Below are 72,089 nucleotides of genomic sequence, written 5' to 3'. Positions count from 1 at the left end.
GTGTGTGTGTGTGTGTGTGTGTGTGTGTGTGTGTGTGTGTGTGTGTGTGTGTGTGTGTGTGTGTGTGTGTGTCTTTCTGCAGCTACGCTCACATATTACTGGACCTGTTAGCGTAATGTTTTTTGTAATAATTTATGACTGTATGCTCAAAGACCTCTCATGGTTTAGGTGATTCACACATTTTGAAAAACCTATTTTATTGAGTGTTTTATACTGTCATTTCCTGCTGACTCCTCGCTGTTATGGGCTGCAAGATATCAACAACTGCTTCAGGAGCAAATCGACTGGGCTAAAAAACAAGCCGTACCCACTCTGTTTCCACATTTTGGCCTTATTGAGAAGTTTTGTCTCATTTTTAAGCATTTGCAGATTAATTCCACACCCTAGATGTATGCTCCATTAAAGTTTGTCACACTACAAGATGAATGAATCCCACTTGAAATAGTTGCTAGTTGTAAAAGATGAAAGGAAATGAAATTTCAGTTAAAGTTGTCGTGTAAACAGTGACAGAAGTTCAACTATTTTTAGAAGCATTTGTAGCTCCTGTTACACAAAAGCGTTCCTCCTCCTCTCCACTATCTGCTGTGGTTTCTCCACACATATACTGCGGCCAAGTGAAAATGCCATGGGACTCACAGAGTAAAGTAGTATGGGAAGGAAAAACAAGTCTGTAAATGTGGAAAGAAAGACGCCATTCCTGACGTTTTTCCCTTTTTTCCAAATGTCTAATCCAAACTCGCGTGTGGAATCACGTCAGAGAAATATGGAACAATATCCCTCAGCTGTTTACGTAAATGTCTCTAAATGTTACACGCTACCTTGGAGAGTTATTTGTGGTAAATAGGAGGGAAAAGTGTGTTTAGGAAAAAGAACAGTTCTGCAGATTTTTATCCTTTTTGAAAAATTCTATTTTCCCTTACGGTTACACAAATGCTGAGTTGAAGCGTATGTTTCGTCCACCAGCATCTTCTCATCACATCTACTGTATGTGAGTAACCGGGGACTGCATGTAGCATCTGAAGGGGCTATTACATGACACTGTCTTTCTGTTTGTAAATGTATGAAACTATCTGTAGGCAGTGATGTTTCATCATCCCTCTCTGTTTTGCTCCTTCACTGAGCTAATCTTTCTGCAGTACACGCAAGCTTTGTTTCATCGTACCCGGGGGCCGAATGTAAACACTGCCTCTGCCCACAGCATGTAGTGTGTGTGAGTATGTGTGTGTTTACTCTTGTTGAGCGTAGGCTGTTTGTTTGGATTGGCTCCCTGTTAGGACATTTACAAGTTGTTGTTTTGTTTTTTTGATTCTCCACCATTCCATGTCTGTGCATGTGTATCTGTATGTCTGTCGTTTGGGCCATTGTAATGCGGACGTGTATTATTGGCTCATGTTTGCACTGGCACCCACGCCAGGCCCCCCAGTCCAGCGGAAGCTCCCACGCCAGAGGAAGTGCCGGGCTCCTTTGTGAACAAGCCCCCCCCCCCCCCCCCCCCCGGATTAAGCGTATCGCACCCTAAATGCAGGCCCTTTCTCCTGGGGATTATCTAAGGGACAGGGGGCGCCCACTCCCACTGGGACCCTGTCACCCAAATTCAACACGCCGTCACCAGACCACTCCCTAGTCCCCTCGCTATGATACAAGACACGAGGGGAGGCGTTGTGCCCCCAGAGACAATGCTAAAGTGATTAGCCGGCGTTATTAAGGGACCATAGAAAATGCATTTTGACATGGGGCTTCAAATTGATCCAACGCTGGACACGGTGAAGATATTCACAAGCATCAGGTCGTTGTGTACATGTGTTGAGTCAGTGATGCAGACATGTAGTCAACAGTGAACTATGCTCAGTTCATGTATTTGCAAAATAGTTTGAATATATGCGTGTGGTGATGCTTCCAAAGTGATGTACAGTTCATAAGGAAATAATACGGAAACAATTTATATTGATGTTGGTTTGTTTTGCGATTACCAATGGCTGAAGTTTAAACATTTATTTTCTACTACTTGACTGAAAATCCACTGTTTTCTGTGCAATCGTAAAATATCATTTGCATTGTTTTAACTTTGGGAACACTTGCTTCTTCACCTGCGGGGGATGCTAACTAAGTACATTTACTCAAGTACTTTACATTCATACAATTTTGAGGCACTTGTTTGTTACTTGAGTATTTCCATGTATTCTACGCTACTGTATTTATACTTCAGAGGGAAATGTTAGATTTACTAATTTGATCATTTAGGTGTAATAACGAGTTACTTTTTTGTTAAAGATGAAACCTTTCGGACTTGACTTGATCCACCTTACACATAAAGCGGTGTGTGATTGGGGCTCATTGTCACAGTCCAGATGTCTGTGAGATGTTAGCAGCTCTACAAAAGAGACATTTCTCTTCTAACCTTCTCAGATGGTTTCATTAAAATTATTGTTTCAAGCTCAAAGAGGAAAAACTCCTCAATATAAAACAAACAAACATTAAGGTTGCAGAGGTTTGTTGTTTTTCTTCTTTCCGACCTCATTAATCACCTCATGACCCTTCACATTTACGTTGTGACCCTTTGTAGGGGGTCCGACACCTCGGCCGGGAGCCACTGGACTAAACTAACTGTATATAATGTAGTTAAAAGTAGCTCCACTTCCACCATCTACTGCAGCAACAAGCTCCTTACACATCGATGCATCAGCACTCACAGTTTAGTTAATAATAATTACAACATGTCACAGTGGCCACTTTTACTTTAATTACATTTGGGTGATAATAGTTCTGTAGCACAATTTTAAATGCATGTCCTTTGCTTGTAAAGGAATATTTCACTTTGTGGTAAGGATGCGAGCACATGGGGTTAAACTATAACTGAAAACAAGCTTTGTAGAACAAATCTTGTGCGGTAATTAATCATTATCAATTCATTGTGTGACTATAAAGGTGAACCAGGGTGCACAGGCATGAGAAGAGAGCCCTTATGGTCTTAAAGCGCTGCTGTGTCGGCATGGAGACCCAGACAATAGCTGCAGGGAGATAGATGTTGTCATCATGTGAAACCCTCTCTGTGCTGTTAATGCTTCTCTCCCTACAGGTCTTTACCACATTAATGTCTCTCTTCTGTTTAGTCCTCCATTGTCTTCTCTCCTGCTCCTCTGGCACAGGCTTGTGCATCTCTTTCTCTCCGAGGCAGTCATACATATTCCCACTGGCATTAGAATACTAATGTGTCAGGGTGAATAGAGTAGTGCTTTCTGGCGGCGGTGGGAGTCGACCCACCTCTCAATATGTGCGCTGTCTCTTCTGGGGAATGTAAATCTTCTTTTGATTGCTCTTTCCCTGCTGCTTTTTCTGCCTCAATCTCATTTTACTCCACTACGGAAACTCTCCCCGTCGCCTGTTCCCTCTCGTTTCCATTGGATATGTGAGATATATTTTCCAGAAGTGTAGAACAGGTAGAGGTGAGAGTCATGACCAACCGCCTCCTAAACTTCTATTCCCCCCCCCCATTCTTGGCACATGAAACCAGCGCAGCCAATATTTGCAGAGCTCTAAATCCTCGCCTGCTGAATGCTGCTGTTGTTGCTTGTCGAGGGGAGTGCTTGGCATCGTCACGGCAACCTGCTGGGTCTGAGGGGGTGCAGGCCCGTGAAGGAGAACAGAAAAATGTCAGTATAATTAAGATTGTTACAACGCTGATATTTATGGCCTACTCAGACTACAAAACTCAAGCCCAGCGAGTGAAGTCGTAGCAGAAAAATGCAGAAAAAGATTCCTGTTTTTCTTCACTGTGTTATTATCGGTGTTTCTCTTCATGGAGGTGTCATAGTAAACAGTGTACCAGGCATTTCTTTTTGGAAATTTTGCATGCAAAATCATTTGAAAACCTCGTTTTATGCTCTAAATCAGAGGTGTCAAACTCATTTTTGTTCAGGGGCCACATGCAGCACAATTTGATCTCAAGTGGGCCGGACCAGTAAGATCAGAGCATAACAACCTGTAAATAACCACAACTCCAAATGTTCCCCTTTGTTTTAGTGCAAAAAAAGTGCATTCTGAAATTGTTCACACTATCTTTTTATAAAACATTTATGTATGAACAACCTAAAAGTTCTAAAGAAAAATAAGTGCAATTTCAACAATATTATGCCTCAGTCATTTACACATGTGCGTTACAACTTACAGATCACAGTGTGTCTACAAAGGCACAAAACATTTTGTGGAAGCATTTGAAAAAGCAGTTGCTTTTATTGAAAAATTGCAGTTAATGTCTAATTTTTACACTTTGCAAAGTCATCCCACGGCCGGTTTTGGCCCGTATGTTTGACATCCCTGCTCTAAATGCAGTTGGCTCTCAAATCTAACTAATAAAGAGTACACTCTTTTCCCCTAAAAGCCTATTATATCTTAATAAGTCATTTTTTCCACTAGTAACAATTGTTTTTATGAAATAGTACTCAGAGTTCATGGATTTATGTACTCACAGCATGGTTGACCCAAACATTTATAATTTCCATTAAGTTATATTGACACGAACAGCCTACAAACCTATAAAAATATATGAATCACTGGCAGATTATTTGCAGAATGTACTACCCCCAAGTTATACAGCTGTACAGCATCACCCCCCATTTGAGAATCCTCCACACATGAGCAGCCATTCCTGATTAGCCACGCATTCGAGAAATGTCAGAAATGTTTCATGCGCCTTGTCTCAGCTCAACTGGTGCAGTCAGATGTCCGTACAGGACTGATAAAGGCTATGGGCCGGGGAGCTGAGGGTTCAGAGGGGCGGTGCTGCGTGCTGCGGTGGTGAGAGGATGAACCATCAGCCAGCTTCTGCTACACTCCATGTTTCCAGGAATCATGCAGAAGGAGAAACCGATGTCTTGAGAACTGAAATCTGTCCATCAACTCGACCACCTGAACTGCAGTTCTCCGACATCCCATGATACCAATTTAAGCCGTTTGCAGAAACATTTAACTGAACAAATATTTTTATTTCTTGTAAAAAAGAGGGGACAGGCCGTCAAGCTGTATGGTTCCAGTTGGAGAGGGTGCGGCTGCTGGTGGAACTGCCATGCATCGGATGAGGTAGTTTCACAAGTGGAGTCTGGAAAAGACTTCAATTGGGAAAAAGGTGTAACAGCATTTTTCACCACTGCTTTTCATCTCTTACTCTTTCATACGCTCACAACTCAGCTGCCAACAGGAGTTACAGTTGAAACTAAAGTTGAAAATGCTTCCACTAATCACACTTCAACTGATTTCCACCTGCTTTTGTCTCTTAAAAACAAACAGACACTTCCATTGCTTTCACTGCTTAACTGACATTTCAACATCTTGAAGTGCTTCAACTTCCATTTGGATTAGTAGAAGTTGTGGTGAGTTCATATCTGCCACGGTTAGCATGTAAATACGCTGCACTCCAATATGAGTAGATTTTATTATTAGTTTCTACAAAATAAAAGCATTAAAGGATTTTGTAAGTGTGCTCTCAAAAGCACTCCAGAGAATGACGTGAAACTATGCAAATCTATTTAAAAGGTCACGTGCTGTTAGTTCAGGTAACAGCCAATACATCAATACAAACCACAATTGCATTACATACTCTGGTTGATGTGGTTTGCTTGGACAGTGTATACGCACAGAGAGAACTCATGTCTGGGTTTTGACTTTGCGGTTGCTACATGGCGCCCGTAAATCGAACCAAATAAGGACCGTGGCCAGATATCATGCTTGCTGCAAGAGCCGGGGCCTCTGAGCCATACGGAGATAGAAGGAGAGATTCACTGATCCCAGAAATCCCCCGTGGCATGCAGCCTGGCCTGCTCTCATTGAGCCACTGTGGCCGCTGGATCGTGGCCCGTCAGCGACTCGCAGAGCTGATCATTCTTACAGAACTACAAACTGTTCCACACCACTGGCTGGGATAGTTGAATGTGCGTGAGTGTGCTGTCTTAAAGTGCTCTCTGCAGGTTTATCGCTGACTTTGCTGATGCATGAACGAGGATTCACTGAGTATTCTTTCATACCAGCACTAATCTAAGAAATATAAGTAGAAATATTTCACTACTCTTTTCTTTGACATTGTTCTAGCAACTCAGACGTCCATGTGGGTCACTCCTTAACAAACACAGCAGGGACCAAAGTCTCTTTCAGAAGTGATTCAAAGGATGCTTGCTCGGGTCAGCATATGAGGCCGCAACGAAGAAAGTTGTTGGCAGAGGGGATTTCTCAGAAAATATCCTCCGCTGGTTAGCAAGCCACAAATCCCTGCTTTGGCCAGAAGATTTTGCTGAATGTACAAGAAAAAATAGGGGTTAGCAGATGAGAAAAAGGGAAGAAAACAGTGGGCTGCCATACAAATGAAATGCAGATTCTGTATATGTGATTTTTATGTCAAAAATGAGAAGAGGAAAAAAAAAAGGAAAAGATGAGAAATGGAGAGAAATAAACATCATGGGGCTGGCTGGGCCTCTTGTTTCATTTGGCGGATTGAGGCTCAGTACCATAACAGACCAGTCATTACCCAGGAATCCAGAGTTAGGGACAAGAAAACCAGGCCTTTCCTTCCTCTTTTTCTCCCTTTCTTCAACTCTTTCACTCAATTTCTCTCACCCACTACATCCTATACTTTCTGTTTCTCATCGTCTCCTTTCCTTGTCGTCTCTCTCTGGTTTGGTACCTCTATATCGTCTGTTCCCCCGAGGGCAGTTCTAATTCACTTATAAGACCCCACCGTGCTGCTTAGAGAGACTATTTCGGCCCGTTTGCGATTTAGAATAAGTCTTCTGTTGGTGTGAGCTCGGGCAGATAAATATTCTCAAGTTCACCACTTTGAAAAAGCACTAGATAATTTGGGGTTAGTGTTTATGAGGTACTCCGGCGGCCAACACTGTAATATGAAGAATAATATAACAAAAACCTGAGCTGTGGGAAAGGAAGTGTAGTCACATTATTAGTATTTTTCTTCATGAAACGGGTTCCTTTCTGGTGGGAATGAGAAGCCTCAGTGAGCCCACGTCGGTCTGTGGCCTCCTGGTTTTACTGCTCAGTAAACAGAGCGGGGAAGAAGATGGTCTACGCCACACATGTAGCGAACCCAAGAAACTTCAGCGCTTGAATCAAAAACGTGTGTGCAGGAAAGCTCTCGAAAGCCCGATGCCAGGTTCACCACACAGGATACAGCAGCTAAAAGAGAGGGGGGAGGAGGAGGCGAGCATCGGGCTGGGTTAAAGAGTTGACAAGTTGGTGAAAGAAAATGAAGTGAAGACTTACAAAAGTCTTGGCGGCACGAAATGCAAATGAGAGTAAAGATTTTGTGTTTTAAATCAGATTTTATACACTCCTTTTTTTTCCAATACAAAAAAAGATAATGACAATAGTAATTGGTGTCATTGGATATACAGACAGATGGAGTGAGATACACAGAGACAAAGACAAAGACAGTCATGCATGACCTGCATTATCCCTGGTCACCACACTGGAACCAGGTTGTCGTCTCTGTGGAAATTAACATTACAAACTAGACTCTGAAACTCGCTCTCATTCTCAGGGAAAGACATATTCATTAAGATAACACCCCATGTGGCTCTTCCAAAATACATTTTTCTTGCCGTGGTTTTTCCACTGCATTAACCTGTGTGTGTGTGTGTGTGTGAGTGTGTGTGTGTGTGTGTGTGTGTGTGTGTGTGTGTGTGTGTGTGTGTGTGTGTGTGTGTGTGTGTGCGAGAGGCTGCCTCTTCAGATTATCTCATCTTCTGACAGAAAGCCTCCTCTCTCCCTCCCATAAGTTTCATCTTAATTCTCCTTCGGTTCTTTGGCTTCAGACAGGGTGAGCTGAGTTCCTGGCCCGCTAAGGCGACTTTCCATCACACTGATGTGTGTCTGGAGACAGGACCGGGCCTCTGCTGGCTGGGATACCCAACCTTGGCCTTCAATGCAGGGGTGAGATATGGGGCTGGGCTGCTGTCGATGGCAAACTTGGACAGATGGAGAGATAGAGAACATTTGTAGTAACTGTATCCTTTTGGGAACAAGATAAGATTGAAATATCAACAGTCACACAGTTGGAAATAAAACAGTGGACACACTCTTCTGGAAATTATACGAAGGTAACCTAACCATAACATAAACAAAAAAACTGTTAATTTCCAGAGAGATGTAATGCCACAGGGCTTTTTTGCCTTTGTTAATACAGGAAACATTTCCAATTCAATCAAAACTACACACAACATCAACAACAATACTTGTTATTGCATGGTTCAATGCAAATCTTAACAACATTTGAGTTTATCCAACTTTAACACTTAGTTGCATAAATAGGTCCCTCTGCTGATTTGTAGTTCACTTATTTCCTGAATAACAGCACTTTAAGTAACAGATACACAGAGGGAAACCTGGAACATATAGAAAGTTTAACATGGATGGAGGAAAATGGTAAGTTAAAGGGTTGTGGCAAACAGAGAAGTCCCTGTTTCAAAATCTAGATAGGAAGGGGGAAAAACAAATCTGGGTATTTAAAGTAAGTAAATAGCTCAATTACTGAGCTGACCTCTCTGCAAATCACCAAATCTCCTCCAGAAGAGTTTGTACAGAACACTCTATGCTGGGAATGGGGATCTTTCCCTTGAGTCATTACTGAAAAAGAGAACACATTTTCATCCAACATGTGTTGGTTTATAAGAACTGAAAAGTATAAAAACACATCGGAGCCTGACACTCAGAAGCCAAATTGGTACCAAACACTAAATATACTGCGATGTCGTAGGACACGGGGCTGTGCTCCGCGCCTCCTGCCAGCAGCATCTGTGTCATTGTGCCAGGGGGAGGGTGGCATCAGTGTCAGTCTTTTCACACCGCCCACCATCCCTTGTGGGCAGATTTAACATGGTGCATTCTTCCTTTTCAAAGAGTCTGAAGGGCCAGAGGAAAACACAGAAAGAGACCCTGTTCATGACTGGACGAGGTGGAGTCACTGGGCACCGTGCCCACACTCTCCCCTCCTCTCCTCCCCACTGGTGGACTGACAAGGGACAAGAGTGTGAGGCCGAAGAAGCTTTTGTCCGTCATATTAATGAGTGGCAGATTTGATTTTTTGGTGGGGGGGTGAAGTTGGAGTGGGTGTGAGCGTCAGGGTGTGGGGTGACAAGGCTTGTCAGTCAGAGGAGCTGACAGACAGACGGGCTGTGGGAACAGGGGGACAAAGGCCATCCGAGGCCTTCATGGGCTAACTTGTGGGCCTTTTATGGGTTTATCAAACCGCTGACCCCCCATCACCCCGTGCACAGGAAACACTCTGGCAGATGAATGGAGAGATCATGTCAATGAGGAGGATGGGGCCTGGGACAAGAGGAAGGGCGGGGGGGAGTCATGTGGAGGGGGGAAGATGAGCAAGGGGGAGTTGTGGATGAACTTGGTGGGTTGGGATGGAGATCCAGACAGGAAGATAAAGTTCATCCCTCTCTAAAATGTAAATACTCATATGCTGAACGTCTTAACTGCTTTTAAACAAATACTTTGACGTATGGTTATTATATCGCTGTTTTCCTAAACCTAACCAAGTAACGTAGCACACTTTACTTAAGTCATGTACGTAACGTAACGTTAACCGCGCGTTCAAGTCTATCAAAAACATCCTGCATGTTGAACAAGTACCCTGATCCGAGTCCTGATCAAGCATCTGTATGTGAAGTGTTGTGGGTGAGAACATGTTGGAAGCTACAGTCTGCAGCTTGTTAGCTTAGCTTAGCACACAAAGACTGGAAACAAGTGGTAACAGCTAGCCTGGCTCTGTCCAAAGGTAACACAATCTTATGATCTAGCTCTCAGCAAGAAAGTATATACTTCCCAACATTTCAAGCTATTCTTTCCAATTACTCTTGTAGATTAAATGACGCAGAATGTGCTCAAATGTTCCTTTTGAGACAATCGGGTTGCCTCGTGCTGCAGTCAGATACTGAGCATGGGGTCAACTGTTCCGAGTCGATTCTGATTCCCGTGAAACAGTTTTTTGTCGTTTCTCTCCCTCTGCCTGGCAGCTAAGTACAGTATTGGTAAACAGATCATGTAGCATTGCAGCAGTGGAGCGAGCAGTCGCAGACAGATCAACTGGATGATAGAGAAGGATGGCAAAAGTTAGCAGGAGGGAGGGGGAGTTATGACAAGAGAAGGGGAGAGAATAAGAGCATTATGAAGCATTTCATAAACGAATGTGATACTTGCTGTATGATTTAAGAGAACTGACGATGTTGTGGGGCCTGTGCTTGTCAAATTAAAACATTTGCAATTTCAGGCAAAGATCTTAATCTGAATCTGCCTTTGTAGCTCATCCCTCCAAAGATCTATATACTGTAAATTACTATTTACATAAAACTCTGCTTTTTATCAGCCTTCCATATGGGGGGGGGGGTTATACGAAACAAATCTCACCCCGAGACAGATATGTGAAAGAATAACACAAGAGCTGGCCATCAATCTCCTGTTCAAAGCGTGTGGAGCTGAACACATTTATATGAATCTGACCTGTGACCTCTATAACTGAGTTTAAGGGCAGTGAAAGTGAGCCGCCCTGTGTGTGTGTGTGTGTGTGTGTGTGTGTGTGTGTGTGTGTGTGTGTGTGTGTGTGTGTGTGTGTGTGTGTGTGTGTGTGTGTGTGCGTGTGTGTCTGGGTTGGTACAAACTGGGCTGTCTGGATTTAAGGCCAGGGCCCCTGAACGCTGCGTCTGTGTGTCTGGGTTCGGGTGTCCTCCTCTCTATCCAGGCCGGCTTATTTACGACCTGAGCCAGGCCCGGTCCAACATCCAGAGACAGAGAGGAGAGGAGGGATCGAGCGCCGCATAACCCCAGTGCATTCCTACACACAAAAGACCTGACTGACACACATTCTCAAAAACACACTATAGATAAGGGGATGGAAATATCTCCCATGATCTCATATCAGGAACTTTGAGTGCTAGGCCACTTTCCCTCCCTACTATTTGTTCTCACCCCTCTCTCTCTCTATTATTAATATCTTAATATCTTAATATTATTTAAAGAAATATTTCACCTGCAAAATGACAACACATTACTCGAACAGACAAGTAACACGACTGCGTAAGCGCAATAAGTGTTTTAAATCGTAAGGTTTTAGTGTGTTTGGGAAGTAGTGAGCATACGACTCTTTTATACGGATAAAAGAGACTTGGATTATACGGCACGACCTGTTCACAAACACATATCTGTATGACAGAAACGTATGCTGGCGTATACGACAATTTGTCAGAGTCCAAATACGTCCAACTTTTCATCCGATCGAATCGGAAAAGTGAACATATACAGATACGCATGTCTAACCTATTGATAGAGTATCACTTACTTATACAAAATGTATCAGATGAATACCCAACAAATGCATAAGATATACACAAATATGGCGTATACAAAATATCGGCAACACGCTGGTTTACGTAGATATAAGGTAAGGCATAAGTAGTATTCGTTAAGAGCTCACTGTGTTACGCTGGGGTGCGTTGTTGAACGCTGATGTTTTGAGCATGTTCAAAATTACCGGACGTACCCGACGTGTGCTTCATAAGATATGCAGACGTGACGTGACGTTAGACATACGTGAATACGGAATACGTAGGTGAGTAGCTATGTAAATATAGTACGTAAATACTTACCTACATGACTACGTTAGAGGAACGTTAGAGATGCCTGACGACGGAGTAACTTAACTTAACTTAACTTAAACGTGTTTCTACAGTACAGCTAGCGTTCAGCCTTCTAGCCGTTCTCCAGCATCAGCATGACGTGAAGTAAGTGATAAGCTATCAATGTTTGACATACGTATAATAATTTGTTATGTATTCGTTATAATTAATTTATATCAACGTATTGCCGATATTTCGTCTGCGCCGGCATACGTTTCTGTCATACGGATATGTGTGACAGGGCCTTTAGTTGCAGGCATGTGATAAAAAATATGTTTTCTCCGAGAATTCAAGGTGACACAGGATGAATAATTTATATACAAAATGTCATTTCGGGGTGAAGTATTCCTATAGGAGTTTAATCTCATCTCAAAAAAACATATAAAGAAGTTTGCCTTCATACAAAGGTGTTATGCATACCTGGGCCTTGAGTTTTTTAACACCAACAGACTGCAGTGCAAACACATTTTTATCCACAGCCACAGCTAATGAAAGAAAGGGAGTATTGCACAATATCTAAATCCCAGTCTGCTACAGTTTGCTTTAATTCTTGCTAAATTGTACATACTTTATATTTTCTATGGGAGAAAGCGATCATTTCACCCTCTGGTTGGAATGCAAGTCCAACATGGTGCTGCAGGTTCAGGGCTTATCAAGGATTTATCAGCAGGGAGAATCAATTCTGTGACGTCTGCTTGGAACAGCATGACGGCCCACGTTGCTTCTATTTTCTGCCCCATTTCACTTGACCTTTGAGACATTCAGGTGGAGCTTTTTGAGCCTTAGTGCTTTATGTTATGATAGACTATGCTGATGGTACACAGCTTTTCTCAGTTGGACTGGGGTTTTAAACTTTCTTTTACCTTCAAGGTACTGCAGCATCTATAATCAGTTTGGATTAGAGAGGATACAGTTCAAAAACTGTGGATCCACATGAATGTCCTCTCTGCTCTTATACATTTGTTATGTCTTCCCTCCCTGCTGTCTTTTCACCTTTTTCCCCCCCATATATAAAAGCTCAGCCCTATCTCACATCACTGCTCAGTAATCTCAGTAAACTCTTAAATACCAAAGGGTCTGTGTGTGGTTGGACATAGAGCCGGGGGCACCAAAACATCTCTGCAGCAAAACTGAGGCTGACTTTCTGTGGCGGACATGTAAAAGAGAAGGGACGTGTAGTGCTTCACTGCACCACTCTATTTAGTATTTTTTCAATTTCCCCCTTCCTTTTTTGTGGTTAAATGCTGCGGAAAATTGGACGGCCTGGCAAAGCAGAGGTGGATGTTTTCCCCGAAACAGAGTGCGGATGGAGCACATTCCAGGGGAAAGCTGTGTAAATCCCTTCATTGATTTGGTGCGAAACCCTCCTGACCTCTGGAATACATTAGCAGATTAGCCATGGAGGCCATGTGCACACAACTCTCTTAGCTCAGCCGCCGGCCTATTCAGACTCCACGCCAGCAGCAGTCTGCCCACCCATGGCCCCCCAAACACAGAGCCCGGACACCAGGGGCAGATGGGCCCACACCCGCTCTTACACTCTCTGTGTGCATGTACTTATTCACTTGGAGTTACGTGCATGTTGTTTGCTGCATATACTGTATGTCTTGAAGTGGGGCAGCATGCTGTTGACATATTCATTTGAATGTGAAGTGGAAAGGTTTTAAGCTTCCTTTGGTAACTTCAGATACTCCTTAACCTTCACTTTCTTCAGTGAAGTTCACTTTTATATGGATTTACAAAGTGATTGCTGCATTACCTCATTCATTCTGACAAAACAAAAAGCAAAAAGACACAGGGTAACTGTCTGTCTGATTGATTCCATGAAAATGTACAGAAGAACACAGAGAACACATTGATTGTGATTATCAGGGGGACAAGTGGATCACTGCATAATTTCTACATGTCTTCATGGCTGCCTTGTTGTTGTGTTATGTCATGGGGTGTGTGTGGTGTGTGTTGGGGCTCTCTTTGGGTAGAGCCCCTAAGCTTGCAATGGAGAATAGAGTCAATTCTTCATCGCATTCTGCTTGAAACACCAGTGAATCTGTGTTTGGAACTTCAGGTAAGGAGGATTATGTTTTAACACTGGACTCTAAAAGCTGAACACCTCCAACTAAGGCTGTAAATTAATGAGCAGATGGAGATTTGCTAATGTTGCCCTGTGGTCCTGAACAGTACATTGGTACTACTAACTTTTACCAGACTAATGCACCCCAAGTGTGAATCTGGGCTCCAGCTTTTTTCCATTGTATTGCAACCTTTGGACATGTGCTTTTCATAACATTGTAAGCTCATATAAAAGCCAACAGAGTGTTAATGGATTGAGCAAGTGGCCATTGACCTGGTATTGTGACTATGTGTGTTTGGATGCGTGAGTCTTGTTTGGGGTGAGGGGTGGTGCTCTGGGTCAGGGGAGCAGGCATCATGGTCACAGGCTACACAGCCCACCAGGACCCCTCTGCCCCCCTCAGAGGGGACACATGGTCCGACACCCGCCCGACAGACCCCGACACCATAGGCAGATAGTTCACCCACCAGCCAAGCAGTCTGACGCCCAGATGGTGGCTCCATCTTCTAGCGTGAGGCAGAAGAAGTCAAATCAACTCATCTGTCATCAGTGTGTTCTTTGTTTGTTTTCTCTGAAGACTGAGTGAGCCTCTGGAAATAATAAAGATATTAATATAGATATGGCCCATTTTACTCCACTGTACTCAACCCTTCTTTACTTTTTTAATATAAATACCGTGCAATCTCTTCAGTTCCAACAGAACTACAACAAGAATACCCAACTTTGCTTTGCCCGGAGGCCACTTTTGTTAAATGGCAGGAGGTCAGGGGCCAGTTAATAAACAACCATGAATAATATTTATAAGATCAAATAATCTTTTGTTTTGGAAAATTCTTTAAAAGCTCTAAAGCTCTAAGCTCTAAAAGTCTAATGTTATGGTTTTTTATGCACTCTGTATCTTATATTCAAAGTAAAAAATGAATAATCCCATTGTTTATTAAATTGTGCTTAATTAGAACATTTTCTGCGGACCACCCGGCACCATATCACGCACCACTGTAAGTTCAGTATCGCTGCAGTGTCAGTTGTGAGCATGCACACTGCACCGCGCACACATACAAACTGGCTCACAGATGCTGGTTAAAAGTATCTGATGTTCCACATAACAATAACAATGACCACAAAGCCAAACATCCTCTCTGTTGGATAGAATTGTGGGCAGCGACAGACAGTCACTACTGACCACAGGGAAAATGTTTCAGATGGGAGAATTTGCTTGTGTGCAGTTCTGTGCTGTTGCTGTGGAGTAAATAAATTCCCCGTCTAGACTGGCCCGGGGCTGCGATGGTCAAACACAGGGGACATCCAATGAAATACACATGGCACACATGCCACCACATACACAACTGCTGCTAGAACCTGAGGAGGAGGATGTTTATCACTCAAAGAGTTTTACTATTAAACATCAATTCTGCAGATTCACATTGTTGGTGCATAAAAATGTCAAATTTTTCTTAAGAGTTTGTTTCTTTTATCTGAAGGTTGAGGACTTTCTCCACTCGCTGTCTGCTCTGTTTGTCCTGCCATGTGTGGGTGAATTCCTTCTTTTTCCCTGAAAGACTTTCCCGCCCTCCAGCTCTCTGTACCCTGGTTAATGTTTACCAGGTGATTGATTTGGCTCTACGGAGTAATGCTCGATAAACAACTGATCTGTACTATTAGCACATCAAGCCTCAGAAGTGGCTGCGCTCTGCTAGAGAACAATTTGGCCCCTCGGTTGGGAAGCAAAACAGAGAGCCCAAAGGTGCCGTGTTTTCACGACATCTTTGATTTATGCCTTGTCTTCGGCTGAACCTTGGGTCGTGTTCCTTTTTCTCTTCCCCTCCCTCTTTTCTTACAGCCGTCCCTCCACCCTCCTATTTCCATTTCATTCCCATTTCTCTACTTATTGGTATTCTTCCCTTTGCTCCTATTTCCCTCCGTTTCCCTCCCTGGCTTTTTTGTCTACTTTGTAAGTACTTAAGGTCTCTGAGGGAAAGAAAATGCTGCTCACACTTGTACAAAACCTCGAACTAAGCACTGCATTTGAGAAGGGGTGTGAAACCTAAACTGCTCCCCCCTCACACTACCTCTGTCTCTTTTCTATACTTTGAGGTCAGAGGTCACCAGCTTACTATTCCTCAACATATCAACCTCTCTGACAGGACCATATTTATTATCAGCCTCATTGTGGCCTTTTGGAATAACAACAGCCGTATAGCTAAATATTATTTGTGGGTTTTTCCGCTGCAGCAACGCAGCAGGACGTCATAATGTGGAAGGAAATATAAAATGTATTTTGAATAAATATGACAGATAATGGATTAATATACATGACAATAGCTTCCCCTTCCCTTTGGCCCTTTCCTTCTAGTCTCTCTACCCTATGCCCTCTTTCTCTTCTCTTTGTCCCCTCCTAAATGTCCCCGTCTGCCCCCTCTCTTCTTCCAACTCTCCAACCCCCCCTCAGTTTTCTGTGAGGGATCATAGGTAGTGTGTAGCATGGCAAGTTGTTTGTTGTCACTGTGAATTACGGTGACATACGAAAGGAGTGACAGCTCGTGCGGGGTAGCACGGGCAAGGCAGAGCTGAGGGGCCGGGCCGGGGTTGAGATGGGTGTTTGTGTGTGTTTGGAGTGGGGGAGCTTTCTCCTGCAGCTCTACCCGAGATTAGCTGTGCAGCCGGGGGAAGAGACAGGGGAGTGGCGTTCAGTGTGAACATCAGGATTCTCAGGGATCAGTTTACAAGGTGTGTCTCCTTGACTTTCACTGTTGCAGTAATTACAAGCTGAGGTTTTCCCACACTGCTGCTACGCTGCACTGGTTGTACTTTTAATTACAGCAAACACAGGATGATAGATTACGTGTGTGTTTTCCAGGCATGTCATCTTGTTACAAGAATACATTCATTCTGTTACAGGTTGTTTATAATTAAATATGCACTCGGTAATACATTATAAATGTAAAAGGGGTATTCTTTTGTTAAAAGCCTTGATTTAGATCATGTTATGTTGGATCTAATCTATTTACAACCACATACACACTAAATGTTACCACTTCCTATTGAGACATGCCTTATTTATGGTTTGTTATCTATATAAAAGATTTATAGATTGTAACTAATGGCTTTGTTAAGGATTCATAAATAGTTTAGTAATGGTTTACAAATCAATCATAGGTCATTATTAAGAATGTTTGAGGCCCTAAGTGGTATAAAATATATTTGGCTAATGCATGTACTTGCTTTTTATAACTAGCTCTGCATCATCCGCTTGCTTCCTGGAAAACATCTGCAATTTAATTTATTAACAATATAACTGCAGAACCGATGGCTTACTAGAAAGCGAGGTCGTCATTAATAAAGGGTTCCTCAAAAACTATAGTCAACCAAACCAGTTGAAAGCCATAACTTATAACTGAATTTATATAAGTCAATTATTACTTCAGGTATAACTGCAGTTAGAAATTATTTTCCAGAGGCCAAGTGGTTAAACGGTCCATCGGAGGGGTCGTCCTGATTAATTAAACTAAAAAAACAAAAGACATTAGAAGGGCAGCCAACCTCCGCCAAGGCTTATTCCTTAAGTGAAAAGTAATGTGTGTATCCGCCCCGTGATTCTGCTCCGTTACAAAATGTAATGGCCCTTTCCTTGGCTCATGCTACACTCTTCCACAAAGTTTCATGAAGATCAGGCGTGTAGTTTTCCAGTAATCCTGCCGACAAACAAAACTTAACCTCCCTTAGCATAGCTAATAATTATAATAATGATGAAGGACATACAACAGCTAAAGTTTGTTTTGTTGTTTTACATCTGGCAACTCAAAAGTTGTTCTTTTATTTGGCTTATTACCAATCTATAAGGCATTTAAAAAAGATGATTATTAACCAAAGTTATTAGTTGAAACTTGGAAACCCTCTAATAAGGCATACCTCAATAAAAAGTGGCACAAACTAAAAACAAATCCTTTACTGAGAAACATTTTATTACATCTCAACTCACAGATGCATTTCTTTGCTGCTCTCTGTACTTCTCAACACAAACCGCATTAACAATTCCATCATTCTTTGCTAAAATGCCGCTCTGGTGGAACAGTTCTGCCCGTTGGCCTTGTCCCATTTTTCCAGAGTGATTTGATCTTGATTGATGGAATATGCGCTAACGGCGCAGCCTCACTGCTAAGTGCTTTGAAAAGAAGTGTAGCATTCAGCTTGATTAATTTATTTGTACGGTGCGGTTTTCCAACGAGTGAAGTGTACATTAGCCGACACATGTTCAGGCATGCACGTCTGTTTACATGAGGAGAGAATTGTAAAGACTTTTCCCGGCATTTCTCCAAGGTTGGTGTAGGTGTAATCTTTTATATAAATGAATTAGTCAATAGGTCTTTTGTCTTGAGAGGCATTCAGTTCTGCAGAGGAGTCTATCCAGGTGCCCTCATGAGTACATGTTATTTTATAGGCCTAGTAGGAGTTTTTAATCTCCCCTGCTTTGCACAGCTCAGGGTTTCTGCCATTGCCGTGGGCAAGAGGGTGGGAGAAATAGAAACGAGTAGATGCCGAGAAATGGGTTTTTCAGGGGATGCCATTGCTCAACAGCGTGCTTAGGACTTGCAAGTGCAGAACAATGTGGTAGACAACAATGTAAATCTGTCAGTCTGTGCTTTGGAGGTGGGCATGCTGCAACCTGAAGCCTTGAGTCAAGCTACACAGCCACTCCTCTGTTACTGAGCACGGGAAACTGCACAAATGCACACAGAGAAAAAAAGAGTGTAAAAGTTGTGGTACTGTCATGCATGCACAAGGGTTGGTGTTGAGATATTTAATTAGACATATATTTCTCTCACTTTCCTTCTCTTCCTACCATCTACCCCTCTGGATGTAGTGCAGAAGCAGCTTGAGGGGGGTCAAAGGTCAGGGCCTTGGTGAGGAGGTGACTCCTCAGGAGACCGCTCAACTCAAATTAGGCCTTAGATTGGCGTTCACGGTCAAAATAGTTAACCTCAGCTCACCTCATCGTCTCTTAAGAAAACATATGCTTTGCCTCAATGCCTTAGTTACGTTTCAACAAACTCTGTCAACCACACAAGGGCACACATGCTCCGCCATGAAGGACCACCGACACATATCTAAATATGTCCTTTACAAACAGTTTCTTTCAAATAAAAGCATAGAGTAGAAAAAGAATCATTAGAAACTCTATTAGTTGTTGGATGTTACTAACAACACCAAATAAAACATGGAGCAGTGTTGTTTACTCCGCCTATAACTCATTATTTCTTGTGCTCCTGCCACTGGACAGAGAAACAATAAACAGAGTTAAATGTGGGAGTGGGGAATGGAAAACTGCACCAAGCCAAGGTCAAGTCTATAACTGCCGCCCTGCAGAATGATTTAGATGCTGTGTCCATGGCGCTTGTCCAATAGCAGCCCAGCAGTGTGAGTTAGGGTGGGATGGTAGAGGTGTTGAGAGCCTTGGCGGTAATGACTTGCTGATGACATCAGGACATAGAGCAGAGTCTTTTCTCTGCCCCGGGGTTAAAGGTCAGACAGCCCATTCACTGACCTTGTGATTTATTCCCTGGGCCTCCCTCGATCTATAATCACAATAAAAGCTATGTGTATGCTGGGAATGCATGACTCTCTCTGAGGTGGGCACTCCGTAGAGTCCCTTAATACTTTCGGTTTGTTTCTTCAGCCATTTTTAGTCATTGCTTTATCACTGTCTGCGACAGAGAGCGCTCTGTAAAGATCAGCGTGATGACAGGCTGTGCTCGTCTTCAAATGGCGTAAAGAACACCTGCTTTCAAAATGCAGTGAAAGTCTTTCAGAAACCCCACTGGTTTAAAAGAAAGTCCATGAGGACATCCTTAAAGATAGAATCAGTTCTCTTCACAGCAGTGGATAGTGCTGCTGGTAAGAGCAGTAGATTATAGGTACTACAAAGAACACATCCTGTGAGTTGTCACTCAGAGCTGCTGCTAGTTCTGGGGAATAGTTCGGCTCTGTACAACATGTAATGTTTAACCTGACTTCCTGCTGCTGCGGTTGGAGGAACTGCAGGGATCACTGCAGTCAGTGCTAATGTCTAACTCCCTCTGACAACAGAGAAGCAGGACCAGGATGCACGTTATATACATTTTAACCAGTAATAACGCTGAGCATGTCTGATTTTTCGTACTGTAAAAAGAAGTGATGAAATGTATTTCAATGCTGAGGGTAAATCTCACATATTTCCAACTTTTTAAATAGTCTGCCGTAGACTCTGTGGTGGTGAGTTAGTTGAGAAAATTTATACCATTCTTCTATTTGTACGTTCAATATGACGCTATAGCCAGCAGCTGGTTAGCTTAGCACAAAGACTACCAGGAAACTGCTAGCATAGCTAAATGGTTACACTGTATTTCACTAATTTACCAGGGTTTATGTGCTGGACTTGGCTCTGCCCAGTTTCTACCAATCAGCGGAGACTCCAGGAAGTTAAGCCTGGCTAGGAGTTAATAAGCTTTAGAAGTGAAGGTAGACATATTTGTTTTCCCCTTGGACAGAGCCAGGCTAGCTGTACCTGTTTCCAGTCTTTATGCTAAGCTAATCAGCTGCTGACTGTAGCTTCATTCAGATAGGAGAGGGGCAACAATCACAGAATTAATCACAAGCGTTAAAAATCACAATTGTGCAAAGTTTTGTTGCTACAGCTTTACTTGGTCTAGTATGACCAGTAGTTTATGGTAGCTAACTTTAGTTCGATGTTTCTGTAGAATGGATAAAAGGTAGTTTACTGGCAAGGCTTATTTTCTCTACTTGTGGTGCTGTAACTTGGACACATTTTAAGACACGTCATGATTATTGTCATTTTTTCTAAGATAAAAATTTTCACTACTTATGACTTTAGATAGCAACACAGGGACTAACTTAAAGTAGAGTCTGTCAAAGCTCTTTCCTACTGGTAGTAACATTGTGCTCTGAGTCACTGAACTAATGAATCTCTAGCTTTGCGATGACATAACTCTTACAACTCACAGTCACGACATGAGCGTTCACGAAAGAGGAATATTGAGCTGTTGTAGAACTGTTAGCTTAAGGAGAATAACAAACCAGACTTCAACCGTGTCACAGGCACGGGCTGAAGTCCTGACTTACAAAGTATGAGTCATACCCAGAATGACTGAAGTGACCTGTTCTCTGAACCAAATGAGCTGTGTAATGTTTGTATGTGTGTGTGTGAGCATAATGCTTATGTGTTGTGTGGCCATTGAACCGTGAAAAAAAAGAGAGAGACATAGACAAAGAGAGAGTGAAGAAGTGAGAGAGAAATCCTTGTCACTGTTTGAAAAGAAAAATGGCAGGAAAAAACTCTATTCTTTCTCCATTTTATACAGAGGTATAAAGTTGCATTTCTTTGTGTTTCTCCCTGGAAAAAGTCCTGTGTTATTTATTTTGTTAGGATTTATGGTGCCAGTCAGGTGGGAGGGAACATTTTGATCAGGAGTTATACTGCAACGCTGCAGCGCGCCCCGTGTTTCTGCTTCTTGTGCTGCTATTTCCCAATGCAGCTTGAGGGAGTTGAAATGACCAAACTCCCATTTCCAAGCTGGAAATATCAACCCCCCCACTCCCTTCTCCTTGTGCTCCCCTTTCAGCTGAGCTCCACTGCAAGCTCAGTCTGCAGGCATCCCAGCTATTTCAAACACTCTGGAGTACTGAGGTGGAAACATGTGAGGAATCTGGAGGACTGACCCTCCACGCCCCCTCCATCCACTCCCTCTATCCCCTGCTCACTGTTACCTGCTGAGGGGGAGGAGAGGACTGCGGAGTTCTGGCTTTCTGGATGAGGTTATTACAGCGTATCAGTGACAGTGAGGAGGAAGACCTGCTGACTTATGAGGTGATGCCTCCTGAGCTAAAAGCGAAACGACTCCGCTTTGTGAGATGTCCAGAGTGGCCACATGATAAGAGTAAGAGGTTTCTCTCAGAATACTTTGCCATTTTCAAACACATTTCTTGTGTTTCTACCGATTCATGCCCCCTTTCCAACCGAAGACCTTAACTTTCCCCTCGCACTTTCTCTCAGGGTCCTCTTACCTCGCCACATGGCTGCAGAGAAGCTACAGTATATGGTTCGAATTAGACCCTGAGGCGTACGTCTACTTCTTACTTCTCACCCCCCCCCCCCCACACACAGCTCTAAGCATTTGTTTCATATTTGCGCAGGATATGACTCACCCACGTTTGTTGTTTTAATTATATAGTGTCAGTGATATATCGGGAGAAAAAGGAGGGATCTCACTGGGATTTGGCATAGGGAAGTTACAATAACATATCACTGCCATTCATGATTAACGGCAGCACCCTCAAGGAAGAAGAAAGAAGGATCTTCCAAAGGAGAACAATTCTGTTTTGTTCTCTCAACAGTGAATATCTCTGTTAGGCTTCAATAGCATTCAGAGACACACAGGGAGGGTTTCTGCCATTCTGACCCAGCTTGCTGTAAGGAAGTGGATTGTCTATGTGCCGCGGCAGTTTAAAAACGCATTGTATAATGGTTGATTGCCTCCAATAGCAGCGTACACCACAACCATTGCCTTTGTTATCACTAATATAGCACTGTTGGAATTTGAGAAGATATGTTGTGAGGACTGCGGCTGCTTAAAACAAAACGTGTTTGAGGCATGACCCTCGATAAGCAATAGAAAAGTAGGAAACACCTTTATAACAGCAGGCCTGCAGCCATGCTTGTGGCTCTGTGAGGAGGATCGCCAAAAAAGTCATTAAAATGAATCCTTTCGGCACAACGAACGTGTGTACAAAATATCATGCCAATTAATCCAGTAGTAGTCGAGATATTTTGGTCTGGACCAATGTGGTTGGCAACAGGCATTGCTATCCATAAAGCCATGAAGAATGGCTGAAGAGGTAGATGTTACTTGCACCAAGTGAAATATTATCACTATAGTAATGAGGCTTAACAAGTTGGAGATCGTGTGAAAATGCTCTTTTATGAATAATGATGTCCACCCTTTGAAGGTCACAACACCATGTCCAAGTGGAACATGCACACTATTAAATGGACACTTGTTCCATGAGATCTGTTTGATGCCCTGACAAAGACTTGAAAAGAAGTCAATTCTCTTCGGTTTGGAAAGCGTCAGTTTGTTTTTAGGTCTAACATGACAATGACATGACAACAAACCCAACAAACTCTATTTGAGTCCAGGATGCACATCTACTTCTCTCTCTTTAAAGGACTTTAAGTATCAAAAGTTTGTTGCTGGGTGCAATACATCCCCTACTTCCACGAGAAGTCAGTGTATGTTCTTTAGGTTTCCATATCCCACCTGTATAAGTTGCATTCTGAAACACTATTGGCTGAACTAGTTGTGATGTCACAAAATGTCTCTGCACACACACCCAAGTAACATAAGCAAAACACATTTTGTAGTGTAGGGGGACTTTAATGTGAACCAATTAGCCGGCCCGTGGACAAGGGGAGGCAACGGCTCGTTGATGATTAGCTCTCTTTAACAGCATCTCGGATTTGCATAGCAGCAGGAGGCATATTTAATGACTGGTGAGTGGCTCAGCCTCAAACATCACTCACAGCAATAAGAGGTATTCCCACCATTAACACACGGTTCTTGGAGAACCTCTCCAATAAGCTGCCCTCCTCATGAGTTCCATCAACAATGACAAGGAATCAATATGTTCATCTAATATGCGGATGGAAAGCTATTAGTTTGTCACTTTCTCCTCCTCTCACTCTGCTTCCTAATTCCAAACACTGTGGCTGCTGGCACAGGAGGGATTAAGGAAGAAAGAGAAGTGAAGAAAAGATTGGAGACGAAGAGGGACGGGTTGACAGACACCACAGCGCAAGGGTATTGAGTCCATCCAGTTCTCAGTCAAAGGCCCATGAGTCCCTGCGTGATGAGGTTTCTTTCAAATGTGGGGTGCCCGAGCAATGAAAAATAAATTGGGCGATTGTAAATAGCCTTATGTAGTTGGAGTAAAAGAGACACACAGAGAGAGAGAAACAGCAGGAGGTATTTTGTGCCACTCTGTAAAAATGAGTCAAACTCTCCTTCCTCACTTCTTTATTCCTGGCCAACCTGTCAGCTCTACTGTTATCTGATGGCTCTACTGGTGGAGGCAGAGATGGGAGAGGAGAGAAAAACAGACGTAGAACTCTCCATTCACAGGCCAAACCTTTGCCTCAGAGAGAGAAAACCTTGTTAGAGCCTCTTTTCAAAATGAATGGAATACTTTTCCCTCACTTGTAAAAAAGCAGTGGAAGTGAGACAAAAATAAAAAAAAAAGTCTGTGGAGATTAGAGTCTTCCACCCTCCGCTGTGTCTCTTTCAGAGGCCTTGAACGCCTGAACCAATGCAGGAGACAGTCTGAAGCAGTCGGGGACAAGCTACAGGGGCCAGCCTTCAGCCTCTCTGGGTAGCTGTGGACAGATCTCTAGAAAAGTTATGAACTTCAGTTATTCCAATTTCCACAAAAATGCACAATATCATAGAAAAAAACATCTATCACCTTCTATAACCTTAGTTCCTTTTTGCTTTTATGTAACCTGCAGAAGACAAACATATAACCTGCAGAAGTAAAGTAGCATCAAATGTAAACACTCAAGTAAAGGTGCAAGCACGATATTAATTAATTTCACTACTGTCTGTAATATGTTGCTATAAAGAAAGACATATTTCACACACCATCTGCCCTTCTTACAACAGTGAGTGGCAGATGACTTCATAGCAAAGTACTTATAGTGGGCTTACCGAAGTGTCACAAGCTATGAGTTACACAAGCTGGCTGCATGTACGGGTCAATGTCTCAACCCTCAGGCAGCATCTCAGCAGTTGAAAGTAATAAAGTATTTACTGTACATTAGAAAACATTTGAGTATTTCAATTCTGTGCTACTTTATATTTCAATGCATTTATCTGACAGCTTTATTTACTAGTTACATTGCAGTTGAAGTATTACAGTTAAAAGTACTCGTTATGCAGTATGACAACTTTCAAACTTTCAAGGGCTGTTAGTGTCGCTATGCCTGGGATCTTAGATCTATTTTAACATGTACAAGCTTTGTTGATGTTTTTAGTATTTCACCATAAAATAGCAAAGGCTTTTTAACTTTTTGCAGAAGTCTTTTTTATATATATATTTTTTTATTATATTTTTTATGTATATTCTAACATTTTGGCCTTTTACTACTTTGTTGGGTAGTTTGCTCTATACAGTATCATATTTAGAAGCTGATAACATGTTTTCTCTGCTAAATCTTAAAGTAAATTTAGCGGTTAATGCAAGTACTTTTGCAGGACTTTTTCTTGAAATAGGTCACATCTGACTTTATTTTGTGGTATTTTAACTTAATAAAATTATCTGAATACTTATTTCACCACTGCAGCATCCGAACTGAGTGTGTGGATGCTTTGTGCGACTGTGTGCGTCTCCTCCCGCAGATATCCTGCCTTGGCCACTGAGGGGCGTTGTTTCTGCGGGCTGACAGCTCCGGAGCGGGAGCAGGGGCTCTCGCAGGCAGGCAGCGCTGCAGTTTGATGGGCGGAGGAAGGCAGGGCCCAAAGGCACTGCGGCCAGGAAGCGGCTCGAATTACACTGGGGGTGCTTCGGGGGGAGAATGACACCCACTGGAGTGAAGGAGGAGGGCAGTGTGTGGAGACGTAAGGAGGAGAAAAAAGCCTAGTAAACCTGACAAAGCGTCTGAGAAACAGTGCGAGGATTGTCGGCGGAAGAAGAGAAAGAGACGCAAAAGACGCTCATTTCACCAAGGGAACGCACACTGATGGATTTTATGACATTTTGCATCGGACAACTATCCTCACGTACCTTGTAAACCCCGTTTCACCTCCGTAGTAGCTGCAAACTTTCTATTTAGTTGACAAGTGCGCTGCTCGGGAACACTGGGTATGTTTTGCGCCCTGGAAGAAACTTGGTGACGGGGAGGAAAGTTTCGGGAGGACAGCGGTATGGTTTTCCGAGCTGTTTATGAGGGATAACGCGTGTGAACTCGGATTTCTTTGCATGGCATTGGACTACGATGCCAGTCGGGTTTGGAATTTATCCTCTGATCTGAGTTGATGCCGGCTGATTGTGGAATAGTAAACTGAGAAAAGGCAGCGCCTCGCAGATTTTTTTGTTGGTGCATTGTGGAGTTGGAGACATTCCTCCCTCTGGATTCAGCTCATGCTCTCTCCTCCCTTATCCGTGCATGCCAAAACAGAGATCTCCACGATTTTATTCCTCCCTGGTAAGTATTTTCTATTTATGTCAAAAGCTTCCTCACTATCTCATCTGTCAAGGTTTCGGCTGTCATGACAAATAGGCTTGAATAAACGCTCTGCGTGTGTAGGCTACTATTTCTTTTTCTTTACTGCCACACGACAAAATAAGAAACATGTGATTACTTCTAGTTTTCTAACCAATAATTCCATTTTGTTCCCAAAGTTTCTCCATAAAGTTTGTTATTTGATATCTTCCTAAATTCTCACCCAACACAATAATGCAATATGCTTTATTTATAGGCTATGTTCAATCCTTCATTGAAGTCAAATCAGTGAAATCCACCCTTGTTTATTTTAGAAGACAAGGAACTATAAGCACCTTGCATCATCACTTTAGGGCCCATTAACAAGTGTCCTGGTTATTTATTACTTTGCTTAATTTTCTACATTGCATTTATGGTGCCAATTATCCCGTGACCGCAGTTGTTTTTTCACTGCTTGGTGCCGGAGCCCTAAATCACCGAGCAGTTCCAAATGAGCCCCCATTGTGGAAAAAGCCAACTGATTTGAATTTCAATAGGAATTCAACCAGTGCCAAGAAATGTCATTCAAAGCCCGGTTTAAATGAAGGCTGTGGTCATGTATGGAGTCTTCATGTACCCAAAATGTCATGTCGCAACGTGCTTAAAGACGTTTCTTTTTTAATGAGGAGCACATTATTACAACTCCTTAAACCTTTTTCTCTTTAGTTTCATGTGTTTTAGCTTTATTTTGTCTTCTTACCCCTTCAGTTCTCTGAGTGTGGTGTTATTTGATAGCTGCATAATAATCCAGTATTTATTTATTGTGCTCTAGACACTTAAAAGATGTAAAACGAATGGAGGTTTCAGGGTAATGCATCCTGCTGAAGTTTTCAGACAGCGGTAAGCGATTGTTATACTGATTGGTTTACATTTCATTAATAATTCATACGCCTGACCTGTAACTATGCAGAAATATTCCCCTTAATTGCAAAATCAAACCAGTGCATGCCTCTAATAAAGTTAATATGTCAGGATAACATTCATGGATTCACCCTTGCATCATGTGCGCGTCCGTCCGTATCGCGCGTGTTGTCCCTGAGGGATGAATTAAAGATCATTCAGGTTGCACGTTTCCCGAATGGCTGTCTAAAAACTCAAACTACATGTGTTTTTGCGGGTAAAAACTAATCGATACGTCCAGCTGGAGCAGAAGGAGCGCAGGGAAGCGTGACTTCAGCAAACCTCCAGAGACACTTCGAAACGGTTGATCCGCAGATGTCTGGCTAAACAGATTGGTGTGTGTGTGTGTGTGTGTGTGTGTGTGTGTGTGTGTGTGTGTGTCCAATATTGCAATATTGCATTTCAATTAAAGCCTTGCTGGTTTTCATAATCAAGTCAAGCAAATGCAATTAAAGCCTCCTACGAATACAATTAACACGGGTGCAGCAGCGCGAGCAACAGGTTTGGCGCATCTGTTGTGTGGGAATAAACGATGTCCAGCTAAATGAAATGCCACATTGGCTGATATGCCGTCCATCCTGTGCCAGGGATATTTTCAAAACATATTATGCCTCATCCGTCAAGAACATATTGTATTGAAAACACATCAGATTTGTGTGAAATCACATTTGAATAAACTTAAAAAGGTCTAACCTTTGAGAAATACTGCAAAGAAGTGTGACTCAGGGAGACATCAAACTGGTTAGACTGCGAACAATGAGGCAGAGCTCTTAATTTGCTTCTTTAAAACATATTTCATGCAAAGTCTATAATTATAGATGAGAAACAAAGATAGATGCAGGTTGGTTGTGTGTTGACTGCCTCACAGCTCCGGTATGTCTGACTGTGGCACGGCTTGTTTGACAGCATTTTGAAGCACTCTGTTGCTTTCTCGGCTTCATTTTTCTGTGTCACTTTGTCAACAACTAAAGTAAGGAAGAAATATAGTGCCGAAACAAGTCCTGTGAAATGATTCCACACTAATTTTTTGACATCTTTCTGTTCCCTTTTCAATCATCACTCCGCCACCACCTTCCTTTCCTCCCTCTCTCTCTCATTCAGCTCTCAGCCCAGGTGATTGGGTGAATTCCACTGAGTGACAGGCCGACCCGGCAGCAGTTGATGGTTGGGTGGACTCCCTCAGATGGGATCAGTGTCCAGGGGGAGGTGGAGAAGGGGGGTATGGGGAGCACTTGCCCCCACTAACGGGATGGCCTCGTGGGCCTGGCTGCTGGCCGCTGTCCTGCTGTCCCTGCTGACTGTGAGCGTGGCCCGGCCGCCTCTCACCGCCACCAAGGAAGAGGAGGCCACTCTGGAACCTGAAGGTAAGCAACGGGGGGATAGGAAGGGAGTGTGGGAGGTGGAGCAGGGGGGGGAAACATTTGTTTGGTTTGCTTTTAGAGAGAAGGTGTAGGTCTGTCAAGTTTGTTTCCCCCCCCTTAAACCTGACTTCAGAGTTTACGACCTTCTTCATTCTTTCCTGAGAATTCCTGTTCTTATCCAACTTAAACGTCGATGGATAAAAATCCACGATTGGCCTCCAACCAAATGTGGTATATTTAGTTTGCTACAGTTTCATCCATTTGATGTGACACACAACTTGTTTCCAATGTCACTTGAACACTTACAAGTGAGTATGTGAAGTTTCATGCGGAGAAAGTCTTTTGAGCCGTTCTATCCGCTCGAACCTCACTAACATGTAGAAGGAATTCATGTAAGATTTTTAGGGGGTTTAAAATAAATAAACTGAAGGAAAACAACAAACCTCAGCATGGCGTGCCTCTTGTTTTCTCACCGTGAGGCGTGTGATTCACACTTTTTTGTTTTATTTCTCTTGCCGATGTCTGTCGTAGTTCAGGGTATACTTGAGTGTTAAAGGCAGGTTTGAGACCCCGTGTGGAAGGACAAGGGAGAGCTGTGAAAGAGGGTGGGACAGTGTTTATCCTGGCATTTCTCTCATGCCCTGCTCGCCTGGAAAGAAGCATAAAGAGGGAACGAAAGAGAGAAATTAGGAGACAGAGTTCAGGGCTTTGTTTTGTTTCTTCCAGTCACGACTGCTGCGTTTTTGGCAAAGTTTGAGAATTGTAATATTTGAAAGTACATTTCTTTTTTTGGTAAAACAAAACCTTTAGAGAAACATTTTTGTGAGAGCTTTTTCTTCTTCTCCATTTTCTGTCTCCAGTCTGGCCAGAGACTAGCTAATTAGAGTTGTTGTGATGGATGGTAACTCACATTCCAAAGCCTTTTGTTCCTGGGCTTTAATCAGCATGCTAATTGTAAGTTGGGCCAACAACAGAGCATCACTTTTCTAAGCCACCTCCCCCATCTCTCTCTCTCTCTCTCTCTCTCTCACACACACACACACACACACACACACACACACACACACACACACACACACACACACACACATACACACACTCTGTACCTGGTCTTGCCCTTTGCCATAGAGGTCAGGTATCGTCCTTGCGTAGCTCTCCTCTCCTGCTCTGTCACATACTGTTTGGCTCCAAGCCTGCGGGTTCAGAGCCCCACATGGCCCGGACGCTACGCTACATGGCCACAGAGAGAGTTTTCTCTTTTTCTTTAGTTATACAATCCTCCAGGAAAAGTCTAAGAGGATTTGTGGATATTTGACTTCTCCTTTAGATGGAGAGATTACGGAGTGTTGGGCTGCGGTGAAGTCATGTGACTGGAGATTAAGTGGCTAGACCTGGGGGTCACATGATCAGGATCAACAGAGCACAGAGATACTAGCCTGCTTATCTGATCCCCGAGTCAGTTTCCCTGCTGCACATGGCAAACATACATTAGATTTTTGACTGTGTGTTGTGATTGAATCAATGCGTCCAGCTCCGGTTTTGTTGTGATCTCCTTCCTGATGTTCAGCGCTGGTGACACCTGTAGGGAGACAGGCTGGCTGGCCCCGCCTCCCCCTTTGCTGCCCTGCAGCCTGGGTCACACCGCTTGCCTGTGTGTGTGGGAGCAGTAATTGCTGTAGATTCGTCAGATCGCATATCAATGTTGTCTCTATAGAGCCTACGCCTGCACTCCTGGTGGCCCTGCTAGTTTGTTTACCTATAGCCGGTGTAACAGTAGAAGAAGAGCGAGTGCGCTGGTTAAGGCCTCCACAACAGACCTATTGTTGTCCCTGTAGCCACTTCAGTGTGTTTACCTTGTCCAGGCACTCTGCGTGATTAAAATACTCTGACTGGAGCTGAATAACAATGGTACCAAACACAGCAGGTGTGTGTCTTTAACATTGGCATTCTCTGCTCTCACATTGCATTTAAAGCGGAATAAATGTGGCACATTGGAACAAAGGCTGAATGTGAGCGCAGCTGACGAAAGTCAGCTCATGGTTTGGCTGTACTTCCATGCGATCCCTGCCAAACTCAGCAAAATGCTTTGATCAACATGGAGGCAAAAAGAATGGATGCTTGTCGACCGAAGAAAAGTTTTATTCCTTAAAGAGTTTCTTGGCACTGTAGGAAAATAAATTGCTTTCTTTTCTGTATTTATTTGCTGCATGACTTATTTTAATCAACTGGTTTGTTGTACATTATTTAATAAGATACACAGCCAGCTTGTGTTAAACATAGTAGCAATTATCTTTATTGCATTAACAGCCATGATGATTATAGACTGCTAATTAAGATCATTGTTTTCAGTAGTTGTATGTGAAGGTGGAAATGTGAGGGAGTTGCAGGCTTATTATCTGTAACACTGTGCTATCTACACAGTAGGAGTGCGGTGGTAAAAGTATAAAAGAGTCAGCTGGCCGGTTAATGACACAGAGTGTGTGCCTGTGTGTGTGTGACTGTGACTGTGGCGATGGCAATGGAACTGAACTCTAAACAAATGCAGTGTGTCGGCCGCTGGTGTGCTGGGGGAGCAGTTGGGCTGAATATACGGCCTTCACACAATGACTTTTATTAGCCTGCCGTTGGCCGGTGTTAATCTGGAAGGTTTGAGTGTGTGGACTGTTGTTTGCCTTGGCTGATGTGCCAGAAAATACCTTGTCACTCCACCGCTCAATCTCACACCTGTCTGATAAGAGGCTGGGAAGAGCTACTAGCTGTGCCAGCCTGAGCCACAGGTCTCAGTGGACTGTCAGCATGGATAAGGTGCAGGATGATGGAGGAAAAACACTGACTGAAACCACTGAAAAAATAAATAAACATAGATTAAGAAACTAGACTCTGACGCAAAAATAATGATGCACAAGTATGCATTTTAACTAGATAATGTTACACCTTGTGTATAGGTTTTTTAGAGTAGTTGTAGTGCTTAGGATGATAGATCATCCTTTGATTTGTTTTAGTATAAGGCACTAAACCTCCTGCATGCTCACCTTTCTGAAAAAAGTGGCACTTCTAATGTAAAAGTTTAAAGCTGATCTGAAACTAAACAGCGGTTTTGATAATCAGTTGATCATGTCAGTAATCTTTTCAAAGAAGAATCCAAGCGTTCTCTGGTTCCAGTTTCTCCAATGGGAGGACTCTGTTTTATATCATTGTAAACTGCATATCATTGGAGTTCAGACTGTTTAATTGAGCTAAACAAGACATTTACAGATGTTACTCTGAGCTGTGGGAAGTTGTGATGGGAAAAAATAATTGGCAGATTCATCTATAATAAAAATATGTTAATCTTTAGAAGCAAGAGCTAAGTAGAGGGAAGCTCTATTCACTAGAGCTTCAACCTAAGATGATGTTTTGGAGATAAGGGGTTAGCCCGTGGGTTAGAGGGGTCGGTTGGGGTTCAGAGAATGCCTTGATGAGGGGTGAAGGGGTGGGTGAAGCGGAGGGGCTGTTGCCATGGCCGCCAGCAGGAGCCAGTTCATGGAGCTGCTCCTTTGTCATAATAAAAACAAGCTAAGGAAGGATTTGAATTTGAAAAGACACTGACATCAGAAAAGAGGGAGAGACAAAAAAGGGGAGAAAAGTCCTGGGATTTGACTACGTGAGGAGGATACAGAGGAAAAGAGGAAAAGGGGAGGGATAAGAAGGGCAGCAGAGATAATGTAATTTGGCAGGGTGTGTGTGTGTGTGTGTGTGTGTGTGTGTGTGTGTGTGTGTGTGTGTGGGCAATGCATGCTGAGTGTGTGCCTTCGAGATGGCAGTCATTACATTAAGTTCCCCTTTCCCATTGTGCAGAACACGACAGGGAGGAGATGGGAGAACAGATTTGCAGCTGAATGTGCTTTTCTGCAGAAGTAAATTCATACGATCATATATACGTCTGTCGTAAACTTCGCCCTCGCCACTTTGCCAATATGCCTGAATGGCTCTCGCCGGCTTGACAGACACACAGAAAGACGAGCATAAGACGTTGGTGGGAATTGCTTGCTGCATTTTGCCGCAGAAGCTCGAGGATGCGAGACAAATTATTGTTAGCCAGGACGGTATGAACGAGGACAAAGAGATATAGGGATGAGTGCATCACACCCGATAGAAACTTGCAATAGCTGTCAGAGAACGAGAGAGATGGGTTTTGAAATGGAGGTGTGCTTCAAGAGAAGAGAGGCACAATGATAGTGATGATGGAGGGAGGGGAGAGGGAAAAGCTGCTTGATAGAAATCGAGCAAAAGCACGAGTGTGTGTTTGTGTGTGTGTGTGTGTGTGAGATAGAGAGGCCCCCGCCCCCCTCCTGTGGTGCAGAGGCAGATGAAACTTTGCAGAGATGAAAAATCTGCAGTGAAGTGTTTCAACTCTTCAACTGAGCATGCATCCCTGGACCTTTGTAAACTCTCTTCAAGAGCTGGGAAGGTGTGTGTGAGTGAGTCAGTGTGTCTGTGTCTGATACATTTATTACTATTTTCTCAGTGTGTGCAACTGTTTCTTTAGGTTCTTTCTGCATTCACTGCGTGTGTGTGTGTGTGTGTGTGTGTGTGTGTGTGTGTGTGTGTTTACGTGACACAGGTTCCCATGAACAATCGGGCATGCTGGAGGTGTCAACAGGTTTGGGAAGGGTCAGGGTTAGGTCAGCAGGGTCAGCGGGGTGCGGGGGCTGGAGGCGTGTGGGAAGGGGGAAGCAGAGGGCAAAGCTGAAAGAAAGGTGAAAGAAGGAAATGAAGGAGCAGCAACAACAGGAGGAGTAGGAGGAGGAGTTGATGGAGGGGGACAGATGGACACAGCAGTGATAAGAGATGATGAAGACCAAACTAACACGTTCATGCTTTCTTTAATCAGACGCGCCATTTGGAGAGATTCCTTTCCATGTTTACCTCCTTGTGTCTGTATGAGTATCATCTTTCTATGAAGCACCTCAGTGCCCTCCCTTTCTCTTCAGTGTGCTGACAGACAGTGCAGCCTGTGTATGTATGTTCCAGGTGTTGCGTTGCTGCGTCAGCCCTCACCATTTTGAAATCCTCCCTGCCAGCAACACTGTTTGGTTTCCCGGTAGTTACGACATCTCTTAATCTCTAAAATTAAACAGCAGAGGGAAAAACTGAAGCCAGTAATAATGTTAAAGCAAAGTCAGTGGCCCCCGGTGTGGAAAACCATGTCGTAAAAAAGGTAGCGGAGACAGCTCCCCATCAATCAGCGCAGGAGCTCCACCTCTTATCAGACCACACACTCAGTCCTGGGTGGGGAGGGAGGGGTAATTATTTCCGGATCGAAGGAAAGAGGGAGAGAAAAAGAAAAAGGACTGTACCTGTGTGTCTACTTGCCCAGGGGGAACGTTTAGAGGCTTGCGCACATGCCTCGACTGCTGGCTTGTGGCGGAATGACTTTCCCTTCGTGTCGAGGCTGGAGTGTGTGTGTATACTTTACATTTAACACACACGTAGGGCAGGGTAGGGGTGGAATGTTGTTTTTGAGATACTGGAAAGGCTGCGAGTGCCACTGCCTCGATAATTACACATATCAGCCAAACACTACATATTCCTTCATCATTGGCTTTTTCGTTTGCTTTTCCGTTGTTGCTACTTCCCTCCCCTCAAATACTTTGCCCCTTTCCTTCAGTTCCCTCTGAAGAAAGAGATTTTCTTCCAGTTTTGTTTCTCACTGTGGATAGTTGCAAAGATATCTACGTTTGAGCTGAGTGAATGTGCACATTTATGCATGAATGTGTGCGTGTTAAAGTCTGGAAGAGCCTCAAGGTAACTGGAATTGGCTTCGGTGTGTATGACTGAAGAGAGCTTGTATTTCAGGCAGGTTTTCCCCCTTTTGCTCAACATTTTCAAGAGTTAAAATCCATCCTGATGTAGAAGTGCAGGCTCCGCTACGGACACTCAGAATTCCCTTTGATATAGTGGACATTCACCTCGTTCTCTCCGTGCAGTTGTACAAGTCAGAGGACACGGTGTACACACATGCTCACAGGCGAACTTGGATTCTTTTACTTTGGAGTCGACAGGAGTTTCTTGCTCTGTGCCTTGGCCGGTAGGCTACAGCCAGGTCAACGTTTTCGAAGCTTAGGCGCAGTCAAACCCAAAAGGAACGCCAAAAAAGAGAGCGCCCCCTCCCCTTCCCTCTTCTCCCTTCCCCTGCCTGACAACCGCTTCCATCCCAGACCTTTCTGGCTGCTTTCCTTTCTGATGGGCAGACGTGCTTGAGTTTTATTATCTTTTTTTAGGCTGCAGATATCTGTATGTACTGCTCCTACTCACCTACAGACATTGGCTGCTTGGCATCTATGCTAAAATGGATGGGTGGTGGTGGTGGGGGTGGAGGCTGTCTCTCAACACAGTGATGTCCAATTCTCACCTGCTCGCACAGCATCGATTGTTTCCCCCCCTCTACACATGCTGCTTTAGCCGTAACTGCATGCTCTGAATCTATAAATGCCAATCACACTGCACACTTGATATCAGAACAGTGGTATTTTCTAAGGGCATCTTTTCAAATGACTGGCTGGGAGTTTGTGGTAACCACATGTTGGGTGTGACGGTTTAAAAATAAATAAATGGGCATCCTCTTTTCTGTATTGTTCCTCCTGCACAAGTTGGGGGTTATGTGGTGTTTTTGTTTCTGTTTCTTACACTATGGCTTTTTTCTTCCTCTCCCACCTCTCTTTCCTCTTTCTTGTGCTCCCTCTTACTCCTCCAACTATCCTTTGCCCCCTCCTCCTCCTCCCCATCCTCCTCCTCCTCCCCCCCCCCCCATTCGCTCTGCAGAGGCCTCGAACAAATACCAAATTTCTAAGCCCACGGTGTGCTCAGTGCACCCGGGGGAGTTGCTGAAGCTGAGCTGCCCTCTGCCGCAGACGGGGACCATTACCTGGACCAAAGACGGCAGCTCTCTGGGCACCAACAATCGCACGGTGATAGAGCAGGAGGTGCTGCAGATCCGCGATGCCACGGTCAAGGATTCGGGCCTGTACACCTGCACCAGCGTGGGCAAAGACACGGTCTGCTTCATAGTGAATGTCACAGGTGAGTCAGGGATAAGCCAGGTCAGGATGGGACAGGGAGTTTGGAGATTTAGGGTTGAGCTGAGCTTGGTTGAGTCCAAGTGGAAGTGGCCATGGAGCAGATATGTTCAGGGATGACTAGCCTGAATTCTGTTCTTTCTGAACGACTCTGAGGTCTAATGTGTGTGTGTGCAACTACAGCAGCATAGGACCAGATTTATCCAAAAAAAAGTGCCCCAATCTAGCATGTTTGTGTGTGCAAATGTGCGACAAAACGACTGCATGAACATTTGTGCATGCGATACTGTGCGGGTGTGCATGCGGGTTGCGAAAGGGTGGCAGTAACCGTGGTTACTCTGTGCAGATGCCATCTCGTCGGGGGATGATGAGGACGATACAGAGCGATCGGAGGACACTGGGGCGGACGGAGAGCAGATAAGTGAGTATAGGAGGAACGAAAATAGGGATCAAAGAATTAATGATGCGCTGCCCTTCCTCACCAACTCCCACTCGAGCAAGGCACATTAAGAGACAGTAGAAGTGAAAACCGAAAACAGTTCAGTGCCCGTGCGCACTGATCTGACCCGGTTTTCTCTTTCTCTGTCTGTGAGACGTTGTTTCTATCTTGAACTCAACCCTCATTCACGACCTTCTCTGAGTAAAAATAGCAAATGCATGACCCTCATTCATGAGAAAATACCCACATTTTACCTCCTCATCCCAGAAAGAATAATAAACTATTTTGATATGGTAAATCACAAAATGCTGTTCAGCCTCTCAGATATGGAGATTTCCTGCTTTTCTCTGTTTTATAGCATATTAAACTGAATATCTTTGGGTTTTAGACAAACCAAGACATTTAAAGTCATCAAACTGGGGTCGACATTATTCACAATTTTCTGACGTTTTATAGACCAAATCATTGATTAATCGATTAATCTAGCAAATAAATGAGTTGCAGCCTTACTTTAAAGTAGCATATCTCCCCATTTCTAGAGCCTGAATTTTACATACCTTTGAAGCCATGTCCTGGTCTAACACAGTAATGAGCAGTCCCTAACAGCGTGTCTGGAATGCTGTTTGTGATAGCTGAACACTTACAAAGACTTAATCCCTAAAATATATAATCCATAAAGCTTTGTCACTGTTTATTACCACAGTTCAGACTTTTGATTAAGGAAGGAGAGAAATCGGATGGTTTCTGTTATTTTGTGATTGTGAGGAGACAGCTGTTAGCAAAGCCAAAACTCCTGTCAGCTCTGCCCTACACCCACATCTCTGCTATGCTATAGCTCAGCATTCCTGTCTAGGCTTAAACTATGAGATTTTGCAGTGCATGTTGGATGTGTGTGTGTGTGTGTGTGTGTGTGTGTGTGTGTGTGTGTGTGTGTGTGTGTGTGTGTGTGTGTCTCTCCAGGGAATACAAAGATTCCTGACATTCCTTCAGCTAGTGTCCCTCAGGTAGTCAGGCCTCATGGAGCCAGCCAGTCAGTCAGTCAGCTGGGCTCATCCATTATGAAAGACAACCCATCTGGACCCAGTTACCCACCTGATGGACCTGTGTGTGCGTGCGTGCGTGTGTGTGTGTGTGCGTGTGCGTGCGTGTGAGTGTGTGTGTGTGTGTGTGTGTGTGTGTGTGTGTGTATGTGTGTGTGTGAGAAAGAGAAAGTTTTTTTACCCAAGTTTGTGCATTGTTGAGAATCTGGGCTAGTAATGTGGTTATGAAGCCTCGTGCACACATGCATGCGCACACATACACTCACTGGAGTAAAGCTGAGGGCTTCCACATCTTGTTAAAATTCTCCACACGCACTGCGTCTCACCGTGAGTCCTCCTCCTCCACTTTTGGGCTGACTGTAATTGCCTGAAATCCATTAAATATGGGGGAGAGAGAGAGGAACTCAGCAAAAGGAAAGAAAATGGGGGAGAGGGAAAAGATCCAGCCATTCTGCTGGTAATAAGCAGTTTGAAAACAAAGGGAAAGCTGTTCTGGCAGTACAGTCAAGTTTTCTCGCCGTGTGTTTTTGAAAATTCAAAACCGAGATTAATATTAAGAGAAGGGGGGAGAAGAGGAGAAGGAAAATAGGAGGTGGGGGGTGTTGTTGGATCAGTACCAGCACTTCTCTGAGCATGGCGTGGAGCCTTGGTCGAGGCGCCCAGGACTGGAGCAAGGGAGGGGGGTGAGTGTAGGCGTGGGAGGGAACGAGAGTGGAGAGTGCGGGGTGTAGCTTTATGTTCGTGGCTTTTTCTTGTTTTTTCTTTTGGAGCTCTCAGAATGCATTGGGCAGCAGGCCACTGCAAATAAGAGCATTTTGATTTGACTTTGTGTAGAAGATTGAACAACAAAAGCCCTTCCAGAGTGTTTGTCCATCGTCAGCAGTTGGTGGTGTTATTAGAGGAGACATGAAAGAGCCTCTACAGGGAACCTGTGAGGGCAGTTTAAGGGAAGGGTGAGGGTGGAGGAGGGTAACACTGATGAAGTTTAAGAGCCATGTGGAGCTTTGCTTTCTGCGTTCAGTCCTGTTGTTGTTACAAAGTCTCTGTCCCGTTGACGACTTTGCACATTATTGTTACATCATCACTCACTGTCATAGTGCCTCCCCTTTAGGAAAAGCTGCACAGCAGGATTTTAATGGAAAATCAATTCTGTCTCACCAGCTAATGTTAAGTCTGTAACATAAAGCACTCATACACAGCCCAGAGAAAATAGTTGTTATATTGATAATAAACAAATGTTAGATATTCCCTGGTGTCCTGCTATATGCTGTTATGGGTACTGAAGCGGAAAAATCAATCTATTGAATACAATAAACAGTGTTTGAGGCCTTAGCGATTTTATAAATAAAGTCATTAGTTTATGACCAACATATTTTATGACAATGAAGTCATGATTTCTAGAAAAAAGTAGTAAAAAAGTTACGAGAAAAAAGTTTTGACTAAAACATTTTAAAGACTCGATCAGCTTCCCAAAATGGGTAAGGGGGTCCTTTATGAACACACGAAAGGTGTGCCAATGTTTGAGCAGTTTTGGCTATTTCACATATTTAACAGTGATTTCAGTATTTCTATTTTATCTGAGCTCGACTCACTTGTTTGAGTTGGTGAGACTCAGGATTTAGCTTTACTTGATTTTGTTTGTTGGCGGAGAAACATCTCCTTCTTCTTAATCACTTTTAAAACTTTGGATTAGCAAAAACTAAAACCCATTGACACAAAGCTTAAAACTAGGGTGTTTCTGATCATAACAAACTGACATTTTGGAGATACATTGAAAGTGTATCCTCAAAATCTCACGTAGTTTCTCCAACAGTGGCCCCTGCATGTCCTTGTTCAGCTTGCTTAGGTGCACGGTAAAGAGGAGGATTTCACAGTTTAACGAGAAAACATTTCAATGTTGAAATACTACTTTGGGTCACTGATGGATTGAGCTTTCCAGAGGAAAAAATAAATAAATCTTGACTCATAGCGAAGGAGTTCGATAACCTCAGCTCACCCCAGGCCAGCTTAGGATAAACAGCCGTGAGTGGGGATCCGGATGCATGGGGCTTTGGAGGGAGGCGGGGGTTCCTGGAGTCCGCAGCAGTTGGGCCAGTGAAAGTTTGGCTTCATCTGGAGAGAGGTCTGGGGGTCGTCTCGTTTGAAGTGCTGCCCCTCCGGACGGAGAGCATGGGAAAACAGCACCGCTCACCTTTCATGTCCCAACCTCATCCTCCGATCCAGTTTGGGGTCAGAGGTCGTTTCGGAGAGACAGCCTCGCAATGGGCCAGTCTCCAACTAATCTGTCTCTGTCTGACCGGACGGAGTGATGACAGGGAGAGGGAATGAAGAGGAATAGAAGGGGGACTGAGAGGTGAAGATGCAGGAAGTGAGGCACAGATAGTGAGAGTGAGAAGGAAGAAGAAGAAACGGGAGTGCCTAATTATAGTTGGAACACTTAACCGTACGCACCAATTCAGGAAGGAAGAGTGCAATTTACTGACTTTACTCTCCAAGTATGTGCGACTTGTCTGGTTGTGCGTGCCAGAGAGAATGATGGGAGGTGTCTTATAGTATGCAGATTGGAAAGAGAGAGGGGGGAATATTCTCCTGGGATGTAAACTTATGTTTGAGGGTCATACTAAAGTCAGTAGTGGGCTTATCTGTGGGTATTCCCTCTGTTGCTTGTACTCCTGCTATATAGAGAGGAAGTGATGGTGTGGAAGACCGTTTGGGTTGTTGTTTGACTTTGACTTTCTCTTCCCCTCTGAGCCCCATCTGCTTAGGCAATCACACTCCCAGGTGCAGAGAGAAAGAGCGGGCTGGGGGCTCAGAGGAAAATCCAGCTGACAGAGAAACAGAAAATGGGGAACCAGAGTATGAGGAAGATGACAGATTTCAGTAGGAGAAAGAGTAACCGTTGATACAATCTGGACAAAAGTGTGGGTTGAGAACTCTGGGATCCTTCGTTAAACGTGACATTCATTTTCTCCCCTGATGGCACATAATGATTTTTCCAACGGTGATAAGCCCTGCCGTCCATATCTAGCCAAGTGACAGGCAGATAAGCAGGCGAGCTATGGTAATTGGAGGAAGTGGAGGGAGAGAAAAAAGCTGGTAAGTGGAATGAGATGAAATTGAATGTGATGGTCTAGTTACCCTCTTGGCAACGCCCAGCCACATTTTCCCCTCAGAGCTGATGTTTTTCCCCCCTGTGCAACACCCCGCCGAGCCTACAGGGAAAGTGTGTGTTTTTATTTAACTGTGTGAGTGTGGAGCTCTGGGAGTGTTAGGAATGGTTCAGGTTTGGCTCCTCTGCAGTCACGCTTCCATGTATATCTGCCTTAGCCAGTCCAAGGCCCTGAAGCCAAACTATTAATGCTGAAGACATGATTAATGAAATCTCACCCTGACTGAACACCAACTGTTCTCTGGTTGTAGGCGCTCCATATTGGACCTCGTCAGCAAAGATGGAGAAGAGGCTGCATGCGGTGCCAGCTGCCAACACAGTGAAGTTCCGCTGTGCTGCAGGAGGCAACCCCCGGCCTAAACTGCGCTGGCTTAAAAACAGCAGGCCTTTCCGCCAAGAGGACCGCATGGGAGGGTATAAGGTAGGGTAAACAGTCATACATCATACGTTTTATGACAAATGTCAACCTTCTCTTGCTTTTTACTGCTTTCCGTGCTACAGTACTTTTTTGAATGTAGTTTCGACTTCTTCTTCCAATTATTCTCTCTGGCTGTCCTTTCACCCCTTTTCCACCCTTCACTGGAGAGACGGGAGGAGAGAGTAGACAGAGGAAACGAGGGCAGGGTTTCTGGTGTGAAATTGGAATTGCTCATCCGTGCGCCTCCTCTCACCAGGATACTTTGCAGAGCCTGTGACTGTAACTCGAAATGGTTCTTTACCCCCAACAATTAAGAAACTCAAGCCCGGGTTAAATGCCCCCAGACAGTAACGTATAGAGGAGGTGGGTAGCGTCAGGGTTGAACTAAGTTGAGAATGCTGAGGTAACTCAATCAGGGAGAACAGGTCCCACTGGCTTTGGTCGGAGTATGTGATTCCATTGTTATGAAATGTGATTTACAAACACTACTGCGGAGCTGGTTAAAGTTTAAACTAAAGAAGCTTGATGTGCTGTGCAGCTTGCTCACTCTCTGTTTATAACATTCTGCATTTTAAAAAATGACTGTATTGCCTAATTTATGGAGGGAGGACCCTCTGGAGGAACAGGATAATGATATGATGTCAGTAGTCGACACAAATGAGTTTCTATACTGTGGTTCCTTGTGAAATTGTCTCTCCCTAGTCCCGTTTTGGGAAATAAAGCAGTCGGAGTTGATTTATATGTGCTGAAAATACCTGATTCTCTATGTCATGGGAAAATGAAGTTAATGCAGTTGTGTTTTATTTCCTCTTTGTATAAAAAAGTATGAAATCAGCTACAACTAGTCAAGTAGAAGAATTTCTATTTGGATTGCACTTTAGTTATTTTGCCCCTAAATTCTTCTCTTTCTCTCTTAACAAATAGCATTTTATTGTATATGCTAGAGGCGTACTGATACTGGACTAACAGTTCAATCAGACGGTTATTAAATTAATTTATGAAAAGATCCAGTGATGCTGAACGAGCCTGAGCTTCCTGGCTAATGACTGACGGTTTACGAGGAAACACATCTCCCTGCCAGGAAAGTTTAGGAGCACATTATGTTGATGTAGATTTCAGCAGACTCGTTACGAGCGTAGACAAAAAACAGCCACGACGTGACGGAAATGATACATTCATTCAATCAGATACACTACGGGCAGCTCGTTTCTCCCTTTTGTCAACAAATGTCGGACAAAAGCTGTACCTGAGCCCAGCCCTGTGGCATAATCTCTCCATTGTGTGAAATGTAGGCCTATACAAGCAGTAGCTAGAGTCTCTGCTCAGTGTGCAGACGGAAACACTATTGTTAGTTCACACCTGTGGATTCCACACAGGGGTAAAAGCTTTTATTCAAACAATTATGAATGAGTGTGAAAACTGTGTCTTTTAGAGTTCAAGGGTGGGGTTTACCACACAAGATAACAGGGACAGACAGACAAATTAGATGATTACAGGGGAAGTATGGGGGACTCAGTTAGGTGTATTTTGTACTTTAAATTGAATAAACAACTTCCTATTCCATTTTATCCATTTACGTCTACTTTTCTGAACCAAAACGATTTATTTTATAAATTAGATTATTTATTATTCTGATGTTTCAGAGTCATTCTGGTGGAATCTGTCATCTCCCTCAATATTGTTTTCCAGCATTCGTCTTTCACTCTTCCGACCAAATCCCCTCTGCAATTTTCTTTTTTCATCTTTCTCATTGTTAATGTCACCTGCATTTCTCTAAATGTGTGTGTGCGTATCAATGAGTGTGTGTAACAAGAAACCCCCGCCTCTCTAACACAGGTGCGTATCCAGCACTGGACCCTGATCATGGAGAGCGTGGTGCCGTCGGACAAGGGCAACTACACCTGTCTGGTGGACAACGAGTTCGGAGGAATCAACCACACCTACACCCTGGACGTAGTGGGTCAGTACCACGCACAAAACACACCTGTGGGGCTAATGAAGGCGGAGGGAGGGATGGAGGGAGGGGAGGCTAGCGGAAAGAGTTCTCACAGTGAGAATAGCGTGTGTGTGTGTGTGTGTGTGTGTGTGTGTGTGTGTGTGTGTGTGTGTGTGTGTGTGTGTGTGTGTGTGTGTGTGCTGTTTGATCGCCCAGGTGCACTCTGAATGCAGGTGCAGGTCAAGGAGTGCTGCCAAGTTTGTGGATATATAATTTGGTTATTAAATGATATTAAATATATACTTTAGTTATTAATTCAGGCAAAGATGACATATATTTATGATATCCAATTACATTATATGTATGAGATAGTCTTATAACAAGTAGTTTTAATCTATTTGAAGCACCAACTTGGTAGTTGCTTTGTTTTCTGTGCTAATCACCCATCTCAAATCATTTATTTATTATTATTGATTATCGATTTAAAGAGTCAGTTCACCAAATTACAAACAAAACAATCACTGGAACTACTTTTATTGAAGAAATATTTTCTCAGAAAATTACTGACAGTGAAGTGTGTGAATATCTTTAGTAACAAGGAAACACATCCGAAATCCAAACACTAGGCTGTCCAGTTTTTAAAATGCAATTTCCCATGATTAGAGCACCACAGCCTTCGTTAATAAAACAGAAACTATAATCTGCATGGCTCAAATTCACAAGAATAGGAACAGGAAATATATGTTTATTGTGTGATTTGGTTGAATTGACCCTTTAAGGTCGGCTAAGGTATTATGGGGATTTAAACCGGTTGCGGATGATCGTTGTCAGGACACAGAGTGCTGGCCTCAGCACTATTACAACGAGTTCAGACCCAACTCAGTCAACCCCTCACTATGACCTTTGGAGCGCAGAAAGAGTGTTTCTCTGCTAAGTTTGCAGAATCGATAGACAGCGGGGACAACAAGGGGAGCGGGATTAAGATAGTAGATCAATGTGTGCTTGTGTAAGAGCGTACAGCAACTTTGCCCTAATTTGATGCTGCTGATCCTTTGGCCTCACTCGAACCACAATACAAATAATCAGTAGTACACATCGAAGTTTATCTGACACAGTTATTCTTCTAAAGGCTGGTCAATAATCTGCAGATAACCCGGATAGACATGCCGCTACAGCAGCTTGATGCTCCCTCCATGTCTGTGTCTGTATGTAGAAATATTCTCCTTGCTTCAATATTGACCTGCGCAGACCTACAGTAATTACACACTTGTATTTTGATTAGCGTCTCCATGGTAATAAGCAGTGTTATTTTCATTATGTTAGATGGACATTGAATACCTGAGGGTTTTTTGCACCATGGGCGTATGGGCACGTGCACACAAACACATGAAGGTCCACGCACTTGTTCCCCAACTCCGGCCCCCTGCTCTGCTCCCCTCTGGAGTTAGGTAAAACTCTCCTTCAGACTGCATTTTTCTGTTTTTTGTTCTGTTTTATTGCAGAGCAGTAAACCCCCTCCATGTCTGGCTCCACAGTCGCTGCCCCCTGCAACCTCTTGCTTCATTTTCCTCCATTATAGCGGGCTGGACAGAGGGAGGAGAGGGGGACAATGAGAAAAGGAGGGGAAACAGAGACAGAAAAGGCTGTTCCTATCAGTCTTTCATTTGACCAAATGCTCTGAAGGATCAGCTATTAAAACCAAGAGGAACCAGCCCTTTCTAGTTCAAACTGGCCTCCCTCTGGAGAAAGGGCTGCAGTGGGACATCCGCAAGCAGACACACATGACAAGTAGACACAAATGAGGAGTCAAAACAGCTCTTTCAATCAGAGCTGTTGTTAGCTCCATGCCATCCTGTGCCATGTCGCTCTTTCTTCCTATGCCTGTGCCTGTGCCTGTACCCCGCCCTGACCCTTAGGGCCCCTTGTGCCAAGCCGCCAGGTTACCCAGAGTTCACCGGTCTCGCATGGCACACCATGGAATGCCCCTGGTCCGTCTCCTCACGCTTCTTTCTGCCTCTAACCCACTGCCGCTGCCATCAAATCTCTCCCCACTAATGACATAACTGATAAATGGATTCAGTTTTGAAACGGGTCACTACATATTAATCATACAAAAATATAATTACAATTATGTAATAATACTCTGTTATAAGTACAGAAGTATCATCAGCAAACTTACTTAAAATATCAAAGTAAAAGTACTCGTTCTGCAGTATAATGTCCCCTGTGACTAATTGTTCTATATGAAATTATTATGTTATTACTTATACATCAGTGTGTAAGCAGCATTTTGTAGCTAGAACTTAATACACAGTTAGCAGCTTTAGTGTAGTGGTTCCCAACCCAGTGGTCGGGCCCCCGCAAAGGGATACAAAATATATCTGAAGGTTTGTGAGATGATTAATGGGAGAGGAAAGAAACAAAAACAAAGACACTGACACTCAAATCTGTTTTCAGTTTTTGGAGTTTCCCTCAATATTTGCTTTTTGGTGAAACATTTGATAATTTGACCTCTTTGAACACTGAAGTTATTGAAACCATCTGATAAGTTTAAAGGAGTCACAAACCAAAATGATTGGGAACCACTGATTGAATATATAAAATGCATATTTTTTATATAAAAAATGTAAGAACTGAAAATATCTCTAGCAGTCAGATATACGTAGCAGAGTAAAAAGTGGAGTTTAGAATAAGTGTACTACTTGAGTGAATGTACTTTGCTACATACATACACTGGATACAGGCAAAAACACCTTCGCTTTTTCTGTCGCCATTCCCTCATTTCATGCTGCAGATAGAGAGAACAACAAGTTTTTTCAAATCTTTCTTTTACTATTTTCTCATTTCACCGTCCTAGTGTAGCTTTCTTGTGTGAGGTTGATGGGCCATAAAGAAGCTTCTCTGCTCACAAACATTCACCACTCACACGATATCCCTTTGTCTAATTTAAGCAAAAACTGCTCCACAAACTTTTATTGTTTTGGGGTTTCTCCAGAACCATGATGTGGCCTATTTTATCGCCCCACACGCCCATTCAGTCATTTGGTCTGAGTTGTCGGTTACACAGCTCTAAATGCTCCAGCTAACATTTAGATCAGCTATAATGAAAGTTAGAATGAACGTCTACACGTCTACATGTGTTTTCTGCAGAAAGTATTCTGTTCTGTCCATCACCTCTCTCTGCTCGGGAAAGATCGAGAGGGTGAGGAGGCATGTGAAAGATGGAGGAGGAGAGAAAAGGGGGGGGGGGGAGAAGAAAGAGAGAGACAATAAACAAGGGGAGCCCTAGGAATGTGCAGGAAGGAGGAGGGAGATGGGGTGGGGGGGGGAGGAGGGGTGGGAATCATCTGTTCTGACAGATTTCAGAAAGATGGAGCAGGCAGACAGACATATGGAAGAAGTCTCTGCCTCCTAGTTTCTGCACTCTCCATCTGTTGATCCCTTTGCCTCCCTTCACTCACCCTGCTCTCCCTTTTTTAGCCCTCCTTATAAAGCCTCACCCTCTTACCATCCCCCCCTGACCCACCCCCGACTTTACACACACACACACACACACACACACACACACACACACACACACACACACACACACACACACACACACACACACACACACTCAAACAAACGTATTCACTGCACTTACCTTAAAGCTTTGTTTTGGAAAGGCACTGCAGCGCACCAGGCGTAGTGATGTCATTTTCTGTGTGTGTGTGTGTGTGTGTGTGTGTGTGTGTGTGTGTGTGTTTGGTGGCAGCGGGTGGTTGCTGTCAGTGTGGGGGTTGGTGGGCTCCTTAGTGTAGTTGTGAAGGCCGGGTAGTGTTTTGAAAGGGGGCATTGTTCAACAGGTCTCGCTCGGTTTGGATTTGCAGGCCAAATGTTTGCTTGTAAAAGAATGCAGATAGCTGGGGTGCTCTGAAGGTGTTTCGCTTTCCAAGACTGGCACATAGTTTTCAATATATACACTCTACTTCATGGAAGTCCTCCTCTACCTGAGTGCTTAATCTTTTAGTGATAAATGCCTCCGTGCCTTTTTGTTTTGTGTAAAATCTCTAAATGCTTGTGAGATAAGAGAGAGGAAGCACAGTAAGGATTTTACTTGTCAGGGTTGCTGGGAAACTTTCACACTTGCAGTACGTGAAATTCTGCTTTTGCAAAAATAAACTAGACTATATGATTCTTAAAGGGAAATGGCAAGTTTTTGAGACACTTCCCTGTTAGTCGACATATCCGTTTAAAGGTCCCATATTGTAAAACGTTTTTTGATTTTCGGGAAGGAGGCTTAAAGAGACAGGAGCTCAAATGGAGCGTTTCAGACAGAGGGAAAATACAGGTACATTCAGACGACAGGATGAGAAAAATAAAGGGTTTTTTGAACATTAAAGCATGTAAACATGTAGAAACTCAAAATGCAAGTATGAACCTGAAAATGAACATTATATGTGTCCTTTAAGTTGTAAACCAGCCGCCTAAAAGTTACATTTACCTCCCTCTGAACAGAACGGTCCCCTCACCGGCCGATTCTCCAGGCTGGTCTCCCGGCCAACACTACTGTACACTTAGGGGAGGACGCTCGCTTTGTCTGCAAGGTCTACAGCGACGCCCAACCTCACATCCAGTGGCTGAAACACATCACTCAGAACGGCAGTCACTACGGCCCCGACGGACACCCTTATGTTCGAGTGTTAAAGGTACATTGCTGCACTTCCTCTTTTAGATTGTATTCCTTTGATTAGAGTCCTTATCTCTTTTTTTATCATTACTGTTTTGCCAGTGGTTGCAGGTTCTTCGGATGAAAAGTCACATAAGAAACTAATCGTTACATTTCCTCCATAATTAAACTGATAGGTCTTCTCCATGCTGGCTCTTGTTGGTGATTCCAGAAATACAGTAGCTGTAGTCATGATGTTTGCTTGATTCATTCTACATTTTGGTATTTTACATGTCAAAGTATGTGTGTGTGGATTGCAGCGTTCAGGCATTAACAGCTCTGATGTGGAGATGCTCACCCTCACCAACGTGACCGAGGACGATGCTGGGGAGTATATCTGTAAAGTCTCCAATTATATAGGCGAGGCCAACCAGTCGGGCTGGCTGACTGTCGTCCCAGGTAACCTTCGAGACCTGACCCCAACTACCCTCCCTCCCCCCACCCCCGGTGTGGTTTCCTGGGCTTCGTCCCTGACCTGCTGTGCTGTGGTGGTCCTGCTGGTGGTCTCTTGGTGCTCCTGGGTCTCACATACCTTCTCTCTCCTAATGGTACACCCTTGTGTTTCAGCTGCTCCCTCCACTGTTGAGACTGGTGCAGCCATGGAAGCACTGGTTGGTCCTGCATACCTAGACACTGAAATTGTCACAGCTAGCATCTCACTTTCACATTCTCTCTCTTGCAAGCTGTGTCAAGATGGTGTACAGTGTTGCAGTGCAGTGCTCTCCATGCTCTCTGTGTTTGTTTTAGTTGTTGCATGTGTCCAGTCCAATGTGTGGATTAGACTGGCTTCTATTAGCAGGTTGAGTTGGTGATGGGAGCCTTTTTGGGTTTTTATTTTTGGTGTATTGGTTCTATTTTCTCATGTTTTGGTGGGCTCTATCTGTGTCTTCCCTTACCCATGGAATCTCCCAACATCCTTTGCTCTAGATGGGACCTCAACGATGGACGCCATCCAGCTGCTCTTATTTCTCTCTTGGTGTTTTGGGTCTCATTTTTTTCTCTCTCTCTCTCTGTTCTCCCCCGTCTTTCTCTGTGACTTGTCCTCCCCATTTCCGCTCTCTGATCCCCCTCTGCTCTTATGTTCGTCTCTCTTTCTTCTTCTCCACGTCCCCCCTTTTTCCTCTTTCTCCTCTTCCTCCTCTTCTCCTTCTCCCCAGACCGCAGGTGTTAACACCACGGATAAGGAGATAGAAGTTCTCTACTTGCCCAATGTAACATATGAAGATGCTGGGGAGTATACGTGCTTGGCGGGTAATTCTATTGGGATCTCCTATCACACTGCTTGGTTGACGGTGCTTCCAGGTATATACACTCTCATGCTGTCCTTTCTTTTCTGTCTCTTAGCCTTTCTGATTATGTCATTTCAATGACCTCTATGGAAGACAAGTCCTCCCCCCGGAGTCCGAGGCACGCAGCTCAAATATTAGATTACTGCGATGAACCAGCATGGTTAACATCCAACACAATGTAACGTAAGAGCAGGGAGCATATATTCTATAATATTATCTGGATTGGCGAGCTGTTGAAAGCTCATAGCAGATAAGGGGGTAGTTTGCAGACGACTTATTATAACTCTGAGGAAGTGGAGCTCCCAGAGCAGCTCGAGTGTCTCCGGACTCCAAAAGGAGGGGAGGGTTTGTCGCCCGCCTTCTCTTTTCCTTCTATCTCTCCCCTGTACCTTGGGAAAACTCTTTCAGTGCCACATTTTTGTTCTGCATGCCAAATAAAGCGTTTCTTTTTACGCCTCAAAATGTCCCCCACCTCTTGCCTGGCTCTGATAATTGGCTTCTTTTAAGATCCTTATTTCTCCTTGAAATAAAAATCGAAAGGTAAAGCTCAACACTCGCTCCAAGTTGACTTGACTTTCTCAATTATCAGGGCCAAACCTCTCTGCTTCTACACAGTGAATGACTCATGCGTGTGAATGTCTGTCAGTTTGTGGGTCGCTCATTTATCACCTTGTTTTATCCTATTTTTGTCCGTTGCTGTATGTCTAGTCTGTAATTATGCATAGGCAAGGATCAAATACATAAAACTTAGTGTCAGTATCTGCACAAGTTCACTCCAGGCTAAGCAGACACATTTTTCTGCTCAAGTTGTCACTGAAAGCAGGCTGGGCATTAAATCAAGCATTTATCAACCCTCCCCTAATGTCGTAAGCAGACAACAGTTTTATTTTGTCTGTAAACAATACAGCGTAATGATCACAGGCGAGCTATTTCCTGTGGGACTAATATGTAATATTTATTGCTCTTGATTCGCTCTATCTGCACTGATGGCGCCTTCGAGGCTGTGGCTTCTGTGTGGGTCTGTCTGTGTATTTGGACCAGCAGATACAAGGCAGACAGGAGAAAGGTTCCTAGATGTAGCTTCACCTCCAGCTGGCTGCTCAGTTGGTTGGCCGTGCTGCACAAGAGCCTTGATTGTGGTCTGGAGGGCTATGCATTATGGAACAGTCCATTTCTACAGCACACACACAAACTCAGCCCATTTCCTCAACAGGAAGTTCAGGCCACATACAATCGCGAAGGACACCGCTGTCCCTTGTTTGCGATCTGAAGTGAAGCGCGTATTGTTCCGTCACCCGTGGGTGTGCGTTTGTGTTTGTGCTCGCGTGTCTCCAACATTAGCACAGCATGCAGACATATGGAGGCCTGGTTGTGAGTCAAGATTTAAAATCTGTTGAGACTGTTAAGCCCTGCCTGTTAGGTTAAAAAAAAAAAAAAAAGTAGGCACGCTCGTATACAGAGAAGAAGAGCGAGAGAGGGATTGTACAAAATCATTTCTGTTTAGTTTGCCTGCCGATGGTGATTACATTTATGCATGAGTCATCTCCAGAATATCTGTCTCTGTGTTTGCCCGTCTGATACCCATGTGTGTCTATTCAAATGAAGAATGTGCCTGTCTGTCACCTATACGTGTGTGTGTGTGTGTGTGTGTGTGTGTGTCTGTGTGTCTTCCTCTAACTTTCTTCCCCTGACCTCTGTCTCACTGCTCACCCTTTATTTTTTCTCAGCCCTTGAGAAATCCCCAGGGGCCCTTTCCCCAGACTATGTGGAGATCGCGATATACTGCGCGGGCGTCTTCCTCATCGCCTGCATGGTGGGCATCGTGGTGGTGTGCCGCATGAGGAACACCGCAAAGAAACCCGACTTTGGGGGCCAACCGGCAGTGCACAAACTGAGCAAGCAGATCCCTCTGCGCCGCCAGGTAACAGAAAGTAGATAAAGAGTTCTAATGGCATTTAACACCCCTAGAGGAGAAAAACACACACTGCAAAAATACAATGTCAGACAACAAACTTTAGATAATTTACATAAATAGATTCAAGGCTAATATTTTTTTCAATATTAAATATTTATTACTTCTTTTTTATACAAAAAATCCACACTCTATAGTATATACTGTTGTGGTATTTATACAATCTACCTCCAGCCTCATTTAGAGGGCTTGCATTTCTGAGCAAGTTAGCACTGCTGCCTGAAACTGCAGCCAGAGTTTTTTTTTTTCTCTGTGTGAGCCACGCTTTTCCCTCAAGGGAAACCAAAAAAGGTACACTCCAAAAGGTACAAAAAGTGTTGGATTACATTCTGCGGAGAGCCTGATTCCTGTGTCAAGGTAAGGTTAGGGCGGAGAGATGAGCCCCGGTGACAGCGGCGAAGCTGAAGGATCCACACGCATTCATCACAATTACTGTTGTTGCTTAACTTCTTCTCGAGACAGACTTTACTGTAACGCTAAAGCATTAACCGTGGAAATCAAGGATATATTAATATTAATGTGCCATACTTACCAACATTCCTGGTTATTTAAACTCCCTCAGTCAATCAAGCATATGGACATTTTCTCTGACTCCTCTAGTGATGCCTTAGAGCTTAGTCTGACCTATGAACCCAGACTCCGGTGATTAGCCAATCTTTCTACTCCTCTAGGTGTCCGCAGACTCGGGCTCTTCCATGAACTCCAGTACGCCGCTGGTACGCATCACAACACGGCGGAGCTCTGCGCACGATGACCCTATCCCTGAGTATGACCTTCCCGAGGATCCACGCTGGGAGTTTTCCCGAGACAGGTGAGGGCTGCCGCTTTCTTATGTATATGATCTCCTGCTGCCTTATCCTGTGACGTCCAGTTGTTTTGCATCAGAAACAAGAAGGGCACTTTCCATAAGTGAAAGATAATGCGTGTATCCGCCTAGCGATTGGGATCTGCGTACTTCCACCAAGTTTCATGAAAATCGGGCCTCTAGTTTTTCTGTCATCCTGCTGACACTCAAACCATCAAAGAAACAAACCACATTGAAAACATAACCTCCTCGCTGGAGGAAACTATATGGCAGATGTTTTTTAAAGAAATAAGATTTAGTGATTCTGCTGGTTTCAGTTCTCATGAAGATTGATGTTTTGCGTCGAAAATAGTAATTATGACCTCGTCCTAATTGCAAGTTTTACCATTTTACAAAATGCAAAATACATAATTATGTAAATCGGATTCAGCCCCTGCATAAAGCATTAAAAAGCTGTTAAAATGCGGATCTACTTTGCATTGATACTTATCTGAAAGGGGTATTTTTTTTCACACTGAGACAGAATGGCACTCTGAATCTCGTTGTACTTTTTGTATAATGACAATAAAAGGCTTTAACTTAACTTTAACTATTCATATTAACACACTCAGGATTCAAGGCCTGCATACAGTGCCTGTTTGACAGTATGCATAACAACTTCCAGCACTACACTAATCCTTTTGTAGTCATCCTCAATCCCAATACAACTATCTTTTCTCTAACAGGGCACATTACAGTAGCCAATAACATAAAGATTACTTCATCTGTGTAATTGCGTCTGGCCTGCTAAATGATCAGCTATTGTTCGAGTTGAAGACACTGATAGAGAGCAGTTAATATCACTAACTGCTGATTAATGCTTGTGGTGTCTGAGATAAAGGCTACCGTTGGTGCTGTAGTAAAAGGACCTGAACTTGGAACCCTGCCCCATGCCTCATCATTGCAACTGCTGCTGCTGTGTCACACTCTCACTCACACACAGTCACACACATGCTTTTGATGGTAAGGAATGAAGCGGTGCTAATTACTGGTTAGCTCTCGCAGCTTTCATCTGCATGTTTGGGCTAGGAGGGTTTGCTCAGTCTCATACCGGAGGAATTAGCACTGCCGAGGTTTAGATTTGTCACGGTTGCAGCGGCCAGTGATAAGCTTTAGGGTGGATTTAATAGGACGGCAAAGGTTAGAGTAGTTTAATACCCACTTGAGGGAAAAGGGAAAATCCCAAACCATAAACACGAAGGCCTGTCTCTTGTTGAAATGGTTGTAAAAAATCTGTAAAAGCTTGCCTGGATCATAAATTCTACCATCACTCATAGGTGAACAAAACGATTTCTGATGTAAGTCTTGACTCTCTTGTGTGCGTGCAGAACGGCATTCTAGAGGAAAAGTTTTGATTTTGATTGATGCAATCCACCAAATGGGATGTTTTGTCTAGGCTGAATAAACCTCTGTGCTCCTCTCTGTTATGGCCTTTATTCCTCGCCTGTCATCCCAGCGCCTGAGGGATCATGTTGGGATTGCAAAACGCTGAGGAATGCTAACGTTTACGGTTTGCGTGGAGGAAAAATAACATTGATTATGTGTGGCTGGATGGACAGAATGGTTGCCATTGAGCGTGGCGAGTGTGTGGACAGATAGGGGATTGTGTTACTACGGCAGGGCGCCGGCCTCAGGCCCTGGGCTTTGCAGCATGCAGTGTGAGTGTTTACATAGCCAGGACACTGGGCTTTAGGGGTGGGGCTACACCTGTCAATCAAATGGAAAAACACAAGCTACACTGGTAGTTCAGGGGTCAGATAGGTGCTGTGCCTCTCATGGATAGCTGTGAAAGAGCATGTGTGGGAGAATATAATTAACTCACTATATGAATTAGGGCTGCACAATTAATGGCAAAAATTATATTTTATTGTATTTATCAAGATTATTCATTGATTTTAGGGCCAAATTATTACATTCTATATGACTTTTTATTGCACTGTATTAATATTTGATTAATTGTGCAGCCCTTATATGAATCAGTGTAATATAGTTTGGACATACAGTTTAACACACCACTTATTATGACACATTTACAATAAAATAGTACTTAAATATCCATTTGCTATTGTAGTCAGGCCCACCTGTGTGGCAAAACAAAGCCAGCATTCCATCCGTCACAGGCTAATGTGTCAGGGCTAAGCTAAGCCCTGTCTAATCACTTGTAAAGAGTGTATATTGGAACATGCCAAGGCAGGGTAAACAGTTTACAAATGAGTGGCTCTCCCTGGCTTTATCAGGTGATTATCGTTGCCATGTCTGCCTTCCTACCTACTGCCCTGGCACGGGCTGCAGTCACCACGCCAATAAAGCACTCACACGGACACAATCTGATCGAAACAGAGAGAGTGATCTAGTAAAAAACACACAGGGTGAGGTTGAGAAACTGGCTTGGTGCCTGGTTTCAATGCCTCTCTCGCTCTATCCAACCTGTTTATTTCTGAACAGGGAGTGAATCGATGCCACAGTCAGGCCAAGTTGATGAGCTTCAGTTTTAGTTCCAGAGTCTAAACAGCTTCTTGTCTTGTTTTTCTTGTTCCCCCTCTCTGTGTTTGCTGTCCGGTGGCTTCAGGTTGACCCTAGGCAAGCCCCTCGGTGAAGGCTGCTTTGGCCAAGTCGTGATGGCAGAGGCCCTGGGCATCGATAAGGACAAATCCAAGGATGCTGTAACTGTCGCTGTGAAGATGCTGAAAGGTAAATTGGTCTCCTGCTGCCACACAATCACAGTGAAGTTGTAATGGTAGTCTGACTTGTACTTGAAGTCAACCACTGGGATAAGACGTACACTGCTTCATTATGTCTTGTGGGCAACCTGAGTGCATTTTATAAGTGATTTATGCTCCAGTGAGGGTTCAGCAAAGGTACAGGCGGAGCCTGGGGCTGTCATTATTATTTGTTATTGGTGGTTGCTGAGTGAAGGCTAAGGAAAGACAGGGTTGTGTAGGTAAGGGTTAGGGGCGGTCACATACCTGACCCCAGAGCAGCAGCTGGCTGGAGCTCAGTCAGCACCCACACAAAGAGGCAAGTCACACTAGCAGCACTGCTATGAGTAATAAAAGCAGCGGGAGGGTTGGTTTGGGGTTAAGGGGGGCGGTTAGATCAGGTACAGCAGCAGGCTATTGGAACAACCTTGACAATGAAAATCTGCTCTTTAGAAGGAGTCCAGGTAAGGTAATGGTGTAGAGGAATGCAGGCAATGCCATTCTGACTGTCTGGATACCTGGCTCAATCAGTCCCATGAAAAAGGAGCCTCTGCAGCAGATAATGAATCCAGATTGAACGTCTTTAATTCCTCCTCCTGGCACTGAAAGGAGGCCTCTGTAGTCTGTGTGAGGAGCGTCCCTTGCTGCTGTAACTTTAGCCCACATTGTCTGTCAGCCGCACTTAATCAGAAGCACCTACAAAACAAGGTGTTGTCTCACAGGGCAGATACTGAGCTAAGGAGTTAAGGGAAGGCAGGTCTAAACTGTTTGTTTTGCTGAGTTTCCCATGACAACCTTCAATCCCAGTTCTTCTGTTCTTAGATGACGCCACTGAGAAAGACCTGTCTGACCTGGTGTCAGAGATGGAAATGATGAAGATGATTGGCAAACATAAGAACATCATTAATCTTTTGGGGGCATGTACACAAGAAGGTGAGTAGGGCTGTGCACAACATATCACATCATAAAGCTTAAGAAGGGAATACGCAGATGTTTTTTCCCCACAAGTAATACACTGAACATTGTACCATGTGTTGGTATAGTATTCAGTGACCAGTGTGTAAGGCTGTACGAAAAGGTTGCTGCGTACTTCAAACAAATTCATCAAATGTGTCATCAGACCACATCAGACGAGGCCGAGGGAGTTAGAAGCCATTTGAATTTGATATGATGAGGTTGGATTTTAATTAGATGTGAAGTGTGGATAAAGCTGAGCACTCACTTTTTCTCTCTCAAAGCTACTTGTGAAGATCAGTGGAGCCATGATTTTGTGAAAAATGAAAAATAAATAATATGCAGGTCCACTTTAGAGCTGCAACTAACGATTCTTTTTCAATGATTAATCTGCCGATTATTTTCCTGATTAATGGTTTAGTCTATAAAATGTCAGAAAATAGTCAAAAATGTCCACCTCAGTTCTCAAAGCCAAGGTGATGTGTTTAAATGTCTTATTTTGTCAGTCCAGAACTAAAGATATTTAGTTTAATATGATATAAAAAAGAGAAAAGCCGTACATCTCCATATTTTAGAGGCTGGAAAAACACTTTCTGACATTGTTACATGAAAAATGACTAAAAGTAAGTGACTATTTTCCTGTTGATTGACTAATCATTGCAGCTCTAGTTCACTTGCAATTATGCCCATTTTCACAGTCAAGCACATCTTTTCAGTCCCTGCTGAAAATGATGCTGAATTAAATTAGAGTTTTGGAAATATACTCAAATGCTGGGATGCAGCACTGGACAGTCTGGCAAAGTGGAAGGCGTTTTCCAGACAGAAAACGTTTTTTTGAACAGAAATGTCTCCATCACCAAATTTAAAGTTTTAACATGTACCATTAAAAATTCTCTCAGAATGTTATTCAGTGTCATTTTCTCTCAAAGGGAATCATTTATGTTCAAGAGGTAATGTGGGTCTTTCCTCTGCTGCAGGCCCCCTCTATGTGATAGTGGAGTACGCCTCCAAAGGCAACCTGAGGGAGTACCTCCGAGCCCGCCGACCGCCCGGCATGGAGTACTCCTATGACATCGCCCGTGTCTCCGACGAACAGCTTACTTTCAAAGATCTGGTCTCCTGCACTTATCAGGTGGCACGGGGCATGGAGTACCTAGCATCACAGAAGGCAAGGACACACACACAAACACACACAATGTCATGTTCTCACAACAGTTCCCTGCTGGCTGCATCTGCAGTTCTCAGTGCCAGTACCATGAAGGTTTTACGTAGGGAAGCTTGCTTGTGCGTCACTATGGGAATTTTGTCTCCTAAAAACACTGACCCCCTGCCCAATCCCTGCATTGTCTCTCATTCCACGACAAAAGCCCCTCTGTGTGGAAGAACTGCGAGGTTTTCACAATGGGGGTACGGCCATGTTGGGCCAAACACAGCCTCACGCTCCCTCTCACTGTTGGAATGTGACAGAGCGTACTGTCTCTCACACACACACACACACACACACACACACACACACACACACACACCACACACACACACACGTACACACACACACACACACACGTACACACACACACACACACACACACACACGTACATGCTTGCACGCATGCGCTGATGCACAGAAACAAGCTCGACCATACATGTGCTAAAGTATGTGAGGAATCCTTACTTATCCAGACATGTTGGTGCAGTCATTGTGGCGTCATGTCAGTAGCACCTCTGTGCAGGAGATTTCTGGACGATTACACGCACCACACACATCTTAACACCGTTTTAAATGAGGTATTCACCTGTTTTCAGAGTTGATTTATTTATGCAGTGAGGTAACTGTCTTATTCTTCTCTTTCCCTCACTTGTTCCACTCTGTGACCTCCCCTCTTTTCCTCCCTCTCTCATTTCTCACTCTCTCCATCCCAGTGTATACACAGAGACCTGGCTGCCAGGAACGTCCTGGTCACAGAGAGCAACGTCATGAAGATCGCCGACTTCGGCCTAGCCAGGGACGTCCATAACATCGACTACTATAAAAAGACGACCAATGTGAGTCCCCGACCTGCGCGCCACACATTGAGAGTGAAGTGGAATGTTTTTGAGAGCCGCAGTGTGAGATTAGTCCACTCGTCTTCTCTCTTTTCTCTAATTCCCTCATCTTTCAATTCCACTCATCCCCTCCGCTGCTGTCTTGGCAGAAGCGGCAGGTTCCCAGGCAGCCTGTGAATGTAGTGCTTCTGGAGACTCTGCCTTGTTTATCCCTCAGTCTCTTGTTCCTTTAGTCCCAAAGACACTTATACAATTAGCCAAAAAAGAGAGACAGAGTGAGAGGGGAGCAGCTTAAAGATAATTGACATTTCCATAGTGGCCCAGTGGTGTCTTTCTTTCCCACCGCAGAGCAGCATTGCCTGCACATCCTCATTAAGTATGCATGGACGGCGTTTTATCGCATGCAGAGAACTAGCAGACAACAACAACAACAAAATGCGATGATGACGATGGTAATGATGATTAGGACAATGACAGCAGCGACAATGATGATCCCTTGCGTTAAACTAATCGAGACAGAGCCATCATTGTAGTGAGACATTTGTTTTATTTCTCATTTTTTCTTCAATATGAGAGAAACATAACTGTTGTATTAGTATTATTCTATATTGTGCTCAAAGAGTCTTTATGAAATAAATGAAAACCTACAAAAACATGTTTTATATATTATTGTTCCTATTTATTTCTGCATTTTTTTAAATAGTAGTTAGCTTAGTATTTACAGCAGCTAAACAGTTTTATTCCTCCTTTTTGTAATTTAGAGTGTCTGATGAGATTATTCTTGCCGTTAGCCCACCACACAGATATTGACCAAGACCGCCTTGTCAGCTATGCTTAGCTTCCCAGTCAGTGTTTTAATAGCACACAGAGATAAACTCTCCTTTATCTGTGACCCTGTTTATCAGCTCTATTGCTTTAACAATGTAAACGTTCCCCTGGGAAATCCTCCTCCCAGACACTCGCTCTAGTGCCGTATTCCCCAGGCTGCTTTCGCGTATCGGCCTCTCCAGGAGTAATGAGATCTCGCAGCGGTGAATGAATTCAAACATGCTTATCAGGCCAGAAATGAATAAATCCAGGGATGGGTTGTGTGTAGATTTAGTTTGACCTCTCACCTGTTTGTGTTCTCAGGGTCGCCTCCCGGTAAAATGGATGGCTCCAGAAGCGCTGTTTGACCGGGTCTACACACACCAGAGTGATGTGTAAGTATATAACAAACTGTTTTATATCACCTTTTCAACCACAGGAACTTTCTCCTTGTACTATGAACCTTTTGAGGAACTCTTTGCGTCTACAGGGGCCAAGGTCTAAATTATGTTCCAGGGACATTATAAAGTCCCTGGTAGAGGAGAAGTACACCACTGAACATTTCTGATTGGTCGAGTACTTGTGATTCACAGGACGGAATCAAACGTCATTTGTGCACCTAAGAGCAGCTGATGGGATGCCTTGAGACCGCCTCGGCCGTCAGTCATGTGAGATTTTTAACCAAGCTAAAAACCCGTCAATTAGTTAAGGTTCAATATGTTTTCAGGTGAAAAAGTAACCTTTTAGATTCCCACTATGTGGTCAGTTTATAGTAGTTGGAAAAACAACCTGCGAAACAGCCGTCACTTTTTCATAAATCATCAGACTAATTTGTCTAATCTATGGTTGAAACGCAGACAACAATGGTCTGGAGAAGTGGTCTTCACTATTTTTTAGATGAGAGCCACATTGATAGGACAAAGTCAATAGGAGAGCCACTTTTGTGGCAAAGTATGAAAAGCTATATCCAGTCATAAAAAGCCTGTCTGCTTATTAATCTGTCATCCCACCCAGAACATAAAATATGCAATGCAGCCAACCAATACATTCAATAAAAGCAGGATTATCTTAATACTGGGATGATGTTGTCAAACTCTGCAAACAATATTTCTGCCGAAGCCAAAAAGCAGTTTCACAATGTTTGAGTCTGAGAAGGTTTTTTTGCCCAGAGCCAAAATCCATGCAATCTGAAAAGATGCCTCAGTTAATCGTTCAGCTGTATTAGTTGTCCTGTGTACGAGCCTTTGTTGTACAGAAGAAGAATTTTGGATGCGTCGTTTAGAAATTTCGCTACAAATGACTTCTCTTGAAACCAGAGCGGGTCTGTTTGCACATTAAGCACGAAGGATTCGACTCGTGGAGGACAAATACAAATTCCTCTGTCCACTTTTCTTGAAATTTCCTTTGCTCGTCTTGTATGGCTCGTACCTTTCTTTTTTTAACGAGAGCAGCTGTTGTCTGTCCGCAAACCACATCTCCAGCATCTTCCTCTCGATTCCGCTGTGGTTTGATGCTCCAAAGACAAATCTTAATGTTCCTCGTTAGTCACGCTTTGTTTCTGTCCACCTGGTGTGCAACTCTTTAATAAGAAATCGATCCATTTTACGTCTGTAGAAAGACGTGGTAACTAGCATATGGTGAAACGAGTCGACCGGAGCCAAGCTAACGCGAGTATGAAGTGCCAGGTTGGTCGTAGTATCCTCAAAATTAAATGCTCCAATTTAGCGATATAAATGATTTTTTAGCAAATGTCCATATTCATAAGCATGCTTATGTAAACATATTTTTTAATTACCTTAAGTTTTATTTATTTATATACTAGCCCACCATGTATCTACCCGTCCAAGAGCACATTCACCATTGTAGCGCTGATAGATCTTTTTTAAAGATTTAATTTGAAGCCCAAATGTTTGCCTGTAGCCTCTAGTCAGATTCAGAGGGTTGTTTTTCAGGGAGTGTGTGAGGTGTTTTGGTGCAGCACTGGTGAGTGTTAGGTGGGGGGGCGGCTGCCTATAGGGGGTCAGCACTGGCCGGTCTGTGGCAAAAGTGAGGATTTCACGCTAGACTTGTAGCCAATGCCGTGTTACTAATCTGACTGGCTTCAAAGGGCCCTGGAAGGAGCCTGGAGCCCACCATCGCCTCCTCCCCCACCGACTCACCCCTCTCTGCTCCGGCTCAACTCCGAAGTCTCCCCTCCTTTTGGGCCTCCACACATGTCAACAATGCTGCAGCTCCTCCAATGCGGGCCTCATCCTCCTCCTTTAACCCCCTGCCATCCTCTCTTCACTCTCCTCTTCTCATTCAGCAACACTTTGAACATGTGGCTCATCGCTTTGGAGCCGTTCCACGATCAAAATAATCTCCCCCTCCTCCCCGCCGTTCTTATTTTCATTCATCTGGTATGTGAATTGCTGACTGACCCGTCTCTGTCTCTCTTTCTCTCTTTTTTTTAAGTTCAAGAGTACTCATTCTAAAAACAGAACAAAGGAAGAGCGTCCCTCTCTTTTTTGTGTTTGAGTCTCATGCGTTCTGACAGCGTTGTTTGAAGTTTCTGCTCCAGACACTGGCGGCAGAAAGTGTATGTGGCAATTAGATAAATGCCTTGCATGCTGACCCTTGGGAAAGGAGATTCTGAGTGCGTGTCTATGAGTCACACACCAGTAGCACACTAAACACAGCACTCATCCAGTTAAGCGCTTGGATAGAGGATCTTTCTACAGTCCATGTTTGTTTGTGTACATGTGTGTGTGCACATAAATAATATGTGTACACACACATCCATGCCCTTCATGTTCCATGGCGCAGCACCAATCAATAAACCGGGAGAGTACAGGGGGCCGAATGGGGAGGTGTAGTCATCAAGTGCCTACTGTAGTCCTTTCTATCAGCTCACTGCTAATTACGTTTCATCACTCACTTTTAGTAATTGGCCTTTTCCCATAGCGCATGAAGGTAGAAGGAAGATGAGGAGAGGGGTTGGGGGGGTAGAGTTCTGTGGGCTCACACTCAAACATCACCAGGAGTGCAGGCGATCCATACATGACATCATATTAAATGAATACATGAATTCCAATGAATCTCGCCCTTTGCTGTTTTGACAAATGGGCCCAGGGGACCCCCCCCCCCCCCCCCAACATTCCTTTAGCTAGCTAGCTCCTATACCATTTCCATCAGATTCACTGACGTATGTACATATATTGACTGGTTTTCTGACATTTGTATTCATGTTGCTCTCCGTCGATATTAAGATTGTACAACCTAATTGCTTCAGATATAAACGTGATGACATTTAAATGCGATTCCAGAATAAGAACCCTACTAATACAGAGTCACTTTTATACTGATCAGTAGCTTATACATCAATTCATGTCTGGATAAACAGTGCACTCTAATAATAATAATAAAAACTTTGTATAGCACAAGCACATTTACTTAACAACGATACAGACTGCTTCACACTGAAAAAATACAATAAAATAAAATATAGATAAAATGCTGTTTTAAGAAGAGATTTAAAAGCAGTGATAGATTTAGCAAACCTAATCAGAGTTTGGGGGACTGGACTGCAAAAGCCTGTTCACCCTTAGTCACCAGTTTGGCTCTAAGAATGCTCAGGAGGCCACTATCAGCTGATCTAAGAAGGCAAACAGGCTCATAAGTAGTTAGTAATGTTTTAAACGTCAACAATAAAGGCTAAAGGCTAGAATTGGATTAACATGTTATGGTTTTCCAGCGATAATCCTAGTGGCAGCATTTTGGTACCTGTGCATTGTAGTATTTAAGAAGAGAAAAAATAAAAGCATAGACAACCCTGTGTAAATATTCAAAGGATAAGAAGGATCTGATTTATGAAATGAACTTGTGTTGAAAGAAGCTTCACTGAACAACCTTCTTTAAATGCTCTAGTAAGGCCGAACGCCAGGTCAGTTAAATTGACCCGCAGCATGTTGGTTTGCATGTTTATTTGGTGAGTTAAGGTTGGCTGCGGCTGCACTGCCCAGAGCAACAGGTTGACATGCGCTGACAGACGGTTACAAAGTAGAATGGAAAGGAGAGATGAGTGTGTCAACAAGTGGAGAGATACAACGCAGTGATAGACCCAGGGCTGGCTGTGTAAACAGATGGAGGAGCTGATAAACGCCCGACCTGCCTGTCCATGCCTTCTTGCCTGGTCGGACCACTAACATGGCCAGTTTTTAAGTGCATCTACGTGTTATAATACCGCTGTGAATCAAGCATGCTGTCAGTACAAGAAGGATTCATTTGAGACACTGTAGATCCACACTCTTAATATAAACATGCAGCGTGGCAGTGATGGAAATCAGCGGCATCAGTGGAATCACTGATATATAACGACCAGGACACGAGGATGAGGAAGTAGTTAATAGTTAGTATTCACTGGCCATCTCTGGGCCTCTCCCTCCTCTTTTATCTGCTGTGGGTGGTCCACTGTTTGTTTTGGTGTGGTGTGACTGAACAATGGCAGCCTGTGTGACTGGCCAGCAGGGCACAAAAGCCAACATTGAGATCAGCGCCAGAGTGGCACTGGGAGCGAGTTCGCGCCACAAGCCACCGGACGGCAGAAAGAGGGCATTGACACCACTGTTAAAGTTGCTTCCAAACTTTTTTCTTCCAAGTGACTCTATGTGTATGATCTGTAGGTTAAAGGAGAGTAAAACTAATTGGGCCTTAACACTATTTAAAAGTAGATCTGAACTCTGAGGGTGCAGAACTCTGCCATGGCCAAATGCCCTATCTATAACAAAAGTGAATTTGTGTATCAGCCCTGTGATATGTGTTAGGTTCTTCCTTCACCCATGCTTCACCCTTTCGCCAAGTTTCATACAAATCAGGCCAGACGTTTTTACGTAAATCCTGCTGACAAACTGGAAAACAAACCAAACTGAAACCATAACCTCCTTGGCGAAATGAATGATTGGGAGCCCTTTGAAGACTATTACAGATGCTGTTTCGCTGTCATTTTTGACTATATTTGTAATGTATATCTGTGTTTTTCTGTCTCACCAGCTGGTCATTTGGGGTGCTGATGTGGGAGATCTTCACCCTAGGGGGCTCCCCCTACCCTGGCATCCCAGTTGAAGAGCTCTTCAAGTTGCTCAAAGAGGGACATCGCATGGACAAGCCTGGAAATTGCACCAATGAGCTGTAAGGGTCTTAGTTTAGCTTTTTTCTTCCAAATGTACATCCACCCTAAGCACACAGTCACCCGAATACACAATACCTCTTACACCCAGACTCCAATGCCATCCCAGTCTCTGTCAGATCCGTGACTCCCGAGCTCTGTGTCCACTCTGTCGGGCCTCTGCACAGCTGTGTCTGGCTGCTATCAGTGTCCTCATTCACAATTAGTGCTCTGCAGTCAGCGGACAATGGCACGGCTCTGTTACTGTGCCACACTGAGAGGGTTGATGGAGAACAAAGTAGAGACAGACACAATAGCAGTGCATGACACAAAATAAGAAATAAACACTGTGAGGCATGTTTGTGATCAGCAGCAAGCCATCAAAAGTGTCTTAATGGCAGACTGAAATACATTTCAAATCTCAAAATGAGTTAGTGTCAGAGACTACCTCCTGTTTTGATTTATTCTTTGACATGGAGACCTGAGTCCAGAAGCATAAATCATTCAGCAAACTTGAATACAAGGAAGTTGAGGAGTGGCACAGCATGAGTTTGGACAGGCCTGCAACACTTCCCTGAATCACTCTGTTCTCTCTCCCTTAATCCACTCTCCTCTTGAGTAAACTGTTACTGTGTTGTTTTCTCTCTCAGGTACATGATGATGAAAGACTGCTGGCATGCCATCTCATCCCACAGACCCACCTTCAAGCAGCTAGTAGAGGATCTGGATCGCATCCTCACGCTCAACACCAACGAGGCGAGTGCAGCTCTCTCAATTCTCTTCACGCACATTCCATAAAGTTCCCGGATTCGGGGTGGTCAGAAATCATGCTACACAAACCCTAAGATTTCCTGGCAAATAAGAGACCAGTATTTCATAACAATGAAATAAAATAATATGATACATTCCTTCACACAGTAACATGTTTCTCAGTCCAAAGTAAATCACGCTCTTTCCAGTGCATGCAGGGTTCAGCGGAATGTGGCTGAAAGCTTTAGGAGCATTAGCAGCCACGTTGCTGACATAAGGCCTAAATGGTGACCGAAAAAATGGCCTGATGATTTGATCCAGGCCCAACATGGCCGCTACGATCAGTGAAGTTGCCCAATCATCACATTCATGCCTCGCTCCCTACAATAGCCTGCGTTTCTTTCCATTCCCCTTCTTGTCTTATGTGATATCCGAGTGCAGACCTGAAAAGAGGCCGTCGATGGAAAGCTGTCAAGAGTCGTCTGCTCTTGGAGCTGGAACTTCGTGAATTTATGCCAAAAAAGCCCAACTTTGAGTTTGAACTTTTGAAATGTAATAAAGTGCTCTTTTCTTGCCTTTTTCCCCCTTCTTCTTTCCCTCTGCCCCAAACCGCTGGCAGATGTGGAGGTCTTTAGTAATGTGAGCCTTCTCGTGTTGAGCTGGGAAAATGGAAGCCAGCGCTCATTTTCTAAAAAACCCCAAGAACTCTTCCTCCTCACAACTAGACCCAATACCAGCCATGAAAGACAAGCAGGAGGGGGGTAAAAAGGGGGCCTCAGCCGACATGCAACGTCCAAAACAACTTCACAGAACAGGGCCGAATCACACATTTTTAACAGGATTCCTTGGGGTTTTCATCTCCCTTTTATTTAAATGTTTGGGGTGAGCATTGTGTTCTGCCAGCTTCGTGTTTCTAGCCATTTTACAGTGTTTATTTTGGATGTTTCAGATGTCAGATTTGTTTGGATTGAACTGATGGGATGCTGTAAAGTGCCACATCCCTGCCCAAGTTGTCTAAACGTATCCTCTTTTCCCCAAACTCCCAACCACATGAAAACATTTCTAGTGGACCAAAACCGCGACTAGGCCGACCCTGCTATCTTCAAGCTCCGCTGGATTATCCAGCAGTCCAACATTCAATTTACTACCTATTATTCTTGCCAATATTTTCATACAGTATTCAGTTTAAGATTATTTGTTCTGTTCTGTTCCATAAACCCTTCCAGGGTGATTTGGTATGGTTTAGATAAATATCTTGATGAAGGTGATACTCTCTCACTCTGCTCTGGAAAGTCCCTGGTCTTGTTGACTGGGGTTCAGCACTATATTTATGTTCTCCTGTTTGCACTGGGTCTTTTGCCTCCCACTCCTCTCAAAGCGTCTTTTCCTTTTTGTAACGTATCAGCTTGTGTCTGAGTGTAAATCATCTCTCTTAACCCTCTCTTTCCCGTCTGTCTACAGGAGTATCTAGACCTGTGCGCCCCAGCAGAGCAGTATTCCCCCAGCTTCCCCGACACTCGCAGCTCCTGCTCCTCCGGTGACGACTCTGTGTTTTCCCACGATCCCTTACCGGATGAGCCCTGCCTCCCCAAGTACCAGCACATCAATGGAAACGTCAAAACATGAGCCCCACCCACCCTCTCTACACAAATCTTACCCCTTGACGTCGCAAAACACACGTAGCGCAGACACCCTCTCCGAAATCCTCTCCGAAATCCTCCTAACCTCCTGCCCCCCCATCACCCCTCTGGCTCCTGTTGGACTAATGGACCCAGATGGGACTGGGCTGGTGGCAGCGCTGCTGTCACACACCAATACTGCCATGTACACACAACACTAAGAGCTCACATGAGGTCTTAAAGGAGAGGACAGGGACCCTACAGAAGTGGTTTTATACTGACTGAATGAATTGACGTTCCTTGGGGACCCTCCTCCTCTTCCTCTTCCTTCATATAAACACACAGACTTCTCAGTGCGGTTCTCATGTTTGTGCCCGGAGGTTTTTACAATCGATGACGTTACTTGTTTGGTGAACCCATTCCAGTGGCTGGCATTCCAAGACTGTTATTTGCTCCTGGAGGAATGTATGGACTGATATGAACTTTAAAAAAAACAAGGGACTAGAAGAGTCTGACGAATAGGAAAAGGACTGAGAGACAGAGCTTCAACTAACAAAACAGAGGAATAGAAAGAGAGCTCATATAGAAACTGCTCTCCTGTTTATTTTGTAATATTGATGCATTTCTTTTACAGTTCTCCTGATAAACCTTCCCAGTTATACTGGAGATAAAAAAAATACACAGTATAATGTATAGTGCTGGGTATATTTGTAAATATATTCAAAAATGTATAAATATATATTATATATTTACAATGAATTATTTTTGGTATGGACTCCGAAATAACCCCAACCCTCCCCACCCTACTTTGAGTTTTGAGGCAGGTATTCTAACAGGTTATGTGTCCTATATTTCTCTTCACACACACACACTCACACATACAGTCAAGGATACACACTTTAATATACACAAACACCTGTTTTACTCTGACTCAGTAACACAATTGAGTATTGGCTTTCAGGGACTGAGGTAGCATGTTAATTTATTGACTTATGTTTTTTGAAATGAATCAAAAAAGTCTGTAAAAAAAAGAACATGGCAGAAATGATGACATTAATGATGCTAATAATACATAAATAATCCATGAAATTTATGGTAATTTAAAATGATCTTTCAGCAGTAACAGAAAAAGCTATTTTTAGTGGGTTTGAAAGATCCAGGTTTTGTAAGTTTTATATATGAATGTGAATATTAAGTTAAATTTTTAAAAACTGTACATTTTATAGTCAGCTAATCCCTTTCTTATGTAGATGTTGATGCCATTTCTATCCAGTCATTTTACTCTTTCTTAGCTTTGCTTTAGGAAACGAGACTGATTTCTGGATATTTATATATGATTGACAGAAAAAGATTTTGGAATACTAGCAATCCGCTCCCTCACTTCAACAAAATATAGACTCCAAATTTACTTGACAGAATTGAAAGCTGAAAAACAAAGTATTAAATCATTCAAGTGTTTTTTTGTCTTTTTCTACTGGACCAACTTTAAGATGTTCTTTTGCAAGTGTTCATGCCACATTTGCAAAATAAAAGATGGAAAAATAGACTCTTGTCCTAATCTCTGACTTTGGGTGTTACGTATGGAGCATGGCAGACTGAGAGATAAGATGACTTTGTTTTCTTTTTCTAAGTTGGAAAAAATCATTGAGCTGCACATTCCTCCTAAATTTCCTTTTCTTAGTAGCTGATATGGGCGGAAATTATTGTGCTGTCTTTACTAAGCACTCAGTGCTTTTTAGGAGAATGTATTTTTCTTGGAAGCTTTGATTCTTTACTCTATATGTGGAGAGAAGGAATGACTGCAGGGGCTCAGTTAGGGGATAGGAGACAATTTTTATAGCACTGGCATCATTTTTCTTCAGAACTCTCACCTACTTATGTTGTCCTGATAGGCCAAGGATTCACGCAAAACTATATGTGATCAAGTTAGATGGAGAATTCATGGCATTCATGGCATTGGCCAAAGCAATTTTGTTAACGAACAGGGAACTCATCATTGTCATGACAGTGTGGCTCTGTGTCCCGATCTGTCCGACTTTGATCAGACAAAGAGTCTTTGTTAGCCTCCTGGCAGCAGACTAACATGTGCTCTGATTAGCTGATTGATCTCCCTTTTTTCTCTTATCAGAACAGATTTAATTCAACATAGTGGGCAGTTGATTTATCTGATTTGATGTTAGTTAATCAAAGTTGATCTATGAGCAAGGGCGATTGATAGTGGCAGCAGTGGATGTAGTCATATGTAGTAGGCTAATGGGGGTTGCTTATCAACCACCTAGCAGGAATGCATAGTATAGTACTAAAAAGATAGAGCCACCCAATAGATCATTGCATTATACAGAGCTTCTGAAACAACAGTTGCATTGATATAATACTCAGTATTCATTATAAACATTACTCCGTTAGAGGTTCATGTAATAAGAGGCATATAATGAATACGTCTACAGCCATGCTAGCAGCTCTGTGAGGCTGTACTTAGGCAGAGGTGATTTAAGCTCAGTGCTAATTTCAGCATGCTAACATGCTCACAGTGTTAGACACCACAGGCTCATCCTACAACCTTCCATAAGTTTCATGAAAATCAATAATTTTCCTGTTATGCTCCTGACAAACAAACAAACAAACCAACAAACGGACAACATTACTTCCTTGGCAAAGGTAATTAGCATTAAACACAAGCACCGGGGTTGATGGGAATGTTATTAATCCTCAAGGCATTTTGACATAAAAGTTCTGCACACATTTTAAGGTATCATCAAAAGTTTTTTGCAATTCATCCTTTGGGGAACATGGAAGTCTACATCAAATTTCACATCAATTTCTTAAACAGCTGCCCAGACATCTCAGTCAAAACCTCAAATCTTGAGAGGAAAAGTCACTAAAGATGTATTATCTGGAGATGATGAATGTAAAACATGTTGTGGCAGTCTATCTAGAAGTTGTTGAGATATTTCACTGGATAAGTAAGAAGTTTGACCTGCTGGTGGCACTAGTTAAAAAGTTAGGGGATCACCAAAGTGATCATGTTCTGGGCACCGCGAATGTTTGTACAATCCATCTAGTTGTTGAGATATTGAAGTCTGGACTAAAGTGATGGACAAGTTTGAGCATGCTGTGAAATAATTGCTGTATGGATATTAACAAATAACTTGGAAATCAAGCAGTTTAGTTTACAATAGTTCTTGGCAAGTTATAAGTAAAACAAATAAAAATAAAAGTACTTTAAAAATAAATCTTGATCCCTTGTATTACCAAGTTTGAACTCGCTCTGAATAAACATACACACACACACCAGTTCCAAGTCTTCTTCCAATGGACGTGTCCCCTCATGTCTCCGGAACCTGAAAAGGGACTGGAGGGAAAAGTCAGTCAGAAAAACATTCCTGTTTTTACATAGAATAAGGGGGAGAAAGCAGCTACAGTCCTGGAGGATTGGAGGAGGATTGGAAAGAAAGAGTGGCAGGATAAACCACAGCACCATACAACCTCATTAAAGGGGGGAGCGGAAAGAAAGGCAGCCGGATATCAACACTCACTATTGCCCACTTTTATCAGAAAGGCAGTCTATTGTGCTGTAGGCTGATGGCACACACAGGCAGGCAGGGAGCAGGGAGGGGTAAACTCTTTGGAGACCAAATAGAGGATTAGTTTGTTCCATCTTGACAAAATGCCCTGTGAGCTGCCATTGCATTTATGAGAGACAAATACACTTTATCTGACGTAAGTAATGTGACGCAATGGGCCTTTACTTAGAGCAAAGCTAGGTTTTTAAAGAGACGCATTATCAGTTCTGTTTACATATTGATAATGATGTAGGGGTAAATAAATGGATGGGTTAGCTATTACCTCAGTCATCAGTCAGTGACCATGTGAAGGATACTAGCAACAGACAACAATATTCAAAACAGACAGTAAAGCCTTCATTTTTGTGTTTTTGCTCCAACAAAACACAGCATATTTATAGTATGAGTTTAGATCATTAACATTTTATGCAAGACACTACAGGCAAAAACATTGTTATGTTTTTCATGCACTTTTCAACTTTGAGAGTTTGGGCTATTTTACTTCCATAACATGTCTTCTTTCAGACTAGTGGAAAGAAGACAAAATACATATTTTGGCCAGCAGCAGGTGTTTATTTTAACAACTTTGTCTATTTGTGGAGTTAGATTTCTCCTAAATCCACCAAAAGTTAGCACATTTTAGAAAAGTTGTAATACAGACTAAATAACTGTCTTGATGTAAATAATAAACTGGGAAGGTTTCATGGTGGTATCTATTAGTTTAACATTTTTACCCATTTCAACTGTAGTGTCTTTCAAACAAGACAAATATTTAAAGACGGTTTTTACTTCTGGAGCACTTACAAACACAAACTTTCTAATTTCCTTCCAATCTATTTTTTGAAGGTTTCTACAAAGGAGGTTGTTCATATATCAGTCATAGCCTTATTTAAATACCATTGTATTCATAAAAACATGGCCATTGACAGTGTTTTCTTATTTATTGATTCATGGAGATAATACAAACCTATATCTAAAGTCCCTGGCTAAAATATCTGGCTTCATCCAATGTTCAGATTTCTCTTCTGGAATTTATGGAAATAAGCACATATTTAATAGGTTAATGCCTCATTTGCATGTTTAAACATACATTTTCAGAAAAATTGTAATACAAAAAAATAATTGTCTTATTTGAAGTAGGAACTGGGGAATTTTCATGGTTAACATAACTAATAACTAATTTGCTTGTAGTGTCTTGCGAAATGTATATCCTCTTCTAATACCCTATAAAGGTTATTGTACTGTATTGCACAATCCAAGAATCCTCTTCCATTTCATTCTGCACAGTTCCCCCATCCATTAAAATTAAACATTGTAATGTATGATTACACATACCCATGCCCATAGTTTGCATAGCCTTTATTGATCAAAATAAAAAACAATACTTTTAGTTCCCAGTACAGGTTAACTGTCATATATTTTCTGCAATGTGAATGCACCAAGGACTCATGGAGCGATGACGCCGTCTTGCCCTCGTCTGATAAACACGACCCACCACGCTCTGTCAAAGCCCTAAATGAGTTTTTCATTTGGAGAGGTTTTTCCTCTATAGTTCCCTAATGCCCTCAAGATTAACCCAGTGACCCTCAAATGTTAGCTTTGCCTGACTTTAGGTAGAAGGGGCAGTAGCTGGAGGACACAAGTAGAACACTTTTTGTTCAGTACTGTATGTATTGAATTGAATGTGACGGACAATTATCAACTTTTTGCTGAATAAATCTTTGTCAGAGGATACAAGGACATCTGGCAATGTGACAGACGAAGAAGACTGAAGAAGGGTAGCCTGACATTTTGGTGGTAAAAGCGATTTTCATTCTGCTGTTTCTTCCTGTCCTTCCTCGTCCTCCTCTGCGTCCTTGGTCCTAGCCCTGTCCTCCCTCGCCTAGCCATCTGGTGGGGCCTGGTGTGTTTGCACAAGGCTCGGTCCTCTGGAATGTCAACATGAGGCTTTGTGTGAAGCCAGAGGAGCCCACATCCACTGGAGATAAGACCCCACCAACCCCGGGGAGAGGAGGAGGGGTCAGAGGGTGGGCGTAGTTAGAGGGTGACTTAAAGTTTAACAAAGCTGCCAAGTGACCGCGATACCCCCTGCTAATCCTGAACATAACTCTCTCACCAAACTCCAGTGAGGCTGTTACACGGGAGCCAAAATCTAATTTCTGGGTTAAAGACATCTGTGCACCCACATCACATATAATCCTTTTATTTTATTTTATGCATCTGAAGAAGAGATTTCTCTAAACTCTTTGAAATTGACCAATGGGATCAGAGCATGCATCTGTCAAGACTCCGCTCCTCAACCTACCATTTGCAATGAGTAGCAGATAATGAATGGTTCATCGCCAGGTCAATGTTCACGAGAGGGAGGGGTCCACTTGTGTTTGATTAAGGGCTTGCAAGGCACCGTGTCTGGTTCTGCATGGAAGGATAAACAAGTTGAGTGTGTGTTTGTGTGTGGGACTGTTGTGCATGTGCAGACAACACTGTGTGTGGTTTTGTTGCCCCGTGGGATCTTCTAAACATTCACTAATGGCGCAATTGTGTCTGTGCAATTTATAATTCACAGATTCCACTTCCAGTTAGTTTATATGCTGACTTTGCTGTGTCTGAAAGTCTGAGGTAACATCTCTTGGAGTGTGTTCAGCGGAAAAAGAAGAGCTGAAACTAAATTGTTTAAAGGGAGATAACTCACAAACTAACATCATTGTGCATGAGTTTAGACTATTTTTGTTTGTCGACTAAGCAGGAGAGAAACGTGTCCCAACTAATATTGTTTAGTCAGATTTAAGCAGTGGTGGGCTGTCAGGGCCAGCAAGGCCTTCTCTGCTGGCCTAAACATCATCAGAATATACATTTAATTTATATATATATTTTCCACAAATATGTATTAAATTATTCCCCATAGTCTATTCTCTTCATTTCATAGTTTTCCTCTTGGTTGCGCTGCTTCCAGCCTCAGATCGAGATTTGGAGGGCTGGCCTTTATGTTAGAGCTTTTATCCAATCATATTTCAGCCATCATGTGTTGCCAGGGTCCAAGAAATCTGCCCTTAGGCCTTCAGAATCAACAGTGCGGGCGCCTGTCGCTTAAAGTGAACGGAAACAAAACGGTGGCGTTAACCAATCAGTTTTCGAGTTGGCGACACCGTGGCCAGCTAGCAGGCGTACGATAACGTCAGCACGTTTACGTCTTTTGATTGGATACGCACTATTGAGAGGCAGAGCTATGCAGAGCTAGCAAACTGAACTTGAACAAATCAAATCAAATCAAATCAAATTTATTTGTATAGCCCAATATCACAAATTATACATTTGTCT

The 72,089-nt window shown here is 43.3% G+C and overlaps 1 protein-coding gene across 5 annotated transcripts; it reads left to right on the top strand.

Annotated features, from left to right (window-relative positions):
- Nucleotides 1-25,394: 25,394 nt before the first annotated feature.
- On the top strand, nt 25,395-66,752 carry fgfr2 (fibroblast growth factor receptor 2). 5 transcript variants are annotated; one of them, XM_029449174.1, is made up of 18 exons: nt 25,395-26,002; nt 28,061-28,323; nt 35,125-35,382; nt 35,725-35,799; nt 40,278-40,447; nt 42,281-42,404; nt 46,878-47,068; nt 48,246-48,390; nt 50,105-50,298; nt 51,021-51,160; nt 53,763-53,884; nt 54,715-54,825; nt 55,824-56,014; nt 56,767-56,889; nt 58,021-58,091; nt 62,725-62,862; nt 63,490-63,595; nt 65,051-66,752. In XM_029449174.1, exons 2-18 carry the CDS (start codon nt 28,143-28,145, stop codon nt 65,213-65,215), a joined length of 2,505 nt encoding a protein of 834 aa, XP_029305034.1. In that variant the 5' UTR covers nt 25,395-26,002; nt 28,061-28,142; the 3' UTR covers nt 65,216-66,752. The 5 variants fall into 5 exon arrangements, with proteins under 5 accessions (XP_029305034.1, XP_029305032.1, XP_029305033.1 ...); XM_029449172.1 differs by having other exon boundaries at nt 54,700-54,825; XM_029449173.1 differs by having other exon boundaries at nt 50,105-50,304.
- Nucleotides 66,753-72,089: the final 5,337 nt, after the last annotated feature.

This window comes from Cottoperca gobio, chromosome 15, assembly GCF_900634415.1.
Source record: "Cottoperca gobio chromosome 15, fCotGob3.1, whole genome shotgun sequence".
Classification (NCBI taxonomy): Eukaryota; Metazoa; Chordata; class Actinopteri; order Perciformes; family Bovichtidae; genus Cottoperca; species Cottoperca gobio.
Note: the sequence above shows the minus strand (reverse complement) of the source record. Positions and strands in the feature narration are given on the sequence as shown.

Bases quoted from the DNA above. Each gene is read 5' to 3' on its own strand.
- fgfr2 (XM_029449171.1), top strand. From the start codon at position 28,143: ATGGGATCAGTGTCCAGGGGGAGGTGGAGAAGGGGGGTATGGGGAGCA. The intron at 35,383-35,724 runs GTGAGTCAGGGA...TACTCTGTGCAG, and splicing joins CTTCATAGTGAATGTCACAG to ATGCCATCTCGTCGGGGGAT. The intron at 58,092-62,724 runs GTAAGTATATAA...CTGTCTCACCAG, and splicing joins TACACACACCAGAGTGATGT to CTGGTCATTTGGGGTGCTGA.